This window comes from Vigna unguiculata, chromosome 5 (genome assembly GCF_037176805.1).
Source record: "Vigna unguiculata cultivar grain cowpea cultivar isolate G323 ecotype 2 chromosome 5, ASM3717680v1, whole genome shotgun sequence".
Lineage (NCBI taxonomy): Eukaryota > Viridiplantae > Streptophyta > Magnoliopsida > Fabales > Fabaceae > Vigna > Vigna unguiculata.
The window spans coordinates 17,631,182-17,703,270 of NC_140796.1; the positions used below are offsets into that span (position 1 = coordinate 17,631,182).

The 72,089-nt window shown below is 34.4% G+C and overlaps 3 protein-coding genes and 1 pseudogene across 3 annotated transcripts; 1 reads left to right on the top strand and 3 right to left on the bottom strand.

The window, feature by feature from the left end:
• The first annotated feature begins 26,224 nt into the window (after nucleotides 1-26,224).
• LOC146886167 (uncharacterized) lies at nucleotides 26,225-27,589 on the top strand. The gene is made up of 5 exons (XM_085672938.1): nucleotides 26,225-26,791; nucleotides 26,872-26,956; nucleotides 27,038-27,127; nucleotides 27,222-27,344; nucleotides 27,425-27,589. The coding sequence occupies exons 1-5, from the start codon at nucleotides 26,265-26,267 to the stop codon at nucleotides 27,572-27,574; spliced, it is 975 nt and encodes a 324-aa protein (XP_085529064.1). The 5' UTR covers nucleotides 26,225-26,264; the 3' UTR covers nucleotides 27,575-27,589.
• Nucleotides 27,590-28,768: 1,179 nt separating this feature from the next.
• On the bottom strand, nucleotides 28,769-31,616 carry LOC114184418 (protein FAR1-RELATED SEQUENCE 5-like; annotated as a pseudogene).
• Nucleotides 31,617-35,575: 3,959 nt separating this feature from the next.
• LOC114184256 (uncharacterized) lies at nucleotides 35,576-38,776 on the bottom strand. The gene is made up of 5 exons (XM_028071543.2): nucleotides 37,722-38,776; nucleotides 37,252-37,312; nucleotides 36,539-37,165; nucleotides 36,313-36,443; nucleotides 35,576-36,199 (listed from the first exon to the last, which is right to left on the bottom strand). Exons 3-5 carry the CDS (start codon nucleotides 36,615-36,617, stop codon nucleotides 35,717-35,719), a joined length of 693 nt encoding a protein of 230 aa, XP_027927344.1. The 5' UTR covers nucleotides 36,618-37,165; nucleotides 37,252-37,312; nucleotides 37,722-38,776; the 3' UTR covers nucleotides 35,576-35,716.
• Nucleotides 38,777-42,265: 3,489 nt separating this feature from the next.
• LOC114182974 (EPIDERMAL PATTERNING FACTOR-like protein 9) lies at nucleotides 42,266-43,607 on the bottom strand. The gene is made up of 3 exons (XM_028069784.2): nucleotides 43,135-43,607; nucleotides 42,756-42,817; nucleotides 42,266-42,678 (listed from the first exon to the last, which is right to left on the bottom strand). Exons 1-3 carry the CDS (start codon nucleotides 43,205-43,207, stop codon nucleotides 42,496-42,498), a joined length of 318 nt encoding a protein of 105 aa, XP_027925585.1. The 5' UTR covers nucleotides 43,208-43,607; the 3' UTR covers nucleotides 42,266-42,495.
• Nucleotides 43,608-72,089: the final 28,482 nt, after the last annotated feature.

The window sequence follows — 72,089 nt, forward strand, 5'->3', positions numbered from 1 at the left end:
ATCAAATGATGCAAACCAACCTTATACCTATTACTCAAGAAGGCCTAAACATGAAGATCAAACCTACACAAAGGTTTGGATGTGTTGACCTTATTATCTTTGCTTTTATAACAACTAAAAGATAGATAGTTCAAAACCTAAAACCTTCCAAGAGGCCATAAAAGGTATAAAAGGTTAACAATGGTAGCTTTCCATGGAGCAAGAGATAATCCCTAAGGAAGAACCACAAATGAACACTTGTTGATCTACCAAGAAACCAGAAGGAGGTAGGATATAAGTAGGTGTTCAAGGAAGGAGAGTGAATACTAGGTATGAAAGGATAAAGGTTTAAGTTTAAATTGTTGGCAAAATGTTTTACAGAAGTGGTGTAGGTAGACTATAATGAGATATTCTCACTTGTAGTAAAACATTGTGTAATAAGGATTTTGATATTTATTATTAACCAATATAATATAAAATTATATGTATAATCCCATTATCATATTTCTAATAATTAAATAGAAGCACATGGGTCGAGGGAAGCAAGATTGGAATTCAAAGAAGCATAGAACGTCAAAGATGAAAATTGTACTAGTGTTAGGCATACCAAAGACAAGGCTAAGCCCAACTTCCATGTGCTAAGCACCACTCTTTTGGAACTAGGCTCCATCTCTTAGTCTCACTTATGTTGAACGTGTAATGTCCTAGTCGGAAATTACTTATTTGCCAATTAAAATAAGAACATAATAATAATAAACTGCAAAAGTACTTTCCAAAAAAACGTGGGAAATTTTCAATCTATTTCAATGCGCCAATTATAAATAAAACCCACAGCGTTCAATTATTACAATTATAAACTGTTTATAAAATCTATTACAAAATAGTCCATAAAAATATGTGACGACAACTAGTATAAAGTCTTCATAGCTGGCCCCAACTCCGACGCTAAGCATCCACATGCTCACCTGCATCAACATTTGCTCCCACGTAACAAGTTACATGATCATCGCCAAACACACGCATATAGGGTGAGCTCAAATACAATAAAAACAAATACAACATGAAAATTATAGCATTTCATAACCATAACCCGTGTTAGCACCCCAAACCTCAATCCTCCACTTCCAAACCTTCTGTTGGATGCCTCTTGATTCTACGCCATTTGATGAGTACACTGATGATCTTTGCTGCACAAGTGTCTACTCTCCCCTCCGACTATAGGCCACCACCTAATAGTCCACACGCGGGAATAAATTACCACGATCACGATCCGTGACACCAAGTGGAGTTCCCCAATACAAACCGTAGTCTGTATTTGTCCCAAGACTACCAAACTCAATCACTTACACTGAAGAGGGCAATCTTCTGGAACCCATTCAAACGAGCCACAATCTCGCACACTCCACTGGACTTCCAAAACCACCAAGCTACAACCTCGAGTGTCCACGTATTACCCCAATACAAGTTACACTCGTAATTGGGCCCAAAACAAAGCATCACATCATGACCTCCATCCAAAGCTGTGTAGAAATCCTCCTTGCGATTCAACTCTGCACCCAAAACCGCCTAGTGCACCTCTCGTGTTGCTAGGCGGAACTTGGTTCCAGACCGCCTAGCGGTCTTCTCGCGTCGCCAAGTGACAGTGCCTCCCAGTGCCTCTACTAACAACCTTCGCTTGGCGAAGCCTCCCTTGCCGTCAGGCGCCATGCGATTCCAGTGGCCCCTGCCATTGTTTTGAGTTTCAATTGCTTGGCGATTCGTCCCGTGTCGCCAGATGCTATACCACTAGCGTAATGCTACTAGTTTTTGGGCACTTTGAACAGGTCCTAATGGACCCCAATTGCACAACACACATAATCATAACACAATTACGATTTTCCAATCATATTCCTATGGCTATATCACAATTCAACCCATTCATGAAATTCAAAGTTGGGTCCAAACCATATTTAATTATTAATGTAATTCACACACACACACACACACACACACACACACACTTTATTACCAAGTTAGCATACCACCCTGAATTACAACCCATTACATACAAGCAAAGCCTCCAAAAGCAGCCATTTACCACATCACATTTCACAATTTCACCCCCTTTAACCTCTTTTATTCCAAATTATGCCATACTCATACACATGCTTAATTTAATCACATACATTCAAAATTTCCAGATAACCACGCCTAGAAGTCCAACGCGAAGCAAAAATTAGCTTACTCTCTACGCCTGATGTGTCGCCTGGTGGCAGTTCATGTGCCGCCAGGCGGTGCATACAAATTGCTAGGGTTTCTGGCCTTTCACATTCATGCCAAAAATGATTTTAGCAAAAAGAAAGTTATTTTTCTTAAGCCAAGGTTCAAACCCATAACCCTCTAATATCAATGCAAGTGCACAACCAATTCAATCAATCTATGTTTCGTGATAATTTCTATAAATCTAAAAATTTATACTCTCTTATCACGCTCAAACATATCATAAAAATAATACAATTAAATAATACACAATTGGCATACATAAGACTCAAACCCAAGTCCTTTCAACATGACTAAGTACTCTCAACCACTTGAACTAGTACTTTTCCACATCATGAAAGTTAGCATTTAATGCCATAAAGGCTCTCACTATCCGCATTTATTAAATAATTATTTATTTAATTATTTAAATTCCTAGGGTCTTACAAAGCGGGCCTAAATTGGCATTGAGTGTCGTTGGAACAAAGTCTTCAACCATTGCCTCTATGGGTATGCACCAAACATGAGAAGGACTACATTGGGCAATACTTTTTCAGATGTGGCAATTTTGTGTTATTTATCCTTGTTTCTTACAGAATAAGTATCACTTTCATCCTTCTCGTACATCTCCATCTTATTCCTTTGTTCATTTTTCATTCTTAGGTTCTTCATGATAATGAAGAGCTAAACCCATTTTGTTGGGGGTAGATGTACCCATTAAACTCTCATGTAACTTGTATTGATTATATATATATATATATATATATATATATATATATATATATATATATATATATGCATGTCTTTCCATTAAATATTAGTATTTTTGTTTCATTACTTAATGCTTATTGTGATTTGACCACCCATAACTTGATATTTGATTCATTAAGTATTGAAAAATATCTTTTGTGATCAAGAATTGGAACAAAATATCTAATGAAACTTGTATCTATGAATGAAGCATGACTCATTAGTTTTCTTAAACCCTTGTTATTAAAGTTGGTTGTTTAGTAGAGGTTCTGGGAATTAAATCTTAATTAGGAAATATAGGCTCATTCTTCCAAGATATTAGAGTTTGAGTAAACTTATGGTTTACCTTTAGCATTAAAATGGAGTGGAGTTGAGTGATTAAATGCATGAGAATGCGATTCGGTGAAATCTAACCTCAACAATAGCCTTCCATTTCATCTCTAACCTTTTCATATCTTAAGTGCTTGTTAAACTTCCAAAAGTGTTTTAATTCCCTACACATAACACAAGTTATGGAAGCATTCTTTTTTCTAAATTAGTTATTAATTGTATAATTAACTGGTATTTCACACGTCTCTTGGGAAAATGATACTTTAACTTTCCATTTACTACTTCTATGATTTGGTAACGTTTGCAAAAGAGTTAATAGTTACCTAGGCTCCTAGTTTAGAGGAAGAAAGAAGGAGATGAATAGTACTTCATATGTTAATGATTTAAGGAACATCATGTATTGGATGGTCTATAGTTGATTGGATCTAACAAATGTTGTTAGTGTGGTTAGTAGGATCATGAAAGATCTTGAACATGTTCATTGGGAGGGTTTAAAATGGGTGTTGAGATATTTCAATGGAATTGTATCATATCATCTAGTGTATAGACAATGTACCCATAATAAAGCTGATAAAGAGGGTTTTGTAAGTTTTGATTATGTAGGAAATGTTGATACCAAAACATCACTTTCTAGGTATGTTTTTTACATTGTTTGGAACAACAATTTGCTAGAAATCCAATTTGTAATTAATGATAGTTTTATGTACTACCCAAAAAGAGTATATGATCCTCACAAAGGGGTTTAAGGAGACATTGTGATTGAAGGAGATAATTGAAGAGTCGAATATTGTGCAAGATTGTGTGACTATTCATTGTGATAATGTGAAGTTGCGATATTAACTATTGAAAAATATAATCTAAATGTCATCCTAAATTCTCAATGTGCATGATAAAACTGCTCTTGAATTTGTCCTGATAAAAAGAGGTTTTAAAATTCTAGAAAACTATCATACACATTTCGTGTGACTTGCTTCTATTGAATGAAAATGAACACAACAAATAAATACTTTTTCATAAAAGTTGGAGTGCCTAAAAGATATGTTTAGATTCCCAAATACAGAAGACATGTCACTAACATAAACTGGCTCAACCTTGTGTTAGGAACCTTGGTACTCGATCAAATAACTTGCATATGAATTTGTTAAATAACTTAATCATGGTCTTTTCACTAATATTGTTTCCAAACTAGAAGTTTTAAACTTACACCTCCCACTGGGAAGATACTATCAATAACAACACCACCCTTAGATATTATAAATGTTAGTTGTATCTCTAATAAACAATGAGGTAGTATGCATGTTTGGTTTAGCTTATATTTGACATAGAATTGATTTTTCATCGTATAATTAATCATGTTTGGTTTCAAAATCAATTTAATGTCAAAGATTTACGATTAAAATCAATGAATCGATTCAACCATAAAATCAATTTTCAAAAACATCAAACAAATTTTAAGGTTTTTTTTTTCCTTTTTTTCTTTTTGTTTCTTGTGGACTATGAATGAATTCACCCTTTGAAAATAACACAACATAACATTTATGGTGTGTTTGGATGAGACAATTTTACAGAGTAATTCATTTTATTTGGAGAATTTGAATTTCTTTAAAGTAAAATGACTTGTTTGGATGAGGAAATTAAAAGAAAATTGAAATTTAAGAATTTTAAAAAGATATTTCAAATAACAAAAATAGCATAATTTGAAATTCATTGAAATAATAAGGAAATTGAACTTGCACAATTTGTGGAATTCCTCATTTTTCAAGATGAAAAAACAGGTTGGAGTCAACTTTGCCGACAATCGACAAAGACTGACTCAGCCGAATTTAGTCAAATTTAGATTGGTGTGAACCTGGCCGAAATTCGGTTCGCACTGACTCGGCCAAATTCAGCCAAATTTCGAGTCAATTAACTCAACCGAATTCGACCGAGTTTGGCCAAATATTTGGCTAGGGCAACTTGACCAAATTTGGTTGGGGTTGACTCAATCGAAATTTAGCCAAGACTAACTCGGCTAAATTCAATTGAGGTCGTCTTTGCCAAGTATGGACAAAATTTGGCTGGGGCCAACTTGATCAAATTAGGTTAGGCTAGGCCAAAATTTGACTAGCTCTTACTCAACCAAATTTAGTCAAATTTGGCCTAGTTGATCCAGCCAAAATTCAACCGAATTACGGTGAGTTGGCCTCGTCCGAAATTGGGCCGTATTCAACCAAAGGGAACCCAAATGAAATTAGGTAGCATTTGATCAAGTCATCCCCAACAAAAAACTTGGCCGAATGCGGTTGAAGTTGAATATAGCCGAATTTCGTCGAGTGAGATATGTCCAAAATTTGGTCGTTGACCTTGGCCAAAATGTGGTCGAATTAGGTAGAGTCATTGCTAGCCGAATTCGAACGAAATTGCCTCAACCAAAATTAGGCATAGAAGACCCCATCTTAAATTCGTCTAAATTTGGCTGAGTTGACCTCGACCAAAATTTGGAAAAATTGGGTTGAATCAGCACCGACCGAAATTTGTTTGAATGTGACCAAATTGGCCGTGGTCGAAATTTGGTTGAAATCGATTGAGTCAACATTGGTTGAAATTTGGCTAAGTTGACCCCGATCGAATGCAACCGAGTCTACTTGGGCATAAGTTGGCTTATCCGAAATTTGGCCGAATTTGACCGAATCGACGCCAACCTAAATTTGTTAGAATTGGACTGAGTTTATGTTGACCAAAATTTGGCCAAATTTGGTCGAGTTGGCCCAATCAAAATTTGACCAAATTTAAATATTTTAGGTTGACAATTATATTTTTTAAATTTAATTTCAAAATCTTATCTATTAAAATAAATATTATTAAAATTAAATTTCATCTCATAAGAAAAATTCAATTATTTTATCCATATAAAAAATTTAAATGTAAAGTATTCCAATTATTCTATCCAAACAAATTATATAGATAATAAAGGAAATTCAATTACAAAAATTTCGAATGCATTCATTTCAATTCCTTAAAATTATTGAAATACTTCATCCAAACAAAATGTTAAAATAATATTTATATAAGCTTTGCTTGAATATCCTACCATACTCTCATAGCCTTCTAGCTCTAGCTTAAAAGCACTATCATATGAATTCCAACTTAGTTACCCTTCTGCACTGGTGTCACTCTTTCAATTGCACCGGCACCGGTTATGTAACTAGTGCTACACACACACATCACTACATTGGTTATGTAACCGATGCGCATCCCTTCACTCAACCAGTCATCTTCCTTGTAAGACCCGTGAAAATTAATTAATTAATAAATGCGGGTATTGGGAGCCTTTATGGCATTAAATATTGATTGATGTGACGTAGAAAAGTACTAACTCAAATGGTTGAGAGTACCTGATTGTGTGAAGCGGACTTGGGTTTGAGTCCTATGTATGCCAATTGTGTGTTATCTAATTAATATTATTTTAAATATATGTTGATCATGTTGAGAGATAATATAATCATTGAATTATATTAGTCATCATGAAATATGAATTGGTTGAATGGTTGAACATTGATTTGGCATTGGCATGGTTGTGGGTTCAAGCCTTAAAGAACCTGAATTAAACTTTATTTTTGCTAAATTTAGTTTTGGCTTGAATGTGAAAAGTTAAAGGAAACCCTACCTAAATGGGCAGCCTAGAGGTGTTTGAAAAATAGTCCATAATGAACCCATGAATGGCAATAAACACCAACATTAAACCATTTTCGTTTTTGTGCCATTAACCCACATTAAGTCTTAATTAAAAAGCCAATCAGTGGGAAGAAAGAGGGTTTTCTGAATTGCCATTGTAGAACATTGTGAGGAGTGAAATATTTAGAGAGAATTCGTGGTCTGGTGTGAAGTGAAGAGCGTATTGGAGGTAGTAGTAAGGAGATATTGGTGATCACAAGGGGGAGCTCCTAATTCTCAATTTTCTTAAGCAAAGGAAACTAGGTTAGGGGAGTTTTACTCGTTATTGATTATGTGCGTGAATAATTGCATGATAAGTAGTATGAAATGCATGAATATTCTCTATTTCTGCTTGAATTGTGGCGTTTCTGGAAAATTTTCAAAAACCGCCTGGCGGGCTATGCATTGTCGCCAGGAGACTCATCTTGGTTTGGTGTTTCTAGGTTCTTGCGAGGAACCGCCTGGGTGAAGCCCTGTACCACCAAGCGACGCAAGACTGTAACCCATTTTTTGGGTTCTCTAATGAACTGCTTGGCAGTGATGAACACCTGCCAGGCGACACGAGTTGAACTGAATTGATTTTTTGTATTTTTTGTGTTCATGGAGTATTTTGATTAGGGAGAAATCATGTCCTAATTGTTTATTAATGGCTAGACATTATATAATATTGAAATACATGGGATTGGGAGCCAATTGGATGAAAAACTCGTGAATATGAGGTTAGGGTTTGAGGATTTGGGATTTTGATTATTGGTTAAAATTACTTAAGTAAATTTAAGGAAATTTTGTGTATTTGGAGGTTTAACATAGGATTATCAATTTTAAGTATATGATGGAAGTGAATTGAGGCAGACATTGATGAACCAAGAGGGTTTATTGGTGTTGGAACTCGCACAAAGTGCGAGACCAATTCTGGACTTTGCCAGAAATAATGTAGCTTGACGGCTTGAGGCTTATCGCCAGGCGAAAGGTTTGCCAGCGGTTTTTTTGGAGATTTGTGCAGTGTGGTTCGAGTAATAGGGTGCATTTGGGAGTTCCAATAAAATAGAATAAAGGAAAAATATGTTAAATTGGGAATATTGTAATAAGGACGCTTTAAGATGTAAGGGTAAGCATAAGAGGGGTTGAGGGTTGAGGGAATCGAGCTTTTGGGGTACAGATTAAAGCAATTTGTATAGGTTGTCTTAGGAAAACATGGAGTACGAATGAGTTAAGTGTACTGAGTATTGAAGGGTGTGGTACAATTATGAGTAGAGTTCCCAATGGAGTATGGAATAAGTATACTTAAGGCATATAACAATCTAGGAGAATGTTAAATCTGTGAGATAGCGTATTATACGGGTGAGGGTAGTATATTACTCAATAATCAATGATAAAGATGAATATTTGGAATGGTCTATCTAATAAGGGTGAGGCAATGCAATGGTATGAAAGGATTTATGCTAACTAGGAATATTATAGACTATAAGTATTTGGGTTGTGGGTAAGATGGACAAATAGCAAAGTGAGGGTGGAATGTGCAAGTGTGCCTGAGCCAGAGTTAAAAACTAGTACTGCACAATTATTGGTGTAGTGTCTAGCAGTGGTGTAGGACCGCCAGGCGATACCTACGAAGATGGAGGGGTTCTGGATCGCGTGCGCCTGGCGGAGAGGATGGTTCCGCCAAGCGAGCTCTGTAGTGTTAGGAATTCCAGAGGCGTTGGGCGCCTAGCAGTACGCATCCCCTGCTAGGTGATCTAGAAGCGACAGCGCCTAGGGCCTTGTGAGCAGCGCCAGGCGATATGGTGGCAGCAAAATGATGTGTTTTTGTTGTTTGGTTGCGTGATCTACAAGGTTTTAGTGATGCTTCAAATGTTGGCTTGTTGGTCTTCCTTGAGTTGTGGCTCAGAACGTATCCCTTGAGTTGAGCTCGGGATAGGGGTTAAGCACCTGGCATTCCTTGAGTTGAGCTCGGGATGGCAGATGAACACGAGGAACCCTTCAGTTGAGCTCGGGTTGGTGAGTGTTGCCAGTGTGAGTGTGCTGGTTGTGGCCAGTATGGATGGGTCCAGAAAGATTGCCCTCCTCAGTAATTAGCTGACGAGTTTGGTAGTCTTGGAACGTTTACGAATTTTGTTCATATTTAGGAACTCCACCTGGAGTTACGGTGTATGATCTGTAGCAATGGTTTCCCGCACGTGCTCTATCGGTTGTGGCTGATAGGTATGGCAGCAAGATATCTTGGGGTACTCACTAGAAGACGTAAAACACGATTAACATGGTTGTGGCCATGTGGTATGGCATCAAAGGATGGAATTCCTTTGGTGTGATTGTGTGATATACATATAAATGTGCTATAAAAATATATGTTTATTTTGTTAGCTCACCTTATCTGCTTGTGTGTGCCGATGATCGTATACGTGGTATGCGTGAGCAGATGATGTTGCAGGTGGGACTGGTGAGGCATAGAGCCAGAGCAGGGCTAATCTTGGGAGATTTTATCAGATTTTTTATATAGCTTTATGATTGCAAATAAATTGTAATTATGGATATTTTTGGACTTTTGAATAATTACAATCTTACTTATAATTATGAATTTTGGTTTATTATTGAAAGTAATAAAAGCTTTAAATTTCTCGGGTTTTTGGGAAATGAAGTTTTATTAATTGACAAATAATTATTATTTATTTATTTTATTATTTAAATTCGTAATATCCGGTCGGGATGTTACGTTCCTCCCCTCACTCACAGTCCATGTTCTTCCTGCATTCACACACCCACACCACACGCCAACACCAATGCATTCACTCACATCGGTGCAAAATGCAATTAAATAACACCACCACTCACCACTTGGGAAATGAGCAGCTAGTTCACGTGCTTGGTAAAAATAACAGGGTTAATTTGGTAATGTTACACACAATACACTCAAATCAGATCATATATGGGTGGATGGAATAAACACTGCATCCCGAAAATCGGCTCCTGCAAATCATTGCAGATCCGTTGAAAAGAATACACGCAAAGCCATAAATCGGTTCGTGCCAATACACACAAACAATGTCATCAACTCAAAAGAACACTACATTAGAGTAATTTAGAGGAGCATATATTCTTCCATCCTATATAGCCCTTCAACCTAGAGATTAGAGTATGTATTATAGTGGTACAGGTAAAATACCAAAATGATCTTGGCTTTATAATTGCATAGAAGAAGAATCAAATTTTATTTTCTTATTTATATAAATAATATAATAAAATAACCATAAAATAATAATAAAATAATAAATAATAATAATAATAATAAAATTAATATAGTAATAAAAAATTATACTAATTGTAAATAATAATTTCAATTCCATTTTAATATAGTTTCTAATATTTATATTTAAAATTATATCACATTTATATCTTTAAGGGTATAGTGGTAATCATCTAAATTTATCAATTAAAACACTTTTTTTAATTTATCATTCCCATCACATCATACCCAAACTCTCACAAATTTTCCTCTTAAATCTCTTAATTCAAACAACATCACAATCCCTCTTCATTCTTTCAAATCCATCAACTCACTCTCTCTTAAATCTTTTCCCCAACCCAAACACAAAGCGCCTAGGGAAGTCAACGGGGTGGGTAGGATACAGGTAGTAGCTCCCCCTTACCCTACCTACTGGATAAATATCCGCTCCGTACCCGTACCCATATCCGTTAGGTATCCGTTATGTGGGTACCCGCATACTTTTTTAATATTTACGATACCCGCGGGTATTTACAAACAAATAAAAATAAATATTTAATAACATATTTTTATCATAAATTCAAATAAAATAAAATACATAACATTCATAAATTTTAAACAAGTCAAAGTAACTCATTTAAATAGTGTTGAATGATAGTTTACAAAGAAATGAATTTCCTTTTTAAAACTAATTGATAAAAAAAATAACCCATTCAAAATCAATATATTAATATTTTAATCATGTGTTTTTTAATTTAAATTAGAGTACATCGGGTACGGGTATCTACGGGTATGGATACTATGATACCCGTACCTGTTTCGTTAATATGCGAGTATTAAAAATATTCATACCTGTTACCCTCATGTATTCATTTATAATATCCATTTCTGACTCGTTGCAAATTTTATCCACAGATACATATGAGTACAATTTTTTTTGACATCTCTATCGGCGCCTGTTTGGCTCCGCTCATTTGCTGCCCGAGGAGACGAATTTGAAAATAACTCATGTGTTTGTTACTGTGTGTTTGAATGTATTTAGACCGGATTTGCAAGGAAGTAACAAATTCTCATCCTTACAGATGGCGGTAGGGATTTACTGTACATGTACCATGAAATAACAAATTTGCCCTTCCTATCTTTGAAAAAAAAATGTTATTCATCTAGGCATGGAGTGATTCCTGCACCTACAATTAAAGTTAAAAAATGTTTATTTTGTTATTATTAAAGTTAAAAAAATTAACATCAAAACAATTTTAATTACTTTCTACCAATCATATTATATTTTAAATTAATTACACCTATTAATTTTTTATTTAAAAACTAATCATCAAAATCTTATTTTAAATTAATTTTAACTTATTAAACCTTTAATTTTATATTAATTTTAACAAATAATGGTAAGATTGTATTTTGTATTTCAATCTATTAAAATATATTTTTCTATCTACCACATAATAAAATTATTCACAAAAACTCTGATAAACAACACATATTATCTTCAAATCTCTTCAGATCTTTTAAAACATATATAATGAAAAATTTCTATCTATCACATTTTGCATTTCAATCTATTAAAACATATTTATCTTCAAATCTCTTCACACTCTATTAGATATGTATAAGCTATGAGAAGGAAAAATATTAACAAGAGGTATTTGATGAAAACAACTCAATGAGAGCTTGCTTCTTAATTTATTAGAAACTTGTTCAATATATAGAGTATAATATCCCATCATATAAAGGGAAAAGTGAAACCTAATAAAACAAAATATTTGATAATAATAAAAGAGAATCAAATATATGATATCTCTAATAATAGCACAGAAGATATATAATATCTTTAAACCTTTCCAATTACGACTAGCTTGTTTTAAACCATATAGAGACTTGTTAAGCTTACAAACAAGATTTGGCTGAGGAAGAGAAAGACCAGGTGGAGGCTTCATATAGATCTCTTCATGTAAATCTCCATGGAGGAAAGCATTGTCAACATCCAACTGATGAATAAACCAATCATTAGTAGTGGCTAATGCTAAAAGGATGCGTACAATAGTAAGTTTGACAATAGGGGAGAAGGTTTCGAAATAATCAAGCCCCTCAGTTTGAGTAAAACCCTTAGCCACCAACTGTGCTTTAAACCTATCAACTGTGCCATTTGGTTTATGTTTGAGTTTGTAAACCCAACGACAACCAATTGGCTTGATGCCAGAAGATGAGGAACTAAAGTCCAAGTCTGGTTTTTGTCAAGAGCATATAACTTAACATTCATAGCTTATTTCCAGCAGTCATGTTGAGCAGCTTCTTTGAATGAGAAAGGTTAAGCTTGAGCAGAAATATTATGACAAAAGGCAGTATGGTCAAGAGAACAATTATCATAAGAAACAAATAAATGCATTGGATAAGGTGTGGAAAATGTAGAGCATGAAGTGGAAGCAACACCACAATAATATTGATCTAAGTATCGAGGCCTGCTTTTCACTCTATGAGAAGTTCTAAGATCAGGATCAATAGCTTCAGCATTATCAGAAACAAGACTAGGAACAAGTTCTGTAGTAAGGTCAGTGGCATGTGAAACAGGTAAAGTGGGAAAAACATACATGCTAATATCACAGGAATGAGAATCATTAATTGAATCAATAGAGTTATCAAATGGCAAAGAGAATGAGTAAGGAAATTTATTTTCATGAAAGATAATATTCCTAGTCACAAAAATAGACTTGGAGTGAAGATCATACAAAACATATCCTTTTGTTACAGATTTATAACCAAGCAAAACACATTTTAAGCTTCATAAATCCAATTTAGTTCTTCCAGTAGTAACGGAACTAGCATAAGCCAGACAACCAAAAACTTTTAAATTAGACAAATCGGGCTTAATAGAATAAACCAATTCATAAGGAGATCGATTATTGAGAAAAGGAGTGGGTAACCTATTAATGAGATGAACAACCAATTTAAGTGAATAAGACCAGAAAATGTTAGGTATTTTTGCTTGAAAAAGAAGAGCACGACACACATTGAGAAGATGTTGATGCTTCCTCTGAACAATCCCGTTTTGTTGAGGAGTTGCGACACAAGAAGTTTCATGAAAAATACCCTTACTATTATAGAAATCATTAAAAAGAAACTCTTTGCCATTATCAGAACGTATTTTCTTAAGCTTGCAAGAAAACTGATTTTCTGTGAAAGTAATAAAATCTTGAAGAAGAGGTCTGACTTCAATTTTATTTTTAAGAAAAAGAATCCAAGTAAATCTACTATAGTCATCAACTATAGTTAAAAAATACTTGTATCCATCAATGGAATAGATAGAAATCGAGCCCCAAATATCAACATGGACAAGTTCAAAAAATTGAAGAGATTTATAATTAGGGGTGGGCAAAGTTAATTGAATTGTACCAAACTATCAATTAATTGTACTAAATTAAACTAAATTTACTAAACTGTTTTAAAGTGAAAATTAAACTGAACTATATTACATATCCGTTTTAAAAAACTGAACTAATGCAATTGCAAATCAGTTAACTACATACAACCGAAACTGCTTTTTCCAATTCAAAAGAAATACGGGTGGTCAGTGAAATGTATATGACGTCGTCTTTCTTTTTCTCTCCAAACAAGATAAGCATTAAGTTTTCAATTCCATCAACCATATTCCATTTTTTTCATTTTTTTGTAAATATTTTTCAATTCCATCAATTAAAAAAAAAAATAACGGATGATTAGAGAAATATATCCCTGTATTTCATTTTTAATATTTTTCATTTTTTTGTAAGTATTTCTCTCACTATTAGTAAACATTGGTAATTATAATTTTAGAAAATACAAACATAAAAAATAGCAAAAAAATTAACATTATTTGTATAAAAAAAATAGGCTTAATTACTATTTTAGTCCTCTAATTTGTTAGCAAATTTCAAAATGGTCCTTCTATTATTCAGAGTCTCAATTTAGTCCTCAAATTTTGAAAAGTGACTCAATTTAGTCCTCTCCGTTTAATTTAAACAAACGTCGTTCGAACAGTAGTGAGGTGACACAATTGTACTGATACATGTCAACGTTTTTAAGAAGCAAGAGCAATTGATGTGACATATGTTGAAAAGGGTTAACTTTGTTTAGAAATGGGAATCATGAAACCCTAAATTTTTCCCAGCATCCTAAATTCATTCTTCTCCTCCGCTACGTTGCTGCACAACATTCTTCTAGTTATTTTGGCCACAGATTTTGTTGTTGAGAGACATGTCAAAAGCCAACTCCGGTAAGTCTTGCACTTGTTTACACAATGAAATTCGTGGTGTGTCTTCTCTTGGTGGTGGGTGGAAGGGGTTGGGTGTGTCTCCCATTTGTCAATGTGGAGAGGTTGTTGTACCCAAAACCCTATACCCAACCCCCCCCCCCCCCAAATCAAAACCCTATACCCTATACCCAAAATCCAAAAAACCCTAAAACACAAGCCATAAAATTCGAAGCACAACTCACCTGGAATATGCTCCACGATTTCGATTACAGATGATAACCCCAAGAACGAAATTGATGCTGCTCCCATTTCCTCACACCAACGCAATGCCTCGACAAATCTTTTTCACCCCTGATCCCAATTCCAATATTAGTAACCCTAATTACATTCAACCCAATTCACCTTCCACATAAGCATAGTGTAACTTAGGCCACGTAATTCGAAGTGAGATAGAGTAAAAAAGTCATGTCACTGTTCCGTTATTCATTTTGACATTGTTAACTTTGAGGACTAAATTGAGTCACTTTTGAAAACTTGAGGACTAAATTGAGACTCTGAATAATAGAATGACCATTTTGAAATTTGCTAACAAATTAGAGGACTAAAAAAGTAATTAAGCCAATAAAATATTAGTATTAGTTTCTTTCTTATTTCATGGATTTTTCTATTATTATCTTCACAATGAGATGTCGAAACCAAAGTCATACTTGTAATCAACAACTTGTATTGTTTTGTTAAAAAAGTAAAATAAGGAAAAAAGTCGTATAAATGAAATGATTAAAAATATGAAATTATTTTTTAAGATAACCTTTCAAGATAAAATGGAACGTTTATCAATTTTGATTATCAATTTTGATGATTCAAGATGTGTTAATAAGTTGTATTTTATAATGCAACTTATATTTGAAGATGTATTAATTTTTATGTTTTCTTAGTTTTTTTTTATTTGAAGATGTATTCTTGAGTAGAGACAAAATTTTCCTATCTACTTAGTTTTATGTCTTTGTTTTTTTAGTTTGTAAGAAACATATATTATGAATGAAGTGGGTAAGTACTACCTTTTCTAGTTTTTTAATTGAATGCAATATTTCGTAGAATAATTTAGTTAAGAAATTCAAAAACAGTTCACAACCAATTTGGTTAAACAATAGTGTAGTTAAATTCAAAATTAGTACAGTTTAATTCAAAAATAGTGTAGTTCAATTTAAAAACAGTACAGTTCGATTAAAAAATAGTGCAATCTGGTTTAAAAATAGAGAAGTTTGGTTCAAAACTAGTACAATTTAGTTTAAAATTAGTGCAATTCAATTCAAAAATAATATAGTTTGGTTAAAAAATACAGTAGTTCAGTTCAAAATTAGTGCAATTCGGTTTTAAAATGGTGTAATTCAGTTCAAAAATAGTGTAGTTCAGTCTAAAAATAGTGCAGTTTGGAAAACATCCCAGTTTATAAAAATTCAATTTAGTTCGTATTACAGTGCAATATAGTTCAGTGCAGTGCAATTCAATTCAGTTTGTTAGAAAAAAAAACAGTTCAGTTTGTCTGAACTATTTTTCAGTTCAGTTCAGTTCGTGTGAACTATATTTTAGTTCAGTGTAGTTTTAAATAGTGTAGTGCAATTCAGATTGTTTTGCCCAGCCCTAGTCATAATACTTGGGATTGTGACCACCAAAGCGTCCTCGTCCATGATTGCCAAAGAAACCACTACGAAAATGTTGCTCATGTCTCTCATGAAAGGCAAGATTGGCAATAGACTCTTGAGAAGTAGAATAAAAAGTAGCCTTAAATTCATGTTCTTGTTGAAGAATCAAAGAGAATTTTTTTGCCATGGCAGGAAATCAACAAGAAAGGAGAAAATGCGGAAGGCGATTTAAATCTGAGACCATAATAGATATGTATAGGAAAAATATTAACAAGAGGTATTTGATGAAAACAACTTAATGAGAGCTTGCTTCCTGATTTATTAGAACTTGTTATTTATATAGAGTACAATGTTCCATCATATAAAGGGAAAAGTGAAACCTAATAAAACAAAATATTTGATAATAATAAAAGAGAATCAAATATATAATATCTCTAATAATAGCACAAAAGATATATATATATATCTTTATATCACTCACCTTCAAATCCCTTGAAACTAACCACACACCTACAAGTTGGACAAACTCATTGACAATATTAATACAAATAAACCTTTAAAAAAAACACACCTTTGGATCCATGAAATAAATCCTCCACATGTTTGTATAATGTTGAAATTTCTTTACACTTATTATACGGAGAAAACTTAATGTTTGTATAAGAAGAACTTTGTGAACCCTTTAGTCAATTTATATATCAAGCTTCGTAAAAAAGTGATTTGAAAAACCAACAAGCACGTGAAAGAAAATAAATACAGCCTTTCCTTTATACTCATTCATTGAACAATCTTCTCTCTCTTGAAGTTGAATGAAATACATTGTTTCTAAATTTGTCGATGCAATTAAAGTCCGATAATGGACATCTACAAAGATTAAACGAACGGCTTAAGAATAAGCATTTATAGTCTCATGACGACATTTTAAGACTTTTGTGAAAAAATCTTTCAATCTCTAATCTTTAACCTTGAGTGGGCGATGCTATATTTCAAACTTAATTAGCTTGTGGAAAGTGCTTTGTTTCTCTACAAAATATTCTTGCTTTATGATCTTTATCACAAATTTAATTTGGTTATTAAAAGATTAGATTAAGAAATAAAAAAGGTATAGAGAACACTACTAATCTTGACAATTGGTTTTATAATAAAATATTATATTTAATGTAATTAAATTAAATATAAACAAAATATTATAATAAAATAATAGTATATGAAGTTGTAAGTTTAATGTATGAGAAAAATTAGAGTGTCAAAGTAATATGGTCCCATCATATTTCCTCACTAGATGGTTTTTAACACTGTGACTACGTACATTCGCTCTGTTTCAAGTTTTTCTTATAAGTTTTATTACTTTTTAACCTAAATAATTGCGAGTTTGTTACTTGTACGTTTTAATATGAAGATTGAAAATAAAATTTAACATGCTTTCTTAAAAAATTATAAGTATTTCTTTTGGTCATTGATATTATTAGAAAATAGATTTTCAACCTAATTTAGTTTCACAAATTAGTTGATAAGGTAATGGTTGCAAATATTTATATAGTATGACTTTATCATTTTAGTTGGTTAGGTTTCCTGCACATTCCTTCACATTAAGAATCGAATATCTCAGCCATGAAACTACGATAATTTAAACTAAGAGTAATTTAATAATCATTATAGAAAATTGTATAAATTATGACGATTTTAATGAGAGTTATTTAAATGAAATGATAACGTAACTTGGTAGTTAAATAGAAGAGTGTGAAGAAAAAGATCAGAGGTTTGATCCCCAATAACAATTTAGATAAAAAAAAATTTAGTTTGATAGATTTAAAATGGAAAGTAGAAAAGGTCGTGGGATTAACTCGACTAACATATGCGAATAAAAAAAACATGATCACACAACATGTTTATTACAATTTTACCCTCATTTTATTCATTTATTTAGTCTAACTTGTCTAATTTTTAACTGACTTTATTATGAAAAAAAAAAAGGATTTGATTGGATCGTCCCTTGATTCATATTTAATCAAATCATTCAAAATTTTGAATACTAATTCAATCGCCGGATAATCCATTTTTGGGTCAAAGTTGTAATCATCATAAAATAAATGTTTTATGCTTCTGCTTCACGTATGCATTTTTTTTTTCTGGTTGACCAGATATCCAAAAATATATTGAAAGAAAAAGACACAAAATTAAATTAATAGACTTTACGTGAAAATGTAAAATTGATAAACTCTACAATATTTAATCGATATTTTTCTGTTTCATATTTTGGTATTGTTATGTTAGTTGATATATTTAAGACCCAGTTCTTCTTTTAAATATGTTTTCTTTATGAAAGCATAAAAGATAGGTTAAAACATTTTTTAATTTTTTTTCACCAAAATCTGAAATATCGGTCTCTATATTTTTATTAGTTTCAATTGTCTATATTTTTTTAAAATATCAACAATTATATCATTTACGTTAATACAGTATTAATAGCATTAAATATGTGACATGTCAACTCTTATTTCTATTTTTTTTTATTTTGTTTTAATTTTTTTAACATTTTAAAATTTTTTTAAAATATTTTTTTACGTGTCACATTAGTATCGTTCCATATGTCAAGTTAGTATGGTGATCAAATTATTGTCTGAATCTCAATTATTTGTTATTTTAATTCAATTTCAGTTATAAACTTTTTAAAATTTTGCAATTTTATCCCCTTCAAATTGAGATTAAATTTAACTTTTATATAGCATTATAATGTATTTTTATTAAAAGGATATGTCTATTACATATTTTTAACATTATTAAGTTTATTTAAATTTATATTTTACATTAAACTATTTAAATTTTATTTTAAAATTTTAAATATATAGATTGATGAATTTATATTTTAAATATTTGTATAATATTATATATCAATAATTTCTATAAAAATGTTAGAGTTGGTTTGAAAATAACAATTTTATAAATTTAAATGTAAAATTTTAAAAAAAAATTATAATAAGTTAAAATAAATATATTTAAAATTTTAAAACAAAATATAAATAAAGTTTAATGCAAAATATAAATTTAAATAAATTTAATGTTTTAAAATATTTAATAAAAATATCATTATAATATTTATATAAAAGTTAAATTTGGTCTCAATTTGGAGGGAAAAAATTAAAATCTTTCTAAAAAAATTAGGACTAAAATGGCATCAAAATAAGAAATATTGGGACCAAATTGAGATTCATAAATGACTTGACACATTTCACTATACTGAGTTGACACGGTGGCAAAAATAATTCTTTTTAAAAGAAAATTATATATATATATATATATATATATATATATATATATATATATAATTAAAAAAATAGAAAAAAAGGAGTTGACATGTGACACATTTAACTCTCTTGGTACCATATTAATGAAAATGACCTAATTGTTATATCTTTTTAAAATAGGTATCCAATTAAGACTAATATAAATACGAGGACCTATCACTAGTGTAAATTTGACTTTTTAATTCGCCTTATAGGCTTCGATTATAGCGGAATCGAAGCCTATAAGGAGGTTGTGACATTTTTGCAATTTTGTCGAACTTTTTTGCCTCGGGTCTCCTAAGAACCGGTGTAGTAAGAAGTTTTATGCCTCGGTTACAAATGAACCGAAGCCTATAAGGTAAGCCAGTAACCAAAATTTCAAAAGTACCACCATCGTAAGATGTTTTGGCCTCGATTATTATTGGACTGAGGTAGTAAGTACTTTAGGCCTCGGTTATTAATCGAACCGAGGCCATAAAGCCTGTTATAATTTCCAATTCGCGAACCCTCTCCACTATTCATCATCTCTCATAGTTCTCTCTGCGCGAACCCTTTGCACTCTCTGCCAGCACACTATCCAGCTCCATCCCTGACTAGTTACTGTCGCACGTCGTCGCCTCCGTCGCGCTATCCACTATCGTCGATTGCATCGTTGCCTCTCGTTGCCGGTGAGTTCGAAAAATGGGTTTTTCTTCGCTTTTTTAGTTTTGCATTTTGGTTCGTTTGTGTTGCTTTGGGGTTCACAAATTTAGGGTTCAAAACACACCATTGCACTGTCACAAAGAGACATCGTAAGAGAAGAAGTGCCATTACCATCGTGAGCTCTCCCGCATTCACACAATGCCATTAGTGGTTGCGCAAACCAGATCGGCGATTGCGAAACCTACAAATCAAAAAACTAGATCTGCAAACATTAACGCGACCCCTGCAGATTCACAAACCACCACTAACAAGCCCCACCACGAACGCTCTACCACAACAAGAACGCCTCCATTGCGGACGCGCTTGAGCCACCGTTGCAGATGGAGGCCAATGCAAACCGTGAGCTCTTGATTGGCCAGCCACTGCGACAAAAAACTATCGTGTCTCCTGGCAACCACCACTGCTTCAAGAGCTCCAGATGTGTCGTCGAGAGCTTTTAACTAATTAAATTTTTTTTAACACAATAGCTTTGATTCACATTAGAACCGAGACAAAAGAGTAGTTTCTATGGCTTCGGTTCACACCCAAGACCAAAAGCTATCCCCTTTTGGCCTCGCCCTAATATGCCTCGGTTCTGGAACTGGAGCAGAATATAAAAAACAACCGGGGCCAAAAGCCCTAACTACAATAGTGTATTTGAAATTTTGATAAAATAATAGTAAAAAAAAAAATATTTTAACCTAAAAGTTTGACTTGTGATGTATATTACTCAACTATGATCATTAGTTCTAATCGTTTTTAAATGATTATTTGAGTTAGTTAATAACCCACTCTAGCTTCGTGTACCCTAGTTTATATCTTTTAACAACCAACTTTAAGAGTTAAACAAGGTGTATCAGATAACATATTTTAATATAGTGGAGGAAGCACAATATGCCAATATTTACTGAAACTAATATATTATTTATATTCCTCTTATACAAGAACGGCAATTTGATTCCAAATACTCAATCTATATATATTTTTGAATGATTTGCGATCTTAGGAATTTAAAGTCGAATCCAATATATTTTTTAATACAAAGCTCAAAGTTCTTGTGTCAAGGTTGGCTCATGATTAATATTGGAATGTGTTTCTGGTATGGATTAATGATATAGATTCCAAGGAGTAGATGTGTTTACATTGGTGCATACTGTTATGGTTAGGGCGTAATTAATTACACATTAAACTGATATACGTGACAAATAAATCTTTTTCTTGGCATCTTAGGATTCTTGAGTGACCCTAATAAAAACATGGAATTAGTGGTCTACCCAATGAAATCAACCTTGAGTAATTGGTTAACATGTGTGTTCCTATTCTCCGAACTTTCTTTTCCTTTTAGTCATTAATTCTTAGTAACTAATATTTAATACCAACTAATGTCGTAGGTATAATATGTATTATATGAATTATTATTTCATATATTTAATTAAAAATATAAAAATTATAAAGAAAATTCAAGATTACGTTGATTCCTTAAGATCATATCATTTATTTCTTTTTCTTTCAACTTCTCCTCTTTTATTTTTCTTTCTCCCAACTCATCTTGTATTTCTTTTTCTCTCAACTCTTCTATTTATTTTTTCTTTCACTATTTTTTTTCTCCATGTTTCTTTCTTTCATCACAATTGGAGCATGTCTTTTCATTAAACATTTTTTTTTATTTATTTCTATACCTTTGATCTTTCCATTCTTTCCTTTCTCTCTCCTCAAAATTCTCAGTCAATTTTCTTTCCATACTAGAAACAAACTCATCATCAACCAAGAATTTGTGATAGCCATTGAGTTGGGGAGCACTAATATTTTCTATAAGTTTGAAAATACAAATAAAAGCTGAATGTATATATAACAAAAACACTCACTGAATATCAAGAGTCGAACTCTAATACCAACTAATGAGAAACTAGTGGGAATCGTTTTAATATTCAATAGGAGAAAGATATTGATGTCCCATTCAAGAAAAATGAGAATATGAATGGTAAGTTAAGGGATTGATCACCACAAACTATCCTGATAAAGAAAAAGGTTCTCTCATACAAAAAATGTTATCTCATAAAGAAAAATATCATCATTGGTCAAAATTCATATATATCCCATTTGTATCACAATTGTAGGATGAATTAAACAAGACCTTCTACATTCCACATTAATTCTCAATAACTAATATTTAATACCCACTATGTTACATTTAATCCCCATTATGTAAACCATTATTTCCTATATTTAATAAAAAAGATAAAAGTAATAAAGAAAATTCAAAATACATTGACACCCAAGATCATATAATTTTTTATGATACCTACACATTTTAACACGATCAACATGATGAAAGGATGATGTATGTTGTGAAATTTGTACCAACTTGAGGATAAACGCCTCTTGTATGAAGGCATCTCATTTATCAATAAGGAAGGGGCGTGGGATATAATTTTCACATTTGCTTACCCGTCTACGCTTGAAAGCTTCCAAGGAGTTTTAGGTAGTGAAAGAATAGGGTTATGCAATATCTTTCATCAATATCTTTCACATATATCATATTATTTTAAATAACTATGTGTCTTCTTTTCTTTCTTTTTTTTCTCTTCTCACTACTTGTTTAAAATTTTCCTCTTTCCCTCTTTTTCCCCATTCTCCTAACTATGTTACTTATTTCTTCAGTTAACTTAGAATAATGATAGAATGACACCCCATTTTGACCACTTTCATGACCACCTTACGTGGCAACAGAAATTAAATTTAATTTTTTTTTTAATTGAAAAATTAAATTGGCAGAAGGGAACGTCATTCTCCGCACACGCGCGTGTGGTCACAGCCTTCTCCAAATTTCCCCAACACCAGACCGCGCATTTGTTTTTTATTTTTTCAAAACTCTTTCACTGCTCCACCGCACCTCTCCACCGCTCCACCGCTTCTCCATTTCTCCAAAGCGCCCTCAAACACAAACCCCTCTGCGCGCCTTCTTCCCGCACACACACAGACCCCTCTGCCTGGCCTTGTGCCCGCACACACACAGCCCCAAATAACCCCTTCCGAACCACACACACCTCTTCTCCACGTGGTCCCAACTACCGGTCCAGAAACCCCAAAACCCCTCCCAGCCAGAAACCCTAACCCTCTCCCTATCCCTCTCCCTCTCTCGCGCCGTCTGACACCAGCGCAAACAGTTTTCTTTTTTGAAAACGACTATCGTGCACCGCTCCACCGCTCCATTTCCCTTCCTCGCACAACACAGAGACTTAACCGGCATCCCACAACCATCGTCCCGCACAGCCACACACCTCTGGTGGACGTCATCCCGCAACCGCTGCCGTCCATAAACCTTGTCGCAGCACACACAGTTTTGCTCCACCACTTGAAATCCATTAACGCTCCAGAAATACCCTCCCGCACCCGAACCCCGTTCCGGCGTCATTGTCGTAACCCCAAAACCCCTTTGTTCGAGAAACCCTAACCCTAGAAACCGCAGCTTTCTTCTTCCTTGGTCAATGCCGGAACCCCTGGAACAGTCCCAATTTCCCAATTGGATAACCTAATCTAATTTTTGACCCAATCTCAACGTTGTTCATTGGTCAGGCTCACTTGCACACTCCATTGACACCCAATTTCGAGCGATTGTCCTGTCTCTCTGGCGGGCTGAGCACGATCCAGGTGCAAGCTCCATTTTCTGTCCAACTTGACGAGCGTTTTGCATTGCCCTTTCTTCCTGTAATCCAAGTAATTGTTGATTGCTTTTTAAATTGTGTATTTTTGTTTAATCGCGAAATATTGTTTGGTTGTGGTGTTTGTTGTTTATTAATTGGAATTCGTTATATAACTGTTTACCCCAGTAGGAGATTTTGGCTACCTATGGCAGAAGAAGAAGAGGGTGTATCAAGGAAGGTAAATGTTTGCGATTATTGGATTTATGTTGTGCATTTACATTTATATTTTTCATATTGTTTTAAGCTTTATAAGTGTGAGATGAAAAAAAAGCTGTGGACTCTGCAAGTGGGTGATCTTTTGGATAGAAAATCCCAATTCAATTTGGCTTTGTAGAAAATCCCAAATCTTTATGGTATTGGTGTGCATTGTAGGGGTCGAACCTTTTAGTTAGAGGTACAATTTTGTGTTGTTACGTAATTCCAAAGCCTGCCAATTATCATTTGTGGATAATGTGTTTGGTGGGTTACAACATAATTGGTCTTGGGTTCGTGGATAAATATAAAATTGTTGCAGGCTAGTTTTTCACTAAATGAACTTACAACTTGTTTACAAGAAGTGGGGTGGGGTGTGGTTTTGGTGTGGCCAGTTGGGGTCCCACCTTTTTGTAAGTGGGACAATTGTGTTTTTTTATATAGTTCCAAAATTTGTGAATTGTAATTTGTGCAGAAGTTGTTTGGTGGGTTACATATTGATTGCTCTTTAGTTGCAATATAATTTTAAAATTGTTGCAGCGTACTATTGTAGTTCCGAAATTTGCGAAACCTCTTTGGTGGGTAACATCTTCATTGGTCCTTGGTTGCAAGGTAAGTTATAAATTGTTGTATGGTAGTCTTTCCCCAAATGAAGTTACACCTGGTTTAGAAGAAGTGAGATGGGGTCTGGTCTTGGTGTGCAATGTTGGGGTCCAACCATTTTGCAAGTGGTAGAATTTTGTGTTGTTTTGCAAATCCAGAATGTGTGAACGTTAATTTGTGCATAATATGTGTCGTGGGTTACACCTTAATTGGTGTTGGGTTGAAAGATAAATTTTAAAATCTCGGAGAGTTTGTTTTCCCCAAATGAAGTAACACCCTCTTTTAAAGAAATGGGATTGGGTCTGCTATGTTATAGGGTTAAAATTGTGTGTTCAGTTGCACTTCCATAATCCGTCAATTTTAGATTGTGCAAAAACTGTTGTTTGGGTTATACCTTAATTGTTTTGTGGTTGCAAGGTAAGTTCGAAAATCTGTCAGCTTCATTTATCCAAAAACTAATTGGTGGGTTACATCATGATTGCGTTTGGGTTGCAAGATAAGTTTAAAAAAGTTGCAGGTCACTACTTTTCTTGAGTGGGAAGAGAAGTTGTAAGGAGAAGTTGTGAACTATTCATTTACCATTTTTGCTATCGTAGTTCATTAAGTTCATTTATTGATGTTTTGTGACATGTTTTTTTAACAATTTAATTTCTTTTTTAGGTTGTGGTTCGCAACCGGTGTAAAACAGACTACATTGTTAAAGTTAATGGATTATTGAGATCAAGCCATCGCTCTCGAATTGGACGCACTCCATTTAGGTGGTGTGTTGACATGGTGAAACCGTTGGATATCAATGGAGTTTTGTTGAAACACACACTTAGTCGGTGGGTCCCTGAACATGAAAGCATATGTATCAGGCAACATTTGGTATGGTTGTCTGTTTTAGATGTTTGTGTTTGTTTGGGTCTGAATGCTGTTGGGGTTGATGTAGAATTCAATAGCGTTGTGTGCGGGGTGATAAAGTCATTATTTGAACATGAACCAATAACAATAGATGACATTGTTAATAGGATATACTTTTATTTACAAAGTGGCGATGACAATGACATTGACAATGTAGACAATGTTTGTCGTTTGTACTTGTTGTTGTGTTTTGCTCTTTTGTATTTCCCTAGGACTTCTAGAACTGTCACAAACATGCCATTTAGATTGTTGGATAACCTTGACAACTTGTATCAATACAACTGGTCAAGGTCTGTCCATAGTTTTTTAGTTGAAAGTTTCAATCGTGCTTACCACACTTTAAGGCAAGATCAAAACACGTCAGCCATAACTGTAGCTGGGTCCGTGGCAATTTTTCAGGTATCTATTATTTAAGCCAATTCTGATTTTGTTTCCCTAGTGTTACTAAAGTAAACGATTAATTAGTTCCTGCATATATTTTTTTCAGCTTTTGGTTTGTCGACTACTTAATGTGGGGTCTTACGAAGGTGACGTTATTTTCCCCAGAATTTTGAGTTGGCCGTCGTTGGTGATTAGGACTCACGGAATAAAATCCGCATTTGAATCTAACATGGTGTTGTATTGCATTCGTTCTATTTTAGTTGATTAAGTTGTATTCCGTGTAGCAATAAAGTTTAAAGCTTGGACATCATTATGCAGGTTGTTCTTGAATGGGAATTAACTGAAGACGAAAAAAACATTGATGTTGTTCGTCAAGCCTTAAATGTAGGTGCACATGGCATCCCAAAAAAAGGAGTAGATGACATGTCGTTTACTAAATTTAAGCAATGGTGCAAAAGGAAGCTGAAAAGAAATTATAGGGTTGTTCAACAACTAAAAGATCAGCTTAGCAATATGGAAGAAGAGTACGGTTGTGGAGGTCAAGAACCCGACCCATCTTCCTTTGAGGAACCCGAACCCTCTCCCTTTCATGAAGGTGATCGCTTTGATGTTGAGGAGCCCCAATGTCGTCCTTTTGACCACCCATCTTCCTCCCATCAACCTCAACCATCTTCATTTGATCAAGGTCATGCGTTTGATGTTGAGGAGCCACACTCACGTGATTTTGAGGACCCAGCTTCCTTTCATCAAGCTAAACCTTCTTGCCATGATATAGGTGATGGCTGTGATGTTGAGGAGGCACATGCACGTCATTGTAATAAGCACGACCAAGGTACTCCCGAATACAATCCTCATGGTATGGAAATTATTCCATATGTGGAACCAGGAAAATGTTCTTTGGATGTTGACTTAAGTGAACTGTATCGCATTCTTGTGTCACAAGATGGGAGGTTCGTTACTATTGCATATGTAAATTTCATTATTTCATTTCAACTGTTATATAGTTAATTGTAAATTTGTCCCTTTTCAGGCAAACGGTGGTTGACATAAATCAGCAGATATTAACCACAGTTGAGTGCTGTGGATTTCGTCCTCGAGGAAAACTTTCGAACATGGTAAAGCCCTTTGTTGTTGTAATATTATAAAATTCTTATTTTGATTAATGAAATGACATTGTTGGTTATAAATGTTGTCAGGCCATTTTGTTTGCTTGCAACAACTTCATGTATAGACAAAGAAAATTGAATGGGGTGATCAAGAGAGTTGTGTTTGGTACTTTGTATACGGTATTATAATGTTAATTGTTTTTAAAGTTTTTATATTTAATGTATGTTGTTCATGATGGTTTATGGAAATGTTATTCTAATATTTTTAATAAAGACTGTAGTTGTTGAAGACAGTAGAAAGGTCAAGGCAAAGAGACGTGAATGGGTTTTAGGGGACTACAACAATTTCCTTAGACGTGGACTAGTTTCAGTACACGATATACTTTCAGCAGATTTTGTAAGTACGAATATTTGTTAATTTATTTATTAAGAACCAAATATGGATGTTCTATGACTTTTCTGTTTTGTTCTTGGAAGGTCTTTGCTCCTATAATCCATGAGCAACATTGGTGGTGTTATGCAATCAACTGTCGCACACGCCAATTTTTTGTGCTTGACTCTCTTGGGAGTAAACGACAAGGACGTAAAAGGATAGACAATGCGATCGTAAGTCACTTCTTAAAATAGAGGGTTCTGTTACAAAATTTATGTATTCGTTTGTAAAATGTGTGTTCATATTTTGTGTTTGCATTTTTGAAGGCGCGTAACATGGGGATTTTATTTGATTTACTTGAAAATCGTTATGATGCTGATAAACTAAAATTTGAGGTGCTTACCCAAGATCTTCCACTACAACCAAATTTGTAAGTGCCTAATTTTTCCTTACATTTGTGTGAATATTAGTTTATTTACCTGATAATTTGACTTAACAAATGTTTACATTTTTCGAGATATGATTGTGGCATGTTGGTGTTGAGATATATTGAGTCGTGGGATGGTGAAACCAAATTTGGTGACAAATACTTCCCCGCCTACACTTCTGTAAGTGAAATTTTTTGGATTTCGTTATGCTGTAATGGTTTTTAGTGGTCATATTTTATAATAACTTAGTTCCATGTTGTAGGATGAACTTCAAGAACTCAGACAACAATACATATGTGATTGGTTTATGGACGACGACAATATCCACCGCAATTACTGACTTGGAGTCTTTGATGTATATAAAAGTAAATAGGTTTTGTTGACATGATTTGTAAAATTTGATACGAAGATGACAGTGGTGATTGCAAAATTTGGCTTTAGATTACATATGTATGATGGAGGGAAATACTTATCCTGTTACTTTTGATACTTTTGGACAAAATTGTGTTGCAAAATTTTAGATGTGGGATACAAGTTAAACTTTGTTAACTTTGAGCTTACATTTCAGTTTCCATGTCAGACTCAATTATGAGTACTGTTTACACCTTTTTATGGTGATTTGAATATATGTTCCTTTCATACTCGCTGTTTTGTAAATGGAAGTGCAATTATAAAATTTAGCAGGTCTGTTTTCCCAGGAATGTACATGTCCCTCTTCTGCACATGTACCGTTACCCCTTTTATGGAAGGGTGGTTAATTGGTCCATTAACTTGTACGTGGGTTAGTACTTAATTGTCTTCCAATTACAGAGTATTTTTAACATTGTTGCAGGTGTGAGGCCTTTTCAATGACATCCATGATGACAAATTTATAATCAAATGCGTTTACGTTAACAAAACATCCTCCAGTGGATGATGCAAATGATGCATTGAGTACATAATGACATTGTCGATTTACAAAACACAAATGTTAGCTAGTCTTAATTAAATGATGAAGTTGTCGAATCAACCATTCCTTAATCACATGATGAACTTGTCCAAACCAGCATTCCCCTGATACCACCAAAATTACAATCAGGTTACATCCAAAACAAATAACAAGCCATGGTCACGTGTGAATGTTTCTTGAAGCCATTTAATTTCCAAGGGCCCATGTGCTACAAAATAAAAACACCAAACGACCTTCATTTCTGCAAAAAAAAAATTGATAACTGTTCAATGAATGTGGGTACATAATTATCCATTCAAACCTAAAAGAAGAACAATAAGCGCATGCAAAATATATTTCTATATACCTAATAATAGGATCCTTGTGACACAATTTGTGTTTCATGTGTGCTATTTTCAATTGAAGTCAGCAGGGAAACAAATCCACTGCATTGGACTTCTTCAACCTGACAAAAATAAATTAAATTTCAATTCAAACACCCCACATGATGTCCATATCGCAAAAGTTGAAGGGTTACTATGACATGACGTTGTTGACTTTGAATTACCTGCGTTGGATTACTTTGCGTAATGACTTCTGATTGGTTACTACATGCCATAAAATCTGTATCCAAAGTCCATCCCTGTAAAGGATAATCAAACAATAAAATAAATTGTCATTATATTGTAAAAAAATTAGTTCAACCCAAATTCATTAATTGGATTTCATTAATTGCACATACCATTTGAGGCTGTTGTCCTTTAATTTTTGCACCCGTACCCTTTCTTCTTTTACCAAGTTTCTCCACAATGGATTTCAATCTCGTCGAACGGGGTCTTCCTTTTCTTTTAACAGAAATAGGACTGTGGACACATTCGTTGGATGACACAGTTTGTATAGGACAATCATTTGCAGTGTCCAATTGAACCCCCTTATTCGGATTATCAGAAGATGACAATCCATGATCATTTGCAATGGAGTCCAATTTCATAAACAGACAATGTGTTCCGTTGTCTGACTCGCATGCAACCTCCGCAATCTCATAGAAACGCTTACAAAGTGCGTCATACCTTTTGACATTAGCTTCTTCCTTATGAGAATTGCTTCCAACCCTTATGTATGTGTGCCTTCTACGTTGTAGCTTGCTCCATCTCTTTAAAACATATTTATCGGGCACACTTTTAACGCCCTCTTGCGCATACATGACTAAGCAGTGCCTACAAAGTATTCCTCTAAACTCAAACAAAAGGCAAGTGCACTGTATGTCAAGTGTGTGATGATGAAACAAAACATCATGGTACTTGTCTGCGCATTGACCTTTCCACATAAATTCTTCCATAACACGGTAATTTGAGGTTCCCGCTTCGACATATACATTTTTAATCATGCAATTCATTTTACACCTAAATTTGTGTTGAACCTCTGCAAACTTAGCATGAGTGTATTCAGCCTGGAATTGTCTCTCAATAGTGGAATGTGAGCCACAAGGAATTGTCGTATTCAAGGATGCAAAGTCTGCCTCACACTCCTTTTCGGCCTTTTGCCTAATGGCATTGTCATATTGAACCACGAATTGTTGCAATGTTGTTGTGGAATTGATGAAACCATCGAAGAATGCGTTCATGCCCTCACTCCGTTGCGTGGTTGACATACCTGCCCAAAAGTTATTCTTCAAATAACATGGCACCCAACGATGTCTATCTTCATAAAGTGTTAAAAGCCATTCATTTTCTTGTAATCCATTATCGGTTAGGAACTTATCCCAACCACTCTCAAAAGCATCAACATTGAGTGACTCATACACCAACTGTTTCATGTCGTGCTTAATTTGCTTGTACCTTGAGTACCCTTGCAACTTCTCAGGAACTTTTTCATGATATGCCAAAGACACCACCTATGTCTTGCATTGGGAAACACAATTTCAATAGCATTTTTCATGACCTTGCATTGGTCGGTGACGATTCCAAGTGGTTCCTTATTTGACATGCAACGCAACCAGCATGTAAATAACCACACAAATGTTCTAGTGTCCTCTGATGATAACAGCCCACAACCTAATAAAATGGATTGACCGTGATGATTAACACCTACAAATGGGGCAAAAGGCATGTCATACTTATTAGTCAAGTATGTGGTGTCGAATGACACAATATCCCCAAAATCCACACATGCTGCTCGACTCCTCCCGTCCGCCCAAAACACATTAGTAATTCTGTTGTCGTGATCGACGTCGATTTCAAAGAAGAAATCCCTATTTAATTCCCTCATTCTCGAAAAATGATTAAACAATGCTTGCCCATCGCCATCCTTAACAAGTGCTCGTCTCTGTTGACCAATATAGTTCCTGACATCCCTTTCCACAAAATTCAAGTTGTCATAACCTCCTGCCTCAAAGACCAAGGACCGAAAACTTTTGTTCAAACGTACTCCCGCTTGATCATTGATATCAATAACTCTTTTTGCTTGCATATTTATCCTCCTATTGCCTCGCACAAGCCTTGATTTCTGTGGACTTAAATGGTGATTATGTTCCTCCACCACACTTATAATCCCCCATTGACCATCTTTTTTAACAGCAGTAACACGTGCAGGGCATGCCTTTCTTTGTGTTGGAATGGTTCTTTTTTCCGGGGGAATGTTGGACACATGGGTTCCTTCTCGAGAACAAACTAGTTTGACGTAGTAGAGCTGATTATCATCATCTTTCTTTGAAGTTCTTATTCGGACACCGAAACCACTTCTGATTGCATGTTGTTTATAAACTTTCTTCAGCTCATCCACAGTTTCGAAAGTCATCCCCACTTTAGGAACCAAACCCAAGCTACTTTCACCAGAGTTGTTGTTGGTTGAAACAGATCCAATGCTGTTACAATTGTTTTGAGGGATAACATCGTCCAGGAGATCAATGCTGTCCAGACCCAGTGTTTGTGTTTGTTCCATGATATTTCCTAAATAAACAACCAATCAAATTCTTTAATGTTAGTATGAAAACACTGTGAAACGAAACTTTAAAATTTGTATTATGGAATTGGGAAATTATACATTCTAAAATAACGTCAACCTTTGGAATTACGTTAACTATTATAGCAAAGTAAAATATCCCAACGAACGTTAACTTTTGAAAATAAGGCAAGGTCAATAGGACCAAACAAATGCGAGATTAAATTGCCTATAAAAAAAACATAAAGTAAACCTCGTGCGACCAATAAAATGCGTGACTAAATGAACTTTACAAAAAACACAAATTAAAGATTGTGCGACCAAACAAATGCGGGAGTAAATGAGCTTTAAAAAGACACCAAGTAAAGATTGTGCAATTAATAGTTCTCTGTGAATGACGACAACAAGGCAACACAATGCACTTTGGAAAATTTATGGCAAATTAAATGAACCCTAAAACTTTACCTACGACCAAGCATATGCGGGAGGATACCATTAATGAGGTATTTAAGTAGAGTGGAGATAGAAAGAAAGCATTTAAGATCCAACTTACGTGATCAATTGCCCCACCAACGACACAGCCCGATTCTTAAAATGTAGCCATGAGTGCTTTGTGAGCGGAGAAAATAGGAAAAATGGCCATGGACGATGGGTTTGGGGAGCTTACCAAATGCATTAAATGAATGAAAGTTGGTTGGTGAAGAAAAGATTTGACGTTGAAAAGGTTAGCGGGGCCAATGGAACAGGGCATTAATGACTTGGTTAATAGAAACGTATTCAGTAAGCTAACCAAGGGCATTGTGGTACATTTATAAATTACTTTTGATTTATAAAACAAAGACCAAGCTTTAAGTAATGCAAATTTCCTCCCTGTTCCGCAACCAAAGTTGTGCACTATCGTCGTCCCAGCACTGTTTTTTGGTGACTTGGATGCTAATGAAATTTTTTTTTTAATCACTTTCTTCACTTTCTGGATGACACAGTTTTCTGAATGTAATTAAATTTTTTCCTGGTGCAACAAATATGTAGGTTGAATATATGGATTCGTGGGAGGGCCTTGACATTGATGAGTCGGACGTGCTGTCTTTCATCCGGAAATGCAACTCCAACACAGAATTCATTCCCGGCCCTGCAGGCAATGCACAAGCACTTATGCTAAACAGAGAATCGGAGGAACCTGAAAATACCCAACAATTGATGAGGGAAATCGCTGCTGTAGGTGATGCACGAGACTTCAACTCAAATGCTTGGAAATGGGCTCGCAAATTTGTTGAATACCATGGTAAGCAACCGCCCCATTACAAAGAGAGTTACGTTAAATACATCATTATGTTTAAACATAACATAACAATCATGCATGCTTTCAGGTTTAGTTGCTGAAGGGGACATCAAAAATTTGATTCTACTGTCTTCTAGGAAGTCAATGGAAAAGATCCCTTTAGTTGTCTGTGTGGTCAAAGAATGTCACCCCAACGGGTTGGGTGACATGTCCATACTTATTAAGGTAAAATGCCAATAATGGTTGTGTGAATTAAATCACAAATCCATCTAAATTTTGTTCTCTAATTTGTTCAGGACCCTTCAACTACGGCAAAGGCAAGCGTCCACAGAAAAGCTGTCATGGATCCTGAGTTTGGTTCCCATATTGCTGTTGGAGCATCGTTGATTTTGAAAAATGTATTATCACCGCTTTTTGCATTTGTACTGAATTTGGGTTTGCATATTTTTTATGAAGTACAGATATAAAATCTTAAATATGATGCATCAGGTTTCGTGTTTCGGTCACAACCCATGGGTGCCCCCTTACCTGAACATCACCGTTTGCAACATTGTGAAGGTTAATATTTTATATAACATTTACATTATTACTTTTTAATGATTTCTAAATTTAAATTACAAGGTCATATTTAATTCATAATTGATAGGTTTTTAAGAATGACATTAGTCCACCAACTGACCATGAAGTTCAAGCTTGTATGCCCGTTGTGCGAAACTACCCAGGAGAATATCTTTTTGATGTTGACGACATTTTGAAGAAGCTGGTCCCTCCACCTAAAGTTGTTATAACTGGTTACCATGAAGACACTTCTGTTGCTGGATCATCAAGTCTCCCATGTTCTAATGCTGCTATTTCTCTTGGTGCGGACTCACCACATGGAAATTATGATGCACATCCCGATGGGTCTACAACATTTGATGTTGAATGCCCTGATGCTTAAGCTACGTATTTCAGTAACCATTTTGTGATCCCTCCATAAGTAGGTAGTATTCGTGTAGTGCTTCCATGTCTGTACTGAACACCTACTGGACGTTTTGAAAAGACTTTTTCTTAATTGTTTGTAGTATTGTTGATCAATCCATGAGTGATTGTGTTTTGTTAATGGAGAAGGATACTGTTTTAGTAATCATTTATTGACCCCATTATGTGCACACAATTAAAACACACCACATTACTTTCTATTGCACCCAACTAATGAATTTAATTGTCGGAATTGCTGGGTGACCCTCATGTTTAAACTTTAATCACGGAAATATTTTTTGGACAAATATGTTCTGACATTGCTGCACCTTTTTGGAATTTATCATGCAACCCAGTGAAATATAAGCTGTAACCCAGGATAGACTTTTTGGACAAATTACTTGTAGGATTTTTTGAATAAAATAATAATCCCTGGGCATTGGTGGACCCCAGTTTGTTTCCCCCTTGGATGGCAGACAATATTTAATTTCTTTTACGCAGTGCAAATGTTATAAGTGAACCCCAAACATTGCTGGACCTTTTTGGAATTTATCATGCAACCCAGTGAAATATAAGTTGTAACCCAGGATATACTTTTTGGACAAATTACTTGTAGGATTTTTTGAATAAAATAATAATCCCTGGGCATTGGTGGACCCCAGTTTGTTTCCCCCTTGGATGGCAGACAATATTTAATTTCTTTTACGCAGTGCAAATGTTATAAGTGAACCCCAAACATTGCTGGACCTTTTTGGAATTTATCATGCCACCCAGTGAAATCTAAGCTGTAACCCAGGATAGACTTTTTGGACAAATTACTTGTATGATTTTTTTAATAAAATAATAATCCTTGGGCATTGGTGGACCCCAGTTTGTTTCCCCCTTGGATGGCAGACAATATTTTATTTCTTTTACGCAGTGCAAATGTTATAAGTGAACCCCAAACATTGCTGGACCTTTTTGGAATTTATCATGCCACCCAGTGAAATCTAAGCTATAACCCAGGATAGACTTTTTGGACAAATTACTTGTATGATTTTTTTAATAAAATAATAATCCCTGGGCATTGGTGGACCCCAGTTTGTTTCCCCCTTGGATGGCAGACAATATTTAATTTCTTTTACGCAGTGCAAATGTTATAAGTGAACCCCAAACATTGCTGGACCTTTTTGGAATTTATCATGCCACCCAGTGAAATCTAAGCTGTAACCCAGGATAGACTTTTTGGACAAATTACTTGTATGATTTTTTTAATAAAATAATAATCCCTGGGCATTGGTGGACCCCAGTTTGTTTCCCCCTTGGATGGCAGACAATATTTAATTTCTTTTACGCAGTGCAAATGTTATAAGTGAACCCCAAACATTGCTGGACCTTTTTGGAATTTATCATGCCACCCAGTGAAATCTAAGCTGTAACCCAGGATAGACTTTTTGGACAAATTACTTGTATGATTTTTTTAATAAAATAATAATCCCTGGGCATTGGTGGACCCCAGTTTGTTTCCCCCTTGGATGGCAGACAATATTTTATTTCTTTTACGCAGTGCAAATGTTATAAGTGAACCCCAAACATTGCTGGACCTTTTTGGAATTTATCATGCCACCCAGTGAAATCTAAGCTGTAACCCAGGATAGACTTTTTGGACAAACACATTGTAACAAATTAATATAGTTTCAGTGGAGCAGCATTTGTCACACAATTGTATACTGAAATGAACACAAATAAATGAATTTGTCATTCAGTACGACCCTATCATTACCAACAACAAAAAATCTAATTTTGTAAACAACATTCTTCATATATAAGGTCATAAAAAAGTTGTAATTCAAAATATTGGAGACATAATAATAATTCCAAACTATTTCTTCAACCTCCTTATCCCATAACTCGCAAACGGAGTTCGAATAGAACGACTTTTGTAACGTGTGCGGGGTTGATGCTTCATTCGCGCATACATATTGCTTTCCTCCATTTTGACACACATGCCATTGCTTTTATGAACTTCATCATCTTCCTCAACAGATTTGCCTCCCAAATCAAAACTATGATCATGTGTCGAAGAAGCACAACCATTGGTGTCATAACATGGATCATATTTCTTAGGCGGTTGTTTCCTCCTCTCCTTCATCTTTGTTTTTAGAATATCAATTGATTGCTTAAGTTCCTCAATAACAGCTTCTTGTTCTAAAATTTCACGCATAAGCTCTTCCTTCTCTTCTAAAAAACACCCTCCTTCATTTCTCCTTTCAACCTTGCCAAATCCACACCCATATTCATGAAAACCTTCTTGGACAACTACGTGTTTAAGCTCTTCTTCTGACACGGCAACGTCATGCAAAACCTGCCATCATTAACAAAATAAACCAACAAGCAAACCAATAATAAATCATTTAAAAAATTGATTGAGTAATAAACACAATCAAATTATAAATTATAAACAAACATCAAACTAACCGCTTTCTTCTTCAAACTACGACTAACTATGGAATCCCCAACTTTAACATCCATCCAATGCAATATTCGTGGAAATTGACTGGGAGTTCCTCCCTTTCTCTTCCAAATCAACAAATGCTCAAAAGCCCATACTTGTAACAAAATTTAAACAAAATTTTAACACCATTAGCGAATAATTCAAGATCATAATTAATAAAACAATCAATTAACGAATAATTTATTATACCTGTAACAAATAAACACAACCATCCACATGAAAGTATTTCGCATTTCCTTCGTCGCTCAACAACAATGAAGCAGTACATAAACTCTCAACCAAGTACTCATACACAACACTACCCCAATTATATTTTCCTAGACTTCCAAAGTCATCCACAATGTTGAACAATATCGGAAAAATTCTACCCCTGCGACTAGACAATAGAAACTCACATATTCCTATCAAAACATACAATCTACAAAAATCAACTACACTTAAATCTCCAAGATGTTGCATTAAGAATTCATAAACCATTTTGACATCAACGTTTTCATCATCAAACTGTTTCCTACACTGACTTTGAACAAAACCCTCAGCCAAATCAATTTTAGTTCCAACAACCCGTAACCCTAAACCTAAGCATACATCTAATAAAGAAAATCTAACAATTTCTTTATTAAGGAGAAAACCTCCTCTCCTCTCAACCCACACATTAACCAACTCATTTAGAAGATTTCTACTTATCTTCAGAGACTCTTTCAACTTCGGCATCCAAGCAAAGGGTGTTTGCTCTAGACAAATAATTTGTTCTTTTGCTAAGATCTTATTCAAAGAACCAAGAAAATGCGTCCGACATGAATGTCTAAAATATATCTGCATCCACAAAAAAAAAGAATACATCAAGTCATTATTTAATACATATATTGAACAACCTTGTATGACAATTTCCAAACTCATACCTTCGTCTCAGTTGTACAACCATCGTCTTCACTGCCATCAGTCATGATTCCCAAATAAGATCTTCAGTTCACAAAAATCAATATAAATCAAATCATTCATAATGTATTCATAAACCATTTTCACATAAAAATTGCACACATGTATTCAAGTGCAATTATCAAATAACACAAACAAAACTAGTTCTGCAATATTAACCAACTATTAGCTCAATCCACAAAACAGTAATATGTATGTATCCCCAACAAATTGCTCTAATCATTGCACCGATTGCACAAAACAATTGCACATATAAATAGACACCAACACAAACTAAGCGTGCCAAAAACTAGTACTTCAAAAAAGATAAACATGGTAACTAAGTCGCAGAAATCAACACTAATTGTAGAACATAATTTTAACAAAACAAAACAGCACAAATTGCACCACAGAAACAATAACATGGCATGAACAATGTTGAAAGAATATGGACCTTGGTCCTGGATCGTGCTCAACCCGCCAGAGACTGCTGGATAGTGCTCAGCCCGTCAAACACAGAGGAAGGCTCGAAAATTCGTGGTTCAGTGTGGTGGATAGAGAGTAGGGTCGACGGATGAGGTTCAGTGGTCGACTGCGGCTTCAGTGGTTGCCCATGGGCTGAAGTTCGTGTACTAATTGAAAGTGAGGGAAAGATAGAGGGGAGGTTGAGGTTAGCTTATCAAATTAGGGAATTCGGAGTGTGGAGAGGGATTCGGGTTAGGGTTTCTCGCATGGAGGGGTTTTGGGGTTTGCGTCACTGAGGGAATAAATTCTCATACGAAAATGGCAGGTGAGCCTCACCGTTGGGAGCAGCGCTGGTGACCGTTGAAATTGGGGCAAAATTTAGGTTAGGTTATGAAATTGGGGATTTGGGATTGTGGACAGGGATTTCGGGATTGACCAACGAAGAACATAGCTGCGGTTTCTAGGGTTAGGGTTTCTCCAACAAAGGGGTTTTGGGGTTTCGACAATGACGCCGGAACGGGGTTCGGGTGCGGGAGGGTATTTGTGGAGCGGTAAGGGATTCCAAGTGGTGGAGCAGAACTGTGTGTGCTGCGACAAGGGTTATGGACGGCAGCGGTTGCGGGATCACGTCCACCAGAGGTGTGTGGCTGTGCGGGACGATGGTTGTCGGATGCCGGTTTCGTGTCTGTGTTGTGCGGGGAAGGGAAATCGAGCGGTGTAGCGGTGCAGGACAGTCGTTTTCAAAAAAGAAAAATGGTTCCGCTGGTGTGAGACGGAGCGGGAGCGGGAGAGGGAGAGGGTCTGGCTGGGAGGGGGTTTGGGGTTTCTGGACCGCTAGGTGCGAAAACGTGGAGATGAGGTGCGTGTGGTGCGGCTCTGTGTGTGTGCGGGAAGAAGGCGCGCAGAGGGGTTTGTGTTTGAGGGCGCTTTGGAGAAATGGAGAAGCGGTGGAGCAGTGGAGAGGTGCGGTGGAGCAGTGAAAGAGTTTTGAAAAAATAAAAAACAAATGCGCGGTCTGGTGTTGGGGAAATTTGGAGAAGGCTGTGACCACACGCGCGTGTGCGGAGAATGACGTTCCCTTCTGCCAATTTAATTTTTCAATTAAAAAAAAAAAATTAAATCTACTTTCTGTTGCCACGTAAGGTGGTCATGAAAGTGGTCAAAATGGGGTGTCATTCTATCATTATTCGTTAACTTATTGTTTGCTTTGATGATTATGCCTTTTCTTGGCAACGCTTTTTCTTTTGTAAAAATAATTTAACATTACATATATGTTTATCTTTTAGCTAAAAGGATATACTTACATGCAGAGTGAACATATAAAATGTAGAGTCCTTCATTTTATAAGACATATTTAAACAAACTTCTTCAAAAAAGTTTCAAAAAGATAAAAACTAATGAAACAAAAATTCAGACCTTCACATGCGTATCTACACATGTAGAAAGTGTCTTGGTTTTCCCATGGATTCCATTGATGTCAACTTCAGCATATGCAAAGCCATACAAAATACAAACAAAGTGTCTGCGTTGTTTTCCTGGCCTATTTCCTTCCTTTGCATGGTCCATGCGCTATGATAGATGGCCATGCTTTCCTATTGGTATGTAGTTTCTTGTAAAGATGACACCAACAAGGTTGAATTTGTCCACTTTAACCACGACATGGTTATGCTTGGCCACCCTTTATGCACCATAATGCATCATGTTCTTTTTGTTTCCCTTTGAGGATGGCACAAATCCTGTCCTCATCGCCACGTGCATCACTGCATAAACACCACATTCAACTAAATTTGTAGAGTTAGTGATTTTCTTTGGCTATTACCTTCTTTTATTGGGTAATCATGCTACTAAGTATCTGCATATTTCGATTGCATGGGTTTCAACCTATTCATTTAAGATGCTGAAACCTTATGGATGAATAATTCACTTTATATTTTTATATATATGATCATTACAAATAAAAACACGCACAATAATATTGCTACAGCAATTGCATCTCCAAGGTGAACCACAATTTGAAACCTTACTTGGTCGATAACAAACTTCTGCTCTGAAGCCATTCATTCACATACATAGATCAATCACCATGTTCCATTTCTTTTGGATTGTCCCTTCCACATTACATCATAAGCACCATTCTCATCCTCGTGATCAAAATAGAGACAAAGAAAAGAGCCAAATTTTTAACATATCTTTCTTCTATCAGGTGTAAATCACAAGAGGTATCTTGTCCTTGGTCGTGTCTTCCAGTGACACATAAAAATCTCAACACTATTCTACTTCTGGGTGACAAGACACCATTTAAGGTTTTATAATTGTAGCTAGCATAACATTTCACCAAACACGTACAAGGAAATTTTATTCATTCATCTTCATTCTGCACTGATTGACACTTTGCCGATGAGTTGAACCTACGTGGCTATGATTTCCACATTTCAAATACTGATGATAAGGACCCCTTATCCCATTCTATCAACTAACTCATTGTTCTTTTCCTTCTCTTAGTTAGCACTCACATTATGTTTTCTAATATAGCTATAAGCATCAGAATTTTGCACTTAAACTTGACAAAAATGAACTGTTTTCTTAAAAAGTAAATAATTGTCCAAAATAAGTCTTGTGGGTTCTATATATGCACCATGTTTTGGACCCTTATGTTTTACTTTCCTATTTTAGATTACATAAAACGTGTTACGTTCCGTCCTATTTTGCATATACGTAACAGTTGTAACAAAGTTAATTAGATTTGACATAGAAAAGATTATGAAAAGATTATCAATTATGGGTGTAAAGGAATTTTATTTGCTCAATTTCTTTAAGCATATCTGCAATGAGTAAAAGGCGTGTGTATATATATGACGAATGTGCAGTGAAATGATTAGATTGAATACACTGATTATGAAGATTGTGAAAGTACTCGTGATTTTGTGTAACTAACTGCTAAGATGAAGCCAAGCACATGACTACATACTACGTGTGCAGGGGCTAGCTTGCTTTACGCGGTATATGGGACCTCCCTGCGTATATGCTTGTTCAGTTATTTTCAAATTTAGTTTTGCCACTTTGTGAAATTGAATAGAGTTCAAACAAATTACCCATATGAGTTCTTGGTCGCTTATGCTTAATATTTGGGACCACTTTCATGTGCCAACTTGCAGCGATGGCTCACTCCCTTTTCTATCTTCACAATCTGAAATTCGCTACACATATAGTTAGTTACCTTGTGGTTTAACAAATTTTGGCTACAATGGTTATGGTTCTTAACATAAGCTATATATGCTTGTTCTTGTTACATACCCATTTCCTTGAGCATTTTTAGTGGGTTATAAATGCTAAATGGCATGGCAATAAGCTAGGAAAAGGCTTCATTATAATAATGTATGTGACCATGTTGGAATTTGGATTCTCGGTTGGTTTCTTTGTGCTGCTCCTCTATTGTATTTTCATAATACACTGATTATCACTAATTTTGAAGTTTTAAAATATATTAAAAAGGATATTTAAAATACTAACATGTATTTTTAAAGTTCAGCAGAAAACAACACCAAAAAAACCAGTAGAAAATTTGAACTCGACCATGTTGTGTATATTTAAAGTTGATAGATTTAGTTGCACATTAAATATTTGATTTGATGGGTCTACGAGGAGAGATTTATTTGGGAAACACAACTCTTATATAAGACTCAAATCGAAATAAGTATATGATTGTTGATCTTTTTATCTCTATTTAATTTGATACTTGGACTCATTTAAATTTTTAACATATTTTAGTAAAAGATTGATTTTGAAAATGTGATTTACATCGAAACTGATGTTTGAATTGAAACAATTTAGGTTGCTTTAGCATTAGATAAAACGTTTTACCCCAAGTTTTACTTTCACTTTAAAAATTTGATTTGAACCCAAAACTGACTCTGAATATTGAAACAATTCGGGTAGTTTTTGCAGTTGATAAAAAGTTTTGCACCAAGATCAAGATTAAGAGCTAGGTTGCTTATAATATAAAATTATTTAAACACAAATCATATATTTAGTTTCGTACTAAAAATTTGATTACAGGTAGAAAAATAATTTTGAATTGAAACATATTTTGGTGAATTCTTTTATCCTAAATAAAAAGAAGAAAATCATACCAAATTCCACTTTTAACCTGCTTTTCTTTAAAAAATAATAATCAATTCTATTAACACTTATTCAAACACACATCATAGATAATTATAACTTGATTCTCATTTAGGTGGATTGCACTAAACACTTAAAAAGTGTTTATCCCTTCCCTCCAAAACGCAAATTCAGTGGGTATGAAAGGTTGTGCACGCGTGAAATTAAATGACGTTCATTAAATGCTCAATAAGCCAATTGACACACGTCAACGATTCTAATATCTGTACCATCACTCTGGTTGAATAAGGTTAATAGTATTCAACTACAACAACAACAAAAATCAGTTAAAACAGTACTTGAAACAAATGGCAGTTAATATAGAGAATCACTCACAAGTCAAAACCTAGAGAACAGTAAAAATAACAGAGTGAATTTTAGCGAATAAGCTTCTTCTCATTAGTAATCGAACGAAAACATAGAAAATGCAAAAATTTTGCACCTTTGAGCACAAGCACTCACGAAAACTCTTAGCATTGAAAGAAGGATTGTGGGAGTAATGAGGAATTGAAGTTTTCTTAGCAGTAACTCAGAGGAGATAAACTCATGTCTACTAGAATTCAAGTTACAGTGTGCTATAATTCAACATTATTGAGCATGATATATCATCTATGACAAACACATCTGTAGTGGTATAGGCTATTAATTGGGTCATTTCCCTCTACTGGCACTTGCTCAGCTCTGCATTTATACTTACAACCTCTACACTCATTGTACGTACAAGTTGGTGCAGTGGATCCAATCATCAGTCTCCTAGAAATCCTCATTTTCCATGTCTCATTGCCATCCTAAGATTCCACATATTCAATGCAAGAATTATGATGCAAATGGAAAATCAACCAAGAAATTCAAAAGGGTAACTCACCTCCAAACTTGGCTCTCTTTGGGGTTCAGAAGATTGAGGTAACAACTCTTCTGTTTTTATTCCTGCATCAGTAGTGACAAGTTTAGGATACACCAAAAGCACATTCTCTTGAAACTTGTGGCAATAAAGTTCATGAACATGAACATGAAGAAACTAAGCCAGCCTGGATTGCTTATTACTCTTCGAAGTTCAATACAATACACACAACAAGAATTAAAACTGAGAAAAGTGAAATGAAATTGTACATGAAGAAAAAAAACTATTAATGGAAGTAGTAGAATGAGAAGAAGCAAGATAAAAATATAGAGAATGTAGTAGAAAGCAGGTGAGTGATGAAAAATGAAAAACTGATGCAGAAGAGTGTGACAAGACTTATGACCTTGCGTGAATTTAGCTGCAAGAATTAAGGTGAAGAGTAGGAAGAGTACATCAGGTAGTTTGGTGTCTCCCATTGTGGCGTTTTGGTGTTGTAATAATAAGTGTGAAGGGGATATGAGTGATGATGGTGATATGAAGGGATAAATGAAATGAAAATGAGTTTGTTGAAAAAAGATAAAGATGGATGGGAAGAGATAGATAAATGTGTTTGTGGTGATTTAATGACCATAAGAGATAGACTAGCAAATTGTGCAATGAGACAGAGGAGCATGATCAAGAGGTACAAAAATGCTACGCACAATGGCTAACTCATGGTGGAATTCTAGACCCAACCAGAATTACAAGAGTGCCCATATCCTAGTTAACCTGGCCATAGTGAAGATAGTGAAAGGTTTGACCTTTTGCGGAGGTAAAACTGGTGTTTCCATGCAAAGAATCATTTGGAATGGCTACCGCAATGTAAAGACATGTTCACTACCCAACATGCATCAGGGTTCTGTCTTTTGGATGTGCCTTCAGATTCCAAGGAAAAGATCTTCAATAAATGTACAAAATCATATGGATGACAATTCTTTTAAACTTCAGACTCTCATTTAATGTGGTCGATAGGGGTGTGTTGTGTGTGTAAGTTGGCGTTCTCATCTTTTCAACATTAAAAATCAATGCTCAATTCTCAATAAACCAACACTCATTAAGGTTGCATCAAATGCTAGTGTTTTCTTAGGAAATGATGGTTATCAATTTTTGTTGTTACATCTTAATTTTGTGTACTGCTTACCAGAAGTTTGAAGAAACTTCTTAGTTTTACTAGTTACAGTAAAAGAGGTATAAGGAGGAGGCCAAGTACAATTTGGAGACTCGTAGCTTCAAATCAAATTACAGCCTAAAATGATCCCTTGCACCTATTAGTTTTACAGGACAAAAGTATCAACCGTTTCTCAGTCTCTTTTCACTGTGGATTACAACTTTTTCTAGGATATTCATGGAAATTTCTGTAATAAAAGGTTGTAAAATCATTATCAATTGGAGTCGTTTTCAAGTTTGTGTTCTAAACAATCCACACTAGAAAATGTGGACAGTTATCCACGTGTTTCTTAACACCTTAGATTAAAATGCACAACGTTGAGTTGTTGGCTTGTTGCACTGAATTTTGGATGAGCAAGAAACCAACGAATCTAAAGTCAAAAGAAGATTTTTTTCCCATGTATTTTAATCTTATAAAATATTACTTGATCGAAATGGAGATTGTTTAACTCTTTTTTTATCAACAAAAAAGAAATATATTTAACAGAGCATTTTAACCTTTTATAATTTATATACAAATGTTGTTTATCTAGTAAACTAAAACTATCTAGAAACTTCTGGAACTATCCTACAAAGTAAGAGGTTTCCTTGCTTACCAATCTCGAGCCAACCAATATAATGTTTACTGATCCAAGATCAACACCATTGTTTAGAAAAAGATTGGATAAATTACAAAAAAGAACTTAGATACAATGGTCTCGTTGTCATAAAAGTCCTTATAGAGTAGTTGTGCTAGTGTTTCTGCTTTGATTTCCTTCCTAGCCCAAAGGAGTAGACATCCGATATTATGCATATTTCTTGTCTTTTGTTGTTAGGCTTCTAGCGTCTCCCTGAGACTATACTCCCTTCCTGCCTAGAAAAACTCTTATTTTTCTAGAGAAATAGCCTCGAGCTTCTTGTAGTACTTCCATGTACGCTTAAACGGTTTCTAACAAAATAAGATGAAGTCAATAGTTACTGCACAAAAAAGGATTGTCCAAAAATGTATGGAATAGCATGATTATCCTAAAAGCTTTGTTGGCTAACAAGAGCCAAGATGTTTGTCCCTTTTATAGAAAATTTAAGCATCGGACTGGACATTGATACCAATCTGAATATGAGAAAGCAACATTGATTCGTTTGTGTTTTATCCATAGCCATGCATTCAATTGTACCATACAAAATATTTCTTCTACATTTACCTTCCTTTGCCTAAATATCACCATATTCCTATGATTCCAGATTGCCCAAAGTATTGCTACCCACATTGTCTTCCAAATTTTGTTTTGTTTCCCATTAAGTTACAAAAGAGGAAAATGTTGGAAATGGGTTTTATGTTGGTTGTGATTCATTGAGCATACACCCACCACTTATCATACATTTCTTGTACCTTCTAAGCTATTTTACAACTAAAAAGTAAGTGTATAACTCTTTCATCTTGCTCTTTACACATCTCACAAAAGTTGTTACCTAGCTGAATTCCTCTATGCAATCACTTATCCTTTGTTGGTATCTTTTCCATCAACACTTTCCAATTGGGTAGAGCCTTTACACTCCAATATGGTGTAAACAACGTATTATTTTCCCCACCGAGGTTGTCTTGCATGATTCTATACGTTAAGCTATCTGAAAATACTCCTTCCTCATCATGTTTCCAAAACCACGAGTCCTAACTTTTTTTTTTTTAAATGTTGACCAATTATTAGTTGGTTAAGTTGTTGCTCTTAGTCTATCTCTCATCCATGTTAAGTGTCATACCCATCTACTTTCTCTCTATTCACCGACTTCTCCAATAACCATTTCCTTACAATTTGAGATTGAGTAAAGTTTTGGAAACATAAGATACAGTGGGGTATCCCCTGCCAAATTATCTTCCCAAAATTTGACTTTATTCCTTACCCCCACTCTCTAACCCACACTATTGTTGAACCAGTTATCTTGCACCCCTTCCCCACATGTACTACATGTAAGACGCGAGAAAATTTAAAATAAAGAGAATCCTATGAGAAAAATTAATAGCTTGATTAAGATTGTTAATTTGTTAAATTAGTTATTTTAATTTAATTATGACATATTGAATAATTATTTGGGTGATTGAAGTTATTATTTTATTTATTTAAATTATCAATATTATATAAAATATGGAACATACATGTTTATAAATATGTAGTGTGAATTTTATAATGAGATAACGAGTGGCATAATAAAAGGGCCATGCTAATGCCATGGGAAAGAAAGGATATGGCAACCCTTGGCATTAAAAAAATAGAAAAGGTGAGCTAACTCCCAAAATGAATAATTAAAGAGATTTTAATTCAAAATTCAATCAGGTTGAATATCATCTGATTATTTTTTTATCAACTCCTAGAAACCAAGTGTTGGGTTTTAAGTATGAAAGGACGAAAATAAAATAGTGAGATTACTTAACCTAACAGGAAAAACCACAAAAGGAAGGACGTTTAGGGCAAACCCTCAACCCTCTAGGTAAAGTAAAGGTTAGAGAGAAACCGTGAAGAGTGAAGGTTGGATCTTAAAGAAAAAACATAGGTTGAAAGCAGCTCAACAGGTAGGGGAAGCCAACTTTTTGTGTTTATTTTCTTATATGTATAACAACTGCATATGTGTTTTCGTTTTATTTAATGCACAGTGTCATTGTTGAATCTTTGTTAGTTGGGTGTAGTTTTGTATGTGATGTATGGGTTTATGAAGTTATAGTTTTTGGTTGTTTGTTGGTTTCCTAATCCTTTTCAATGCTTGTATACCTTCGTCCATGTTGGTACGAGATGCATAACTTTTCATTCAAGACGTTGGGTTCATGCATTGGTTTGAGTTGTGTCGGTATTTTTTTCTTAGTTTCAAAAATTGGTTTATATCTCGTAGCAGCGGTTTCGTTTCTATAGGAGTTGTTTGCTTTCACAAATATTATACATCATTTTCGAATTCCCTTTTCGTCCATAAGGAATCATAGCATGGTGCACTATAATATTTAAGGCGACAACGTATTGATTTTTTTTATTAGTCTAGCCATATTAGTGTTGTTTAGTTGTCCCAATTTGTTAATGCATGTAATGTTGTGATGGAGTTTAACCCTCTTAACCTCTTTTGTTATGGTTTTAGTTTCATGCATTGTTGAGTTGGATGCTTTCCTTTGCTAAAAAAAAGGAACCAACTTATGGGTAATTGCATGCGTATAGGAATTATGTGGTGGCTAGTGTTTTCCTTACCTTGGGCCTTTTGAAATCAATAGCATGCATATAAGATTTTTGGTTGTTGTTGCATGTTGTAGTAGAGTGCACAATTTCCTTTTACTTAATTCTTTCTCTTTCTTTTTGTAATTTGACTTTAGCATGGTTGTGAGCCCGCTTTTGTCTTTCTTTTTGTTTTATGTCACTTTTTGTTTGATGGGCAGATAATTAGAAACCACATGTGAATTAGTTTTCCTTAACCATGCTTTTGGATGCAGACGTAGAATTCTTTTTGGTTCGTTTTAGCTTAGCCTTATAAGGTACAATTTTATCGTGTTCTTCTGACTATTGCACAAGTTTCTTTTCATTCATTTGCCATATATATATTATATTGTATTGGAAGAAAAGTAACATGGTCTTTCTTGTGTGGGGCCGAAGTGAATTAAATGCATGTTTCTTGTAATTTTGTGGTAGCTCTTCTTGTTTCACGTGAGCATAGCAAAGCTATGTGTGGCCTTTGTGTTATTTCGGTGCCACTTTTGATGATGCTTGGTTTTCATATAAGTGATGCATAACTTATGGTCTTCCTTTACTTGTATCTTCATGTAATGCAACATGGTTTTGTCTTTTTATTTCTCGCTTGTGATAATAATGTGGTAGATTGCATGGTTCTTTATATTCCACTTGGGGTTTAGATGCAGGTTCGTGCAACATTGGGTTAACATGTGTGGGATTATTTATTTTGGGTGCAACCTCAAGGTTGAATAGTTGGATTGTTTATGCATTTACTTTAGTTAAGGGACACATGTTTTAAACTGGTTTGCGTGGGTATAGAATATAATGATAGGGGGTGGTATTGAGCCTTTAATTTTCAGTAGAAGAAATAATGTGTGCATGGGTAACTAAAGTATGGTTTCTGGAAAAAAACCCAAGTTTGGTTGTTATTCCAATGTTTAAGTATTTTACATGGATGTGAGGTTGGGTATTAATTACAATGTCTTATTTTCCTAAATTTTGATTATATATCATTATGTATGGTTAGCTTACCCCCTATTGTTTGTGTTGTGTGTTTATTGTGTGTGCGATGACTGTATAACGTGTGTGTTATATAGGGGCAAATGATATTGCAAATGATTATGGCGTGGAGTAGATTGACGAGAAAAAAAGGGTGAACTTAGGATTTATGTTCATTTTTATTAAGTTGTTAAATTACGTATTAAAGACGGTGTAATTTATTTTCAATGTTGTTGTTATTTAAAAACTTTAGACAATGGATGTTTGAACTACGTTTTTTTAATAGATTATATTATGAATTTTTACTAAGTTCATTTTATCGATAATCGTTTCCGCTAAAATTGCTCATTTTATAACTTTACGTGACATCCAAAAATTGGGATGTTACACTACATATATCTCTCCACCACCAAGATCCTACCTTGTCTGCACTACTGACTTGTAAGTTCATCCATGAGTCATACTTAGATTCCAACACATCCTTCCATAATCCCTCTTTTTCCACTCCCAGTCTCTATTTTCATTTTGCCAACAAAGCTTTATTAAATTTTGCAATATCTCATAAACTCAACCCTCCTTCATACTTTGGTTTACACAAATCTTTCCATTTAATCCAGGCTATCTTCCTCTCCTCAAAACCCCAACCCCAAAGGAACTTTCTTTATATTTCGGTTCTCTTTTTGCATATGTTCTTTGGCACTTTAAAGAAAGAGAAGTATAATAAAGGTAAGAAGGATATGATCGACTTAATTAGGCAAACACGATCGACAAAAGATAGTAGTTTTCCTTTCCACTTTGATAGCTTATTCGTAATTGTTCTCACTATATATTGCCAAAAAAGTTTTTTTCTTGGATTATCACCTATTGGCATATTGAGGTATTTGAATGGGATTTTCATTTCCAGAGAATTGTTCCATTTCTTCCCTCTCTATCCCCTTCCTGCCAATTATAGTTTTATGGAAGTTTACCCTTAGACTTGACACCTCTTCAAAACATCTCAAAATAGTTTTAATTACCTTGATATTTTCCAAGCTTGGTTCACATAGGAATAATGTGTCATCTATAAACTGTAATAAATTTATCATGATTCCTTTGCTCCCTACCTTAACACCTTTGTATAGGTTTTTTTGAATAGCTTGGCTCACCATTCTTGCTAGCCCCTCCGCTACGATTAGAAATAGGAAAGGAGATATTGGATCCCCTTGTCTAAAACCTATTTTTGGTTGGAATTCCTTGGTAGGACTGCCATTCACCAATACCAACAATGTAGGTGATTCCATATAAGTTTTTACCCATCCAATCCATTTGCTAAAGAAGCCTAGTCTACCCATCATATAATACAAAAATTGCCAGCTCACTAAGTCAAAGGCTTTCCTAAAATCAACCTTAACTACTATTGCCCTGTTCTTTTTCCTCCTTATTTCGTTCACTAGTTCATTTGCTATGAGTATACTATCTAACATTCCTCTTCCCTTGATAAAAGTCGATTGTGAGAAATCTATGACTTTTGGAAACACCCTCTTCAACCTATTCGCTAACACCTTGGAAATGATCTTGTACGCAACCAACCAAAGAAATAGGTCTAAACTCCTCCAAACCTATTGGGTTTTCTGTTTTAGGTACTAAAGCTATGAAGGATGTATTGCAACCTTTAGGTTTTCCCCAACCCTTTAAAACCAATTTATTGCCCGAGTTATGTCTTGCTTTATAGTTGTTCAATTACTTTTAATAAAATGAAAGTTAAAACCATCCGGCCTAGGGCTTTTATCACTCCCACATCGGTTGATTACCTCTTTTATTTCATCTCCCACTACAAAAAATGATGTAAGTTACGATGGCGTTTTTTTGTTAAATACGGCGTTTTGAACCGTCATAATTTAGGCCAGTGGCGATTTCAAAACTCGTCGTACATGTTGTCGCCACAAAGTAAATTATGGCGATTTGTAATAAACTGCCGTACCAACCACCATTTTATGCATTGTATAAAATGACATTTTGTAGATGTAAATAACGACAGTTAAAACTGTCGCAATTTTCTCACTGAAAGCACAATCTCAATGTAAATTGTGGTACCTTGAAATGCCATTATTTCATTATATTTTGATATTTTCAACTATCGTAATTTGAAAACAATATATCATTTATAATTATTGACATACATTTATGGTTTTATAATATAGGTTAAAATACCTTTTTGGTCCTAATTTTCGTCAAGTTTTGTTAAATAAGTCATAATTTTGGTTTTGTGTTCAAATAGGTCATAATTTTCATCAATTTTGTTCAATTGGGTCCTTTTTTGCTAATACCGTTTAAATCATTAACGACAATGAACAATGACTACCACGTGTCACTTCGTGGTTTTGTTGAATTTTTTTAAATTTTTTTTAAATTTTAAATTTTTTTAAAATTTATTTTAAATGTCCACATGTCAAACCAACAACGTGTCACGTGTCAAAGTCAATGTTTTATATTCAATTTGGTCCCTATATTTGTTATTTTTGTTCAATTTAGTTCTATTTTTTGTTAATATGAACAAAATTGGTCCCTCTCCAAATTGGAACCAAATTTAATTTTTATATTAAAATTCACATCATTATAACTTTGGGACCTATTTGAACACAAAACCAAAATTAGGACTTATTTGACAAAACTTGACGAAAATTGGGACCAAAAAGGTATTTTAACCTATAATATAATAAACCTATTCAATAATAAATACAAAAAATATAAATTATAAAAGTACACAAAAAATTAGTGAAAATTAATTTTATAGATGATTTTAGATAACAAAGTATTTTCATCATTTGATCACAATTACATATCAATGTAAATATCCAAAAAAAGAAAAGAAAATACACATGTCACTATCCAAAATAAAGACAACACACATATCAAGACATTTTCAATATCAAAATAGCAATTTGTCTTGCTTGCTCCACTTGATCCTACTTTGTCATTTGTAGATGGCACATCGCTTCCAATATCTGGTACCTACAATAAAAAACACATATAAGTAATGTTTTATTGAAAAAAATAAGAAAGAAATAAAACAACTTTAAGTCATTTACTTAAGTAAATTATACCTCATTAATTGAGGGACGTGGCAAACTTACAATAGAAGCTAGGGATTCTGGAACATCTTCTTTAGAAGCAATGTAGGCAAGCAATGCTTGCATTTGGCTTTTCATAGTTGCAAGCTCATTTTCTATCCTCACAAACTTGTCATTTGTATTTGAAGAAGTTCCACTAGATGAAGCAAAATTCATACCACTTAATCTTGTACTAGACTATTTAAATACAAGGGTAGTTCAGGCTAGATTTAACATTAAGGTAAGTTTATTGGTATGTTGCAAATTAATACTTAGTATCAGGGACTTTTTACAAACATAAATTTAACAATACAATGATATATAATGTAACAACTTACATATTTTTGCAACTCCTCTATAGCGTGACGGATCAAATTATTTGGCTAAAAGTAGGATATATTTTATCTTTCTGTGAGGCTACAGTTGCATTACATGTTTAGTTTATCTATGCATCAGTGTTGACCTCATGGACTCCATTAAACTATTTGTTATGTAATTATTCTCTGTTTTAATAATATTCTAGTTGATCTGTCCTTAATCATGATATTTTCTATTGACTTGATACAGAAAATGAAGATCTAAGTAAAATTTTAGATTGCCAAAAATTTTAATCATATAACAAATATTGGTTGAAGGCCAATAATAAAGAGAGAGAAAGAGAAAGAGAGATTTTGAGTGTGCTGACTATTTAATTATATTACCATTTTTTTTTGAAAAAAATATTTTAATCCAAAACACGAAGAACATAAGAATATTTAATTAATAGAGTAAGATAGAGAGTGAGAAGTAAATTATATATATTAATAATAACTAAAAAATTATTGCAATAATAAAAAACAAAAGTTAAATGAAAAAATAAGGATGCATTGAGTTTGTGTATGTTTATTCAACTTCATTTTTCTCCTTTTGGCTGTTAGATGAAATTATTAGATTAAATTAATTTATAGTTAGGTTTAGGAAGAATCTGCAAAATAATCTTGTGTCTATCAATTAGTATCAATCACTTTCGAAAGAAAAAAAATAATGAGGCCCCTCCCCTTTGCCATACCATGTCAAACAATTCATAAGAATTTAATCAAAATCATCTTTATCATATTGATGTAAACTATACACATTATAAGTTCACATTGTAATAAAGAAATGGGTCCACTATTGAAAAATTTAATTATACCATGTTGTAAACATTCCCAAGTTAATAAAAAAGAAAAACTAATTTATTTTCTTTATACCATTTTATTTTTTGTTGTCAATTATAACATTTGATTCTTAATTATTTAAGGAAACATAACTTATAATATTTAATGAGACTCCTCAACTTGCAATGAAATACTTTCTAGGTAATAAATGAAAAAAGTTATTATAAATATAACTAGCTGTTAAAAGTGAAGACAAACCTCTCCCTAACAACACTTCTAGACAAAACTCCTCCATGTGCACGATTTATAGTCCTATTGTTTCTTGGTAGCCTTGACCTCTTGTATTCTGTAAGCCTCAAATGTGGAATCTGCAATTATCAGACAAAATTTATAATTCAGAGCTAAAAGGTTATTCAATTTAATCAAAACACAAGAAACATAACATTCTTCTACAATACAAAAAACACCTAGTAATCCAATGCTTAGATATATACTTAAATAGAATAATCACTTAGAAGAATCATACATCGTACATAACAGTCTATGTCATATATCCACAGAATGCCAACAAACTAAACTAAGACTAAACCACACATCATTCCACAATTTCATCAACCAAATTACAATAAAAAAATATTCATCACAAGCCAATCTTACAAGGTTTCAAACACCCTAAAACATTCATAACCTTGTTCATAGGCTTGGAAGGTAAAACATAATAAACATGAAATTCTTATATAAATAAATTTAAAGCAATAAAGAACATAAACCCATCTCCCAGAACATTTAATACCTATCACATTACAATAACAATAAATTTGAACTATCTTATTCCAATTAAACAAAAATAAAAACTCAAACTATGATCAAGCAGAAGTTCCACCCTTCTCCCCTATATGCACTAATGCCCTTTCAATTAAACATTATTAGAAAAACATTCATTGTTGTAGTGAGCAGATTAAAGTATTAAACTCACAATTTTTAAGAATTTAGTTTTTTCTGTTAGAAAACTTTGAATTATTCGGAAAAAAAAGTTAATGGACAGAAAAAAAAATTGTGAATATGTTCTTTTAAACCATGAGTAAAGTAAAACATGTTAAGGAAGATGAACTATGAAGCCTTCCACAAGTTCCATTCTTATTAGTGGAACTTCCAACGTCTATTGCACAATGCTGAAAATAAAGTTTGAATCTATAATAATATTGATAATAAAGTTTATTTGGTTGAGAAAAGAAAAACATTTGATAAGGTTTAAATGTTGTCTAAGGAGAACATTCATATTTTAAATGTCTGTGGTAAGTCCAATGAAAGTTGTAACTGAATCAATTCGAAATCTTGGCTGAATTTTTTAAGGTTATTTAAGCTGAAGTTTGTTTACATTTTGAATATTCATTCATCACTTTCATATGATCATAACAATAAATGATTTCTTATCTTAGAAAAAAAGTGAAGGCTTAAATATACATTTGGTCCCTATTTTCGTCAAAATTATTTAATTTGGTCCCTATTTTTGTTGTGTGGTCAATTTGGTCCTCATTTTTGTAAAATTGCATTTAATGGAGTCCTTTTAGCAAACAATATTAAAATTGTTAACGACATAGTGACAACGTAGAATTATTTGGGGTACGTGTCAAATTTTTGCAGTGACGTTGGCATTGTGTTCTTTGTTATGGTTGTTGTAGGTTTAAAAGTAAATGAAATCCAATTGGGGAAGAAATTAGGGTTTGTAGGAACTTTATGGCCAGCAAGAACGTGTGCACAATCCAGTTGGTGAGTTTGAATTCATGTTTGTGAGGTATGTCTCTTCACCATTCGTCTTCCTCCTCTTGCTGTAATAGTTGGGGGCAGCCAAGTTGCAGTGGTTCTCATATTTGTGGTTCCAAGGGTATGGGTTTAACCCCCATTTGCAAATGTGGAGAACTTGAAGTGGTTCGAGTGACAAGAACTTCAAAGAATAATGGTAGACAAGTTTTAGGTTGTTCTAAGTACAAGGTTAGTTTGATGTGCCTTAAAAAACTCATTGTCATGAAGAGTTATATGATAAAAGGGATGGTATTATAGCCTAACAAAGGATGAAGATTTCTGAACTAGAGACTTCAGTGAGGGTTATGAAGAAAATGATCCAATTTTTCTTAGGATTAGTTATTGATATTGTTGTAATCTTTATAGTAATGGTGCCAGTAATGTTAAAAAATCAATGTGTTTAGGTTAGGATGTTGTTTTTTGGATGTTGACCAAGTTATGAATGTTAAAAAACCAATCGCTGGTTTTGCTTTGTAATTTATGAATGAAGTTATGATATTATTTTTTTGTGTTCTGGATGAAGTAGTGTTAAGCATTCTTTATTTTGTTCTGGATGCATGAATATGAATCTTTATCTTCGTTTAAGTTGTTCAATTCGGTCCCAACTCTAGTTTAAAAATGTTCAATTAAGTCCCTAATTTTGTTTAAATTGTTCAATTTGGTCCCTATTTTAAGTTAAATATGTTCAATGCAGTCCCTATTTTTGTGAATTTTTGTGTAATGCAGTCCATAATTTTATAAGACAACCCGACAATCAGAAGTGCAAAATATAATTGAGTCCATATTTTGGTAAGACAACCTGCCAAGCACAAAAGCACAAATTCCAATCACAACTCCAATATTGGAGACCAATATTCATTTAAGTACAATGAAAACTTGTTTACTCAAGCAATTCAGATGTTAAAAAAAATTCAAGTGCTGGACAAAAGAACTGAATAAAATAGAGTACCAAATATTACAAAATTACACCAAAAGAGGCCTAAATACATTTCACACAAAAATGTGGTCTCCGAAGTAGGCCTAATTAAAACACACAAAAGGGTCTTCAAGTTGGTCTTCGAATTTGCAGTTTCTGCCTTGTGCCTGGTTGCCCAGTCTATATTGAGACTTCCTGTGGTTGCTCAATAGGTTGTATTGATTGTGTGAACTGTTGGATTGATGGTGGTGGTGGTTCTGTTGGTTGACTTGATTGTTGAGGGACTTGTGGACAATTACTTCTGTTATGTCCCACTTCACGACAGACCCTACATTTCTTATGATGGCCACCTTTCCTCAATTCTGTATCATTTTTCTTTAATTCCCACTGTTCCAATCTCTTCTTTTTATTTGGCCTCCCAAGTAATCTCCTTTTTAGGGGGTTGCACATCATTATAAGATGTCCTCTCCAAGAGCAGTTGCCCATTGACTGGATAGATTATGGAGTGATATGTTTCTTCATATGTGCAAATTCCGAACCATTGTGGTATGAACTCTTCTACATTCAAATTTAAGAACCTCATTGCAGCAAGTGCATGACAACAAGGAATACCACTAAGCATCCATTTCCTGCACGTGCATTCTTGTGTGTCAATGTTGACTTTGTACTTTTCCCCAATAACTAAAATGTGCCTGACTTCAAAAATCTTTTCTTTTGACCAACTATCAAAGTGCAAAAAGTTAGCAATAAGGATGAAAATGATTATGTGTGTGAAAGAGACTATTTACATACCTTGGAATCCAGTTCTTTGTTAAGGCTAATTTTTCTCGCAGTCTACTTTTAATCTTTGGGCAGATTGAACCTTTAAAAGCTTTCACCTTCTTTCAGTTTTTGGCACACCTTTTCATTAAATAAATTTTGATGTCCTCTAGCATTGATATAATTGGTTTAGTCCTCGCATCAATAATGAAATTGTTGAAAGCTTCTCTCATGTTGTTTACTAGACTGTCACAGATGGCTTGATTTGTAAACCTAGATCTGGACCAAAATATGAAAATGAATGTGTCACACAAAGGTTAACATCATCATAATGTATAATATTATTGTGAATATGAAGAATAAAAAAAAAACCTTGGTGGAATGGATATGAGGTATTTGTAAGCCTTAAGATTGACTTCTTTGATATTTCTCATCTCTCTTTCCCAAGCTTGGGGATATGTACTTGCAGTAGCCCACCACATTAAATTCTTTAATTTCTTCCCAGCAAATTTTTTCCTAAAATTGGCGTACAAATGCCGCATGCAGAATCTTTATTTTGCTCCAAGTAACAACTCTTGTATAACAGGCATAAGTCCCTGTCATAAGCCAAAATGAAATAAATAAATTCATGACCATAGTGGAAACACTTTAAAATATTGATTAAATCATTACTGATATTTACCTTTTGTTGGTCTGACATGAAGGTGATGAATTGACATACTTCTAGCCTACCTAGGTCTTCAATAAATAACTCTATAAACTAAGTCCATGTCTCTTTGTTCTCCACTTCAACAAGTGCATAGCATAGTGGCAGCATTTGGTCATTACCATCTCGACCAACAGCAGTTAATAACTCACCCCCATACCTTCCTTTCAAAAAGCATCCATCCAACCGAATTATTGGTCTACATGACACAAAACTATCTTTACATGTTTTAAACAAGTGTAGAACCTTTTGAATGTTGCTTGACCCTACACGTCTTTCACTTTCAATTTTATTATAGATCCAGGATTAGATTTCTGCAACTCATTTGCATAATCATAAATTCTCCTAAATTTCTCTTTAAATGAACCTTAGACTTGGTCTGCTGCCATTGCTCTTGCCCTACGAGCCATAGACATTGACACTCTAGTATTCCATTTCCTAACAGCCTTGTTACGTATTTTCATTTATTTTTAAACTTGGATTTTCTCTTAAGTTTGTCTCCAAAATCCCACTCAACCACTTAGAATTGATTATATCAATGGTAAATTCCCTACTGCAAGTATGAACATCAACAACTTTCCTTAATTTCCAGTTATGATGGGAAGTCAACAACACACAATAAGCTAACTAGGGACAGTTTCCTTGGGCCCTCATGCATCTCACCTAATTCTACGTTTATCATTTTTGACAAATCTTATATTTCTTCCACCATGAACTACATAAGTTCTAACACCATCTCTAAAGTGTTCCTTATCAAGGAAATATGTTCCCACATCCCACTTATAGTCTGCCATGGATTTCGGCATCACAAACATCCCAAATACATCTCGAATGCTATCGTCATCCTCTAATTCACAATCAGTTTCTCCACCACTCAACAATTCATCTGACTGCCACTGATCATCAGAAAGCCCCCTATCAATGTGTTTTCGCACATTCCCCCTTAGCTCACATTCACTTTGATTCTCTTCTTCAGTTATACCCACTTCAACTACGACAAAACCCACATCATTATCACAGTTATTAATGTCCCCCATTACACTGACAAGAATATCAACAAAGTTCTCATCCCTCACCTCCATCTCCAAACTCATCTTTAGTTTGACATCCACCTCCCAAATCAGCCTCATCCTCACCTCCACCTCCCAACTCAGCCTCGTCCTCACCTTCACCTCCCAAATCAGCCTGATTCTCACCTCCACCTCCCAAGTCAGCCTCATTCTCACCTCTACCTCCCAAGTCAGCCTCATTTTGACCTCCACCTTCACCCCCCAACTCACTTGCAGTGTATCCTCCACCCCCCAAGACAACATCACTCAAACCTCCATCCCCCCAAAACAACCTCACTCAAACCTCCACCTCCCAACTCAGCATTAACTTTAACAATTGCATATTTCAAATTACTTTCTATATCATTATCTATAACTACTGCTTTTGACACAATATGGACCACAAACAAGTGGACTTCTCTAGTACACTTAGCAACGTTCACCATATTAATTGACCCATTATCATCATACAACAATTACATTCGTCTATCTACAACATACCACAACTCTTTAACAGTTAAATAACCCATAGACCTAAGTGTGTCTAACACCTCAAAATACCCCCATGTGTTTGGGTCACATGACCAATCATCAATAAATCCACCCACATATAAAAGCCCACCATTCTGAACAAAATGTCCACCATGGTGAACCACAACCTTGAATCCCTCGTCACACATCTAAATACAAAAATTAAGTAACATGCTATCAATTAAATAGGGGACCATAACTGAAAAATGCATAAACAAAGGGGAACATAAAGGGACCACCGAACACATAAAATATTACCACTCTCCACTATCGAAAGCGACAATACAAACAACAAATCAACCAAAAAGGTACCATTTTATAAACAATAAACAAGAAAACTATAAAACCCACCGAGAACCTACCACAAACGAAAATACACTACACAAATATTTCTGAAGCTTACTAACTTGGTTGACGCTCCAATGGATCACACTACTTCAAGACAAACTTCATCCACGAACAAAGCACAATCTCGAAGTGCAATCTCCAATCTCCAATCTCCAATCACGAACAAAGTGCAATTTCCCCTTCCTCACGAACCCTAATTTTCCCCTTTCTCACGAACCCTAATTTGATGTTCACGAACTGTAATTTTTTCCTTTCTCTCGAAGAGTCGAATGTCCCAGTTTAACCTATTCACTTTCACTTTCTCTCGCTGCATTTAATCTTCAATTCCAGCTTTTTAATTTTTTCACTTACACATTCTTTTATGCAATTAATTTTAATTTTTTCCCTAAATTATAACTAAATAAACACTGTGCCAATGTGTGCCAACATCACTGTAAAAATTTGACACATACCCCAAACAGTTCCACGTTGTCACTATGTCGTTAACAATTTGAACACTGTTTGCTAAAAGGACTCCATTGAATGCAATTTTACAAAAATGAGGACCAAATTGACCACACAACAAAAATAAGGACCAAATTGAATAATTTTGACGAAAATAGGGACAAAATGTATATTTAAGCCAAAAATGAAAGAGTATTTTAGGATTAAAGCAATTTTGTTAATTACTAGTATAAGAAAAACCAGAAAAGAAGTTGGATTGGAAGGACCATGGTTTTAACCCAATATAAGCAAAGTGGTTGTTAATGATGAAGATAGCGCATAAATGGTGGTTGTGGCCATGGGTAGACCTAGACAATAACCATGCAAGTACTACTACCCTTACAACCCTTTCTCTTTTCCAAAAGCTCATACAATTTTTTGCATGCTCTCCCAAGTTGATAGAGACCAAAAAACTACCTAAATGTATTACATTTATTTGATTAACTCCATATTTAGTTTATAGATAGTCCAGCGCAAAGTAACATATGGAGAGAGAGAGACGTCAAACAAAATAAGTCAATAACAGAACATTGAAACTACATAACACAATAAAAAAGAAGGAATTGAAAGGATAAAAGAAAGCACATCCCCTGAATCCTCTTGCCAGTGACGAGGCACTTGAGTCTGCTAGCCCTCTTCTTGGTGCTCTAATAAACGAGCTTCCCACCTGTATTATATCAACAACACCAAATACAAACCCTCTTAGAATCATATTGAAATCAGAAACAAAAAGGTTGGGATCGAAAGAGGTCTCTCTCGCACAAAAATATGCTCAAGAAATAAAACAATGGATCTAGTCCAGAACAATAACAAGACCAAAACTAACATGACAATATAATAATAGTACCTAAAAATCTAAGATAGTAAAATTTAGCAAGCACATGTTCTGAGCCTAACATCTAACCTAAAATCTCAATGAGTGAAATTAACCCAGCACTAGAACAACAAGAAATTAGTCAAGTGAACAACGAGAAATTCAAAACTCAGAACCCTAAATCAACATTTATTTTGCTAAACTTACCAAAACCTAAAACCAACAACTTCCCTTATAGAACGGAAAGAGCGAACTTCATAAATTGAAGAACGAAAGGGGTTATGGCGCCACGACCATGATCAAAACAGTGAGCTCCATAAACAAACAATATTGTGCAAAACGAACCAAACAGTGAGCTCCAAAAATTGAAGAGCGAAAGGCGACGACAACCTACATCTCTCTAGCGAAAGGCGACGGAAGACAATATGCAAACACGATGGGCGACCTACGTGGGAAATGGTTTTGAAGGCTTCAGATGGACCTATGTGCAGTGTGCTCGATACATTCAATAGAGTCAATGTTAATGTGCAAACTGATTTGGGCAAAGAAAAACTTCATATTCACTAATCTAATTAATTTGAACAGGAAAATGTTTATGATTGGGATTCATTAAATTATGACAGTTAAAACTAATATATTTTACATATAAAATGAGACAGTTTTCCACTATTAATAAATGGCGGTTAAAATTGTCATATGTCACAGGTAAAATATGGTAGTTCAAAAAATGTCATATTATGTTTTAAAAAAATGTTGTTTTAAATAACTGCCATATTTAAACCGCCATAATTTTCACGATTTTTTGTAGTGTCCTCATTAATTTGTTAGTACATTGTTGTCTTCATTAGTTAAAGATGGGAAATTTATATTTTCAAGGGCAATCCGAGAAATGAGTAGTGTACCAAACTTATTTTCAAAAAAAGCTTTTACATAACTTTTTACTTTACTTTGGTCCTCGCACCACTGACCTTGTATGCCTATCCCTTTTATACAAGAAACAAAACTAGACACACTTAATAATGATATTTGTTATAACTTATAGAGGGATAATAACATGGATTGGATTCATTTGGGGGCTGAAAACACTTCTGGAGGGATCTTAACCATATGGCACAAAGATAGTTTTACATTCGAAAAATAGATCAAGAGGAAGGGATTTGTTGTTGTGATAGGTAAATATAGTAAGAATAATGGCCACACTAAAGTGCCAATCATTATTATGAATGTATATTCATCATGTGACTTAAATGATAAAAGAGTTATCCGGATGAAATAGGAAAAATAAAACAAACAAAAGCTTGCAAACAATTGTGTATATTAGGAGATTTTAATGCAATCAAGAAACTAGGTGAGAGGAAGGGACTAAACTCTAGGGGAAGCAATAAAAGTGAGATGAATGAGTTCAATGAATTCATAGAAAAAAATGAGCTTTTCGACCTACCTCTAGTTGGAGGGAAGTACACATAGTATAGACCTAATGGCACGACTAATAGTAGGTTAGATAGAATCTTTGTGTCTGCAGAGTGGCTAGGACAGTGGCCAGATTCTAAACAATATGTTAGGGTCAGGCAAATTTCATATAATTATGTTTTACTACTAAAATAATCAACAATAGATTGGGGTCTAAAACCTTTCAGGACGTTAAATGCATGGGATTTAACCCCTAGGTTCAAACACATGGTTAAATAGAGGTGGGTCACACATAAAGAATTCTGTAACCCTATGACGACAATGAAGGAAAAATTGAAAAGGCTGAAATATGATCTAAAAGTGTGGAACAAATGTAAGACTTGGGGAAAAATTAGAATAAAGGGAAACACATGGAAAAAATTAACGGCTTGATTAATATTGTTGATTTATTTATTTTAATTAGGTTTTTAAATTATGAAATGTGAAATATTTATTATTTAAGTGATGTAAGTTATTGTTTTATTTATTTTAAATTTTAATATTATATTTTATGATGCGGATATGTATATATAATTAAGTGGTGCATATTTTAATATGAGAAAGTAATTGGCCTAGTGGTTGGAAAGTGTATTTGAGGTGTGAATTTGTGTGGGTTCGAACCTGGTTGGTTGAATTTGCTTTGTGTGTTGGTTTTAAATTCAATTTTTCTTCTTTAAGAAGCGGGGCCCACGAAACATGTATTGATCTTCTCTTTCCTCAATCACGATAATGCAGTGCTTAGTGCATAACATATTTTTATCTTTTATTCTTTCTATATTTTTGAATTGTGATTTAAAAATATTACAATGACCAAGAAAATAAATTTGAATTGGAGAATATTAACAGAAAGATTCTGAGTAAGAGGGGGTTTATAGGTTGAAAGTTAGGGTTTTAGAAAGGAGTGGGGGAAAGAAACAAGAACAGAGAACAAAGGTGCAAGCTAGAGAGTTTTCCAACGGTTGTGGTAGAGAAGAGAAACATTCCAAAGAGACCCATTAGGTAGGGGAAGCTACACTTTGTTCTTTATTTTTGTTTTCCTTGTTTCCTAGTGGCTTGATGAATGATGGTAGACATTGCTTATTTTATTCGTACTTTTGTGAAATGATGTATTACAAGTGTAGAGTATGCATGGGTCAAGTGTTTCCGTCATGGTGTTTCTTCTTTTTTCTCACTGTTTTTATGATCTAGCATTGATGATTGCTACCATGGTTGTTTAGTTTACTATGTAGTGCTTAGGTTTTGGATGTTTTCGATTTCAACACTTTTATATCTCATAGCCTTCCGCGTAATACCGAAGCTCGTGGATAAGATTTTTTTAACTCCATCAGATTCACGCAAACACCACCTCACTTTGTAGCAATTTTTATTCTTTCTCCTATCTCCATCTCACTTGTTTAATTAATGGTTTCATGTTCATGTGGTGTGATGTTTTGGTGTGATAAGTGCATCTTATTTGTGTCTTCTTCTTTTCGTGATGGTGCTTTATGGTAGACTTGTGGTCCGCATGGTTTCTAGTATAATCATGGTGATGACGCATGTTGGTGTAGTGGTGTTTTAAGACACTTGATTCTTTGATCGCGCGATGAATGAACCCTCGAAACGAACCATTGTTGTTGTGAAACTGTATGGAAACCTTCTTTCTTTTTCATGTGTGTGTGCTGCCATAGATGTTTCTTTTCATGGTTACGGTGCAATGAGAGTATTCTCGAGGTTTGCAAGGATAGGTCATATGAAGTAACCTAGTTGTTTCTCTTTTACTTATCTTCGTTTGCTACATGGAGTCATCATTGTTTTGGTTTTCCTTATTTACGTTTACTGCAGTGCAAATTTCTTTTATTTGATGGTTAGATAATCATGGGCCATAAGCTTATCTAATTTTCTTTAAGTTTTGATGTGCAGAACCGTATGGGTTCTTTAGTATCTCTCTTCATGTTATATTTTGGTTCAAACTTGTTTCTCTTTCCGTTTGCAACCTTGCTTTTGTCTTTCCGTTTTGCAGCCATGCATTTATTTGAAACTTTGAAATTGTGACGTGAAGCATTGCACGTTCTCTTTCCACTCTTCTTGTTCTGTAAAAATTTACGTTAAAGGTGCAACCGGGGGTAGTAGTTTTCTTTCTAGTTTTCTCAAGATTAGCGTGTTAGTTGGTGCATGGGTGGGGTCCATATGAAAATACAAGTTCTCTTTTTTTTTATTCATGGTGTAGGTCTTTTTTTCATTTACACACCATATTGCTTTTCTCTTTCTCCCTTTTCTATTCTCTTTCACGTATACAAATGGATGTTAGTTTTCTCTTTCTTCCTTTTTTTTATTCTTTTTCATGTATGCATGGGCATTTTTTGTGTGGTTTAAGAAAATGAGTGGCAGCATCATGAAAGGGTTTTGCAATTATTCACATTAGTGCAGATTATGTAAATATAGTGATCATCTTTCTTAATATGTAGGACATAAAGGACTCATAATAGTATGCTTTCACTTTCTTAAGTTTTTGGGTTTTCTCTTCTTTTTCTCTTTACATGGTAAGGTGCAGCCACTTTTGGGTCAATAGCTAAGTCCTCTTTCTTGGATGCAATTCTATTTTGTTTAACTAACTTTTCATACTTTTTGTTTGGAGATTTTCATTTGGTTTTACTAATTGTCTTATGTTTTTATGAGATTGGTGGTCCTTCTTGGTTTTCATGGGTTGCATGGTATGGAGGTTAAGTGGTGGTTTGAGGATAATTACTTGAGTGTGATGTTATGCCTGTGTTTGAATAAATGTCACTCGTTGGGTTCGTTGTATGAATGTATTGTTTGATAAGTTGATGGGTTTATGTTATGGAACTTTGTTTCCCATGCATGATGTGGTGGTGAGTACTTTATTGGCAATATGTAATTCTCATGTGTGAAATATTGGGAGTGTTTTGCCTTACTTGAAGACTCTTGGTGAAATTAAGTATTGTGTGAGGTTTTCCGTACCTAGAGACCTAGTGAAGACTCTTTCGCCTGTGTGAAGTAGTGGAAAGGGGTCCTCTTCGCCTGTGTGAAGCAGTGGTAGAGGATTGGTTCAAGTGTTGTACTCTCTCGCCTGTGTGAAGAAGTGGGGAGGGGAAAGATGTTTCACCTTATTTCGGCTCGTTACGGGTATAGTGCCTGATGTGCGATGCATCGACGTTTTTACTCATAATTCCTTGAGGAATAAGGGAGACAGTTTGGCTGTGATAGTGGGACACATTGAACCATCTATTTCTAGAAAACTAGATGTTGTTGTTGGGTAAAAGGCCGCGGAAAACCAAAGCTTGATTATGATCACTATGTTTAAAGATTTTAGATGAATGTGATACTATGTTTGCTTTGGTATGATTGTTTGGATTTTGGGGTTTGTGTGTTCAAACCAAGGATTGATTGTGATCATAATGCTTAAGTGTTACTTGAATGCGACGTTGAGTATTATTGGACATGTTTTATTTACAAATTTCTTTTATAAATATCATTGTTTATGGTTAGCTTACCCCTATTTGTTTGTTTGTGTGTTTGTTGCATGTTCGATGATTGTATAACGTGTGTGTTATACGAGAGCAAATGATATTGCAAATAATTTTGACATGCAGTAGATTGAAGATAGGCTGGGGTGGACTCGGGAGATTTTATAATTTATTTAGTTGTTTAAAATCAGATACTAAAAACTATGTAATTTTCTTTTGTTCGCAAATTTTATTTGAAGTTTTTTGACAGTGTCGTTTTGAACTACGTAATTTAAATTAAAATATAAGTTTTTTTATTAGTACATTTTCAATGATAATCCTTTTCCGCTAAACACGATAATTTTCTAACTTTCCATGACATCCCAAAATTGGAGTGTTGCAACAAAGATGTCTTTGGGAGTATAAAGTCAAAAAAAAAAACAAATAATAAGGGAGATAATTGAGCTAGATAAGTTGGATAATGGAGCAACTTGGATGAAGAGTTGCTGGTAAAGCGCTTGATATTACTTGGCCACTTAAAATTGGTTTGCAATAAAGAATAGTCAATCTTAAAACAGAAAGTGAGAGTTAATTATTTAAAACACGGTGACACTAACTTTAAATACTTCCACTCTAGGATTAAAGGAGAAGAATAGCGATTGTTTAACTTGGTGTTGTTTCCTTATCTCATTGAATTGGGATTTTAGGAAATTTCAAGTGAAATATTATTACTGAATGAAACATACTTGAGAGATTTATAGTAGTTTTTTCGAAATTTATTGAACTCGTGAGACTAAATGTGAAATTTGTAACAACTTTTTCATTTATTTTAATAAAATACATGAAAAAAAAACAACTTATCTAAAAGAGAACTATGGGAAAATGTCATAATTAATTTTATGAATAAACAATTTGAGCAACATGTTTGTATATAAATATTTAATTAAGATGATAGTGAGCATAATTATATAAGACCATTACAAGAATCATTAAATCTAGAAAGTTCTTCGTTTACATTTGACTTAGTTCATGAGTTGTATCCTTTATTATTATAGAATCTTTCTGTGATTATAAGGGATATGTGTCATCCTTTGGTGAATCGATCAATGTAAACATGGTCTTTATAAAACTAACTTTATGAATATAATGAGAGGGAGAAAAAACGTTTTTTTTTTTTGTCTCATAATCCTACCCCTTTTTCTTTTAAGTCTTATATCAATTGGTGCTTTCATTGATCCTAATTCCATGTCTTCTAAACCAAACAAATATATGAAGAAACCCTCAAAACCATTCTAGAAAATTGACCTCCCTCAAAGTACAATTTGACAATATCAATGCCAAAATGAAGCAATTCCATGAATACCTATCAAACCATCCTAGAAACTAAACACGACCACCTAAAATATACTATCAATGTTGTATTGTCCAATTTTTCCACTCAAACACAACAACGAGGCCCATCTTTAGACCCACCCAACCTCCATTTAACATTAGGCCTCCAATACATTATTCCTCTATCCTTAGGACTCAATTCCAGTGTTCTCCTTCCTATTTTCACCATGATTCAAACAATTTTCACCATAGTTACAACTATTACCATTATTCCCCCTTTACATAACATGTCTAAAGCCCTTCCACCACCCTTTAGAAAATTAAAACTCCAACTTTCTTTTTTTTTATGGCTTGGAACAATCAGATCAATTATTTTAAGCTAACCAATACTTTTAGTTTGATCATGTTATATGAGATTCCCTACTGCAACAGAGATCGCAGCGGGACGACAAAAATAATTTAAAAGGTACAGAGAAGTCACCACCATAGTTTATTATGAAAAACTATAGAAAAAACCTTAAAAAAAGAGTAGTATTCGAAACCAAATTTAGGTTCGGGAGTCGGTTACATGTGGGGAAGGTATTAGCACTCCACAACGCCCGTCTTAAGACGGTTCCATCTTTAATTAAGTATGCAAGATAAAAGTAGATGTTTAAAATATTTGTTGTTCCCCAAAAGTCAAACAAAATAAAAACACATACAAAATAATAAAGATTAAAAACAATTTTTTTTTATTTTTTTGGCCCGACGAGGATTGTACCTCGCTCTTATGTATTTCCATTTGGAAAATCAGGGATAACATAGTTCTTTGTAAAAAAACTATTTGAAATGATGAGTTTACCCAATATCCCGAGCCACCACTCAAGGGATATCATTCTGAGCTACAACTCAAGGAATGCTACAACAAAGTTCATCCTTAAGGTTTCACCCAAAGCCTTGTAGACCACGCACATCCAAATCACCAAACAATTACTTGACCATGGACCCAGGATATATGATGCTTCCACGAACCTGGCCGTTCGTGGTCCTACCTCTACGAACCTCTCTGCTCGTAGTCCAACTCTACAAACCTCCCTGCCCATAGTCCAACATACGTAATCCATCCAGCTACGAACCTCATCGCTCGCAACAACCCTCAAGTGTGAGCACAAAACATACAACCTCCTCGCTTATATCCTCACACAAGAGCATCATAATATGAACCTCCTCTCTCATATTATAACGTATCCAACACCAGCCATGAATCTACCCACTCATGACAAAGTCAAGCATCTCCTGGTTCAAGTCCTACATCACAAACACGCAAAACGCAACCCAAAAGAGCACACTGTGCTATTGCCTGGCGTTGCATAAGCGCTGCCAAACGAAATCACAACGCAGACTGCTTGACAAAACCTTCTCTCCACCAGGTGCTAGACAAAATAGAGTCATTGTCTAATAGTAGTCGCCTGGCGGAACCACTGTTACCGCCAAGCGCCGCGCGATCCCAGTGGCCTCTGTTTGGTCGCTATCGCCTAGCGACTCGCCCTTCGCCGCTAGGTGCCATACCAATAGAGTTAAAGCTACTAGTTTTTGGCACTTTGGACATGTTCTCAATGAACCCATTCAGTCATATTGGCATGACTGAATCACAATTGAACACATTCATATACCCAATGGATTCACAATTGAGATCATACCATTACTCAATTATTAATAGAATTCATCATATATCACATGCATCAATCCCTATATATTCATATATATACTACACCATTTAAATCCATGCTAGCATTCAATTTCAACTTATGAATAATGCATGCTCTAATCAAATATAAAGCAAAAACCCTCTAACAACTTAAGTTCATGATTTTATACACCAATGCAAATTAATATAGCACTTCACACCTCCTATGCAACAATTTAATTTATATTGATACACATGCATTCACCAATAAACCAATTCTCAACATGTGACTAACCCAAAGGAATATTCAAATTCATAGAGACTTACAACATAACCCAATCATGCTTCCAACTCATGCCACATGAGTAGTTACTTGAAATTATCAAGAGTTTATTCATGCATTTTAAAGACTTCCAAACCAACAATCATGAGTAACATATATCTCTAGTTATTGACCTCTAAATCCAATCTCAACCGTTCAAAGTGAAGAACTACATGTTATGGACCACTTGTCAAAGTTTTAGCGAAATCGGACGTTTAACGAACCAGGAAATGTAGTTTTGCGAAAATTGCGCAGACTAGAAAAATGGTGGCGCCTAGCGCCCAAAAGTCAGGAACCTAGCGTTTGGCGGTATAAAACCAGTGCCCGGCATTACCTGGTCTGTGAAAACACAAAAAATAGCGCTTTTCATGACAGTACACCAACATGTATCACCTAGTGGCAGATCTTCATCGCTAGGCAATTCTTAACAAAAACCCAAAAACTGGGTTGTTTTAACATGAGTCGCCTGGCGGCACATACTTGTCGCCAGGCAGATTATCATATTCTGGGTAGAACCCAGATTTTTCCCACACCTATGAAGAACCCTGAATTCTCAAATCTCATTCCATTCAATTACACGCATAAAATTACAGCCATTCGGTTTCTTCCCCCGCATATTCATCCAGTACAATCATATAATTGTAATTCCATCATGGTTAAAATCCCCAAATTCATATTAACAATCATAAAACACAATAATGATCAACGATTATACAAGATCACTCATTCAACATGCATAGGATACTTTCGCAACAACCCATAATATCATAAAGCCCATAAAAAATCACAAAAACCATACTATTATTCGTGCTGTTGGCAGAAGCACCCGTGCTGCCCGACGTATCATCTAAAAAAAACCAGAAATGGGTGTCACGCTCATGCATCACCTGGCGGGCCTTCAAAGCCGCCAAGCAATTTTTGGGAATTTCGAGAAACTCAAAACTAGTGGAATTTTAATGGAGAAAAGTCACCCAATCATACAACATACCACGTAAAATCATACAATTTAATATAACAAATATAGCAGCTCCCCTAACTTGAATTTCCTGCTTCAAAGATGCTCTTAAAATCCTTCCTTGTCGCACAATTGATCTACCATTTGATCTCTACCCTTGAGCACTCCTTCTAGCCTTCTAATACTCTCCTCAGTGTTGTTTTTAGTGTTCTAAAACTCCCTTTTGGTAGCCACACGAAAATACCTTACCAAAAGCACCATTTTCATCCCTCTCCTCCATTATTAGCCTCATCATTTCTCCCTTAATTGCCCAAAATTAAAATCAATTAAGGAGAAGATTAATGTTCATCAATTCTCACTTACTTGGTGGTTTCTCAACCTTTCTGCCTTCTCTGCAGATGGCTAGGGTTTCTGACCCTTCTCATCCATGCCAAAAATAATTTTAGTAAAAATAAACTTATTTCGCATAAGCCACGGTTCAAACCCACATTCACTTAATTTCCAATTGCATAAGTACAACCATAAAGCCATCACATGTTCCTTGATATTTTACGCACACATGTGCTTATACTTTAAGTCACGAGACCCTATTGCCACGCAAAAACAATATAAGTAATTAAATAACACCATAAAGACAACCACAAGACTCAAACCCAAGTCCTTTCATAGTAACCAAGTACTCTCAACCACTTGAGATAATATTGTTCCTTATCTTCTCTTTCCACATTAATTAACTTATGGACTCCCGCCCTCATATTTATTTAATAAATATTTATTTATTTATTTAATTTTTCCCGGGTCTTACATAGAAACCTTGACTAACATAGCTATAAGGTGTGGGAACCTTGGCAAGGTGTGGAAACCTTGACTAACATAGAAACAAGGTGTAGAAACCTTGACTAACGTAGCTACAAGGTGTGGGAACCTTGGCAAGGTGGTGGAACCTTGGCTCATATAGAAACAAGGTGTAGAAACCTTGGGAAGGTGTGGAAACCTTGATTGACATAGAAACAAGGTGTAGAAACGTTGGCAAGGTGTGGAAACCTCGACTCTTATAGAAACAAGGTGTAGAAACCTTGACACACTTAGAAACAAGGGGTAGAAACCTTGACACACATAGAAACAAGGTGTAGAAACCTTGACTAACGTAACTGTAAGGTGTAAGAACCTTGGCAAGGTGTGAAATCCTTGACTGACATAGAAACAAGGTGTGAAAACCTTGGCAAGGTGTGGAAACCTCAACTCTTATAGAAACAAGGTGTAGAAACCTTGGCAAGGTGTGGAAACCTTGACTCATACAAGAGAACCATGATGATTAAAATTAGGTATATTATTATTTTTTTCATTTTTTTTAGAAAGAAAGATTCGACAACCACTCATATGAGTGAAGATGGTTTTGATTCACACAAATAAAAATGATGGCCTTTGACATAATAAGAAGGCATGATACATGATAATGTTGTGATTTTTTTTCTTTTTTTTTCAAGACTAGAAAATTAGGCCTAATGGTTAGGCAAAACTAGTCTTAGGACCCAGTGTGGAACTGGGCTAAAGCCAAATAAAATTGGGATTTGGGACATATAGGTCATTCATATGAATGAAGAGGACCATCAATCCAAGAAACATCAAAGAACAAAATTTTGTATCTTTCTTATTTTCTTCGTTTTGAAACAGAAGGATTCGACAATCATTTATGTGAATGAAGAGGGTTTTGATCCCAAAAGTGACAAAAAAAAATTCATTTCATAAAAAAGAACTATGATGCATGTATATGTTGCATGATTATTAAGATATATGTTATGGATTTTTCTTTTTGAGCATTAATATGAATGTGCATGCATGAATATGCTAACATAATATGATATGTGCATGAATATGCTAATATGATATGTGCATGAATATGTTGGCATGTATATGCTTTATTTTCTTTTTCAACCAAATACTACATAGAGCCTAATTTTGCTAATACGTGTTTGGATATTTTTTGCTTGATGATTGATGTGATATTTGTATGAATGCATGTAGATGCTAACACATGTTATGAATTTTCTTTTTATGAGTGCATGAATATGTTGACGCTTGTTATGACTTTTTTTTCTAACATTTACATGATATACGCATAAAAATGCTGACGCATGCTATGTATTTTTTTGAACATTGATTATGATGTGTGATAATGCTGTTATGTTTATTTTGAACATGCATAATGAATTATAATGTTGGCATGACTAATGAATTTTCTTTTTGAACACTATTAAAATATTAGTGTATGATGCACATGTTATGATTTTTTTTTACATGAACAAAGTTGAAACTTTGATGTATGAATTAATGTATGAATGCATGATGAAAGTTCCTTTGTTTGTTAATTTTTTTTTTCACAAAAGTGAATGATGTATGTATGATTAGATATGAATGATTAGATATGAATCTATGCATGAAGCATGCCCTCATGTATTTTTCCCCTTTTACATTGTATGAAACTTATTTTAATTGATCCCCAATTTGTTGTTACTTTTAGATTTATAGAATCCTTCTGTTTTGATTTTTTTGTTTGAAAAATATTCTTTGGTCTGATTAGTTTATTGAGAAACTCTTTTCTGTATCATTATTTTTTGAACACTATATGAGTGACATACATGAAATTGCCAAAGGTCTTGGAAGGGATTAGATGAGGTAATTGACTAAGGAGTTGCCCCAATTTGATAGTTAGGAGTTAACTTCAGGACATGAGGTATGTTTGCTTGTCTCAGTTATTGACAAAAAAAAGATGGAGACTTCAAAATTTGCCCCAATTTGAGGGTATAGATTGGTCTCAAGGTGCAAAATGTGTTTGAGCCAACCCCAGTTGTTGATAGCATGAGCATGTTGAAAATAATGGGAGACTTTATACTAGTTGCCCCAATGTAAGCCTGACAATCAAAGTCAATAATTGTCCAAATTCAAGATACCGACTACAATGTATGAACAACAAGTGAAACGTCTCCCCAATTTATTTCAAGGTGAGAATAATAAGTAATGGTAGGAGAGGTGTAGATCAAAGTTTAGGCTCAAAGCAGAAAATATGATAGGAAACGCATGAGGAGAATGAAAGAATGAGAGGGCATGACCTTGATTTAACTTGACTACTTGTGCTAATTTTGATATCTATGGAAACATGTCAACCAAAAATA

Coding starts and splice junctions, on each gene's coding strand:
- LOC146886167 (XM_085672938.1), top strand. CDS start 26,265: ATGTCGTTTACTAAATTTAAGCAATGGTGCAAAAGGAAGCTGAAAAGA. Junction 26,792..26,871: donor CTTGTGTCACAAGATGGGAG/GTTCGTTACTAT, acceptor GTCCCTTTTCAG/GCAAACGGTGGTTGACATAA. Junction 27,128..27,221: donor TGTTTGGTACTTTGTATACG/GTATTATAATGT, acceptor TTTTTAATAAAG/ACTGTAGTTGTTGAAGACAG.
- LOC114184256 (XM_028071543.2), bottom strand. CDS start 36,617: ATGTACTGCTTCATTGTTGTTGAGCGACGAAGGAAATGCGAAATACTT. Junction 36,444..36,538: donor GTTGTGTTTATTTGTTACAG/GTATAATAAATT, acceptor TTTTGTTACAAG/TATGGGCTTTTGAGCATTTG. Junction 36,200..36,312: donor GTAGTTTGAAGAAGAAAGCG/GTTAGTTTGATG, acceptor TAATGATGGCAG/GTTTTGCATGACGTTGCCGT.
- LOC114182974 (XM_028069784.2), bottom strand. CDS start 43,207: ATGGGAGACACCAAACTACCTGATGTACTCTTCCTACTCTTCACCTTA. Junction 42,818..43,134: donor TGCAGCTAAATTCACGCAAG/GTCATAAGTCTT, acceptor CTACTGATGCAG/GAATAAAAACAGAAGAGTTG. Junction 42,679..42,755: donor AAAGAGAGCCAAGTTTGGAG/GTGAGTTACCCT, acceptor GTGGAATCTTAG/GATGGCAATGAGACATGGAA.